The sequence below is a fragment of the Durio zibethinus genome, chromosome 26 (assembly GCF_047325235.1).
Source record: "Durio zibethinus cultivar Kanyao isolate XHJ-2024 chromosome 26, ASM4732523v1, whole genome shotgun sequence".
NCBI classification, from domain to species: Eukaryota; Viridiplantae; Streptophyta; class Magnoliopsida; order Malvales; family Malvaceae; genus Durio; species Durio zibethinus.
In genome coordinates this window covers 15,977,092-16,049,180 of record NC_143187.1, presented here as the reverse complement: position 1 = coordinate 16,049,180, position 72,089 = coordinate 15,977,092, and positions in this window count along the sequence as shown.

The window sequence follows — 72,089 nt, the reverse complement described above, 5'->3', positions numbered from 1 at the left end:
ATTATAGTATAATCATTTTATATTTAATATTATTAATAATAATGAATTTAAAATTATTAATTAAAATGTGCTCCTACGACCTATTTAATAATATTATTATTATAAAATTAATATAACATGACTTATAATAACTATAAATAATTTATTATTTAAGCTATAAGTTAAATAGGTCAAAATAAATAATTATTATAAATTATTATAATAATATTATTCAATATTAATATAAATACATATAAATAGTTTAGTTATAATAATTACTATAAACTAAAAAATAGAATTAGATTCAATTATGATAATAAATAGTTTAGTTATATATCAAATTATTAAAGCAAGTAATAAATTATCACCATAATTTCTAAATAAGTACAAGATATAATTTATATAATAAATAATCGATAATTAAACTATATGAATAGAAAAATAATAATAAAGTAGTTTAATCTTAATAAAATAATATATAAGATTATTATTAGTAATAATAATTTTATGACAAAACAAAGGATCATAATGATTTTAAATAGACAATTGTTCAAATAGTCTGATAATTATTAGTGAAATAATAATTAATTTTAATAATAAAAACTTATAAAAATTAATATAATATTTGTTAATTCTATTATTAATTCAATAATTATAAGAAGCTTGTATGAACTGAAACAATTGTTTTATGACAAAACAAAAGGTCATAATTTTTAATAATACTAATATTTTGAAATTATTAATAACAATAAATTTATTATTAAAAGTTAATAATAAATTTAATATATAACTAGTTCAGGAATATAATATTATTTATTAGTTAATTTATTACTTAATTTAACTAATAATAAGATTATTATTTAAAATATATAAATTATAAAATTTTAATCCTATAAATAATCTTATATAAATTTATTATTTATATATAATAATAATTAATATTATTAATATTTCTTTCATGTCTATAAAATTAATGACAAATAGTAATAATTATAATATAAATAATTTATGATAAACTATAAGTTATAAATGTGTATATAATTATTTATATTAAATATAAAATATTATATTATAACAATTATAATAATTGTAAATTATATAATATAATTATATTATATACAAATTTATAAACTATCAATTATATAATAAGATTAAGTTACATAAATTAACATTATATTAATTATTTTATTAAATTAAATATAGTTATTATTTAGATTTGTGGAATATTTATTAATTATATTCATATTTAAAATTATTAATTTTAAATAAATTATATATTAATTATAAATATATAAAATAAATTTAAATCTTATTAATAATTAAAATTTAATATTTTTAAATATATTAATATATAATTAATTATAAATAAATAATAATTATTTAAAATTATTTTGATTATATAATTAACTAGATTATATTAATTTTAACATAAAATTATTATATAGGATTTATAATAATTAATAATTTTATTAACACTAGTAAATAGTATTATATTTAGTTATATATTATTATAATAATCAGTTCTATTACTTAACCATAAAACTATTAATAATTATACAAGTTTATTAATATTCACTAATTAAATCTATTATAGTTGATAATAATAGTTTTATTATTAACAAAATAATAACTTATCTAATTAGATTAATTATAATAATTTAGGTATAAATTTTATACCAAATTATTTCCAATATTAATAAGTTGGAAATAATATCAACAATTCCAGTAAATATTTTAAAATTTATATGAATTGTAATATAAAAATTTATATATTAATAAATTATAATAATTATAATTTAAATAATTATAAATATATTATATATTATAAATCTAATAATAAATATAATTTGTTTTATTAATTATTATAATTATTTATAGTATTTTTACTTTAAAATAGATTTGAAATTAAATATTTAATTTTTAAATTAAACAAATTTAAACTTAAATTAGAATAATATTCAAATAGTTATGAATATTTGAATTATAAGATTTCAAATATAAAAAATTAATAACTAAGAGATTTAAAAGGTAATATTTTTCTAATTATTTAGCGTTGTTTTATGACAACTCAATTAAAAAACTTTTAATAAGTTTAAATTACAAAAGGTATGATTCAACTTTATTAACAAATTATTAATTTAGTACTATTTGAAATAAATAAATGTTTAAATTGTTATAACTAATTGAACTAGTATGGTAAATAGATTTATTTATTAAATGTCTTATTAAATTTTTGAAATATTAATAAATTAATATTATTTTATTTCGAACAAACTTATATGAACAAAAACATTTATTTTACGACAAAACAAAAGGTCATAATGATTTGAAATAGATAATTATTCATATAGCCTTAACTATTTGGAATATTAGTAAATTTATACTATTTTATTTGAAATAAGCTTGTATGAACATAAATAATTGTTTTATGGCAAAACAAGAGGTCATAACAATTTGAAATAGATAATTGTTCAAATCTCCTACTTATTAATAAAATATTTATGAAATATCAATAAATTTATTATTAATATTATTGTTTATATTAATTATAGTTTATTAATTTTATTAATAATTCAATTAATATTATGTATATAAAATTAGTTATGACTATTTAATAACAATCTATAATATTAAATATTAATAGATATAATAATAGTTAATAAATTAAATATAATATTTAAATTATAATAATTAATAAGTAAATGTTTATCATTATAATATATTTAATTTATTTAATTATATAATATTATTATATATTAAATATTTAAATTAAATATTTATTATAATATAATAAATATTATATTATTATATTATTAATTTAATTATATAATAATATTAATTTTATTAAACAATTGAATAATAGTTATGTATAATTTATCAAACTAATATTTAGATAATTAAAAATATTAATTAATTAATATTCTATTATATTAAATAATTAATAAGAATTTATTTAATATATTGTTAAAGATATATTACTTTCTTTAAATAATTAATACTAAATTAGTAGAATTATTTGAAATTCCTAATTTCAATAATAATATTTAAATTATAAATATTAATACAAATAATTATATTTGTATAATTATCAAATTTTCCTATGACTATTAATAATTTGTGGAACATTTAATATTTAATAATTTAATTTAATTATATAATTAATACTAAACAAGATTTTGTATTAAAATATTTTTAGTGTTAGAATTTTAATTAAATTTATTAATACATTTGCACAGCTAATAACATAAAGCAACTAATTAATATATATTAAAGTAAATACTAATGAACCCTCTTTAGGTTTTGAAAATAATTGACCTAAGAGTTAATTTTTATTAATTAATCTTATTCTAATTAATAATCAAGTTAAAATTAAAATTATTGACTAAACAATTTTATAATTATTATAATTTTATTAATATAATTTAATAAAAATAATATTAGTTAACGATTATTAACTAATATTATTTAAATATTTGATTTAATTAATCATTTTTTATAATTATTAAATAATTAATTATAAATGTTAAATTTACTAACAATTGTTAATTATTTATATATTGTTAATAAAGTATTATTATGTTAAATTTATACTAATAATATTTATTTTTATATAATAATATTAATCATATTTATTATAATTTAATATCTTGTCTAATAGTAGACAAAATATAATAATTATATAATAATTTAATTATAATATTTAATAATAATTGTTATTATTTTAAAATGCTATTTCTATTAAATTTAAAATGAATTAGATTAATATTTAAGGATTAATTGTGAAATTTAATCTATTAACAATTATTTTTTAATAATTATTTGTTAATAAGTTATAATAATCTAATTATTATAATAAATAATTGAAATAAATTATTTATTTAATAATAAATTTAGTATATATTTAGTATATATTTTATAATTAAATATATACTATAATTTAATAACTATTAATTAAAAATAGTTCACGTTATTATATTATAAATTAGTATTAATTATTATTAATATATATTAGTTAAATATAACAATAATTTAACTATCATAACTGATTTTTTTGTTATTAATTATTATTATAAATCAAATAAGTATATTTAAATTCTATATTAATATGAAAATTGTCTTATTATTTAAATATTATTATTATTTATTAGCAATCAAGTTAATAAATTAATTATAATATAAACTAAATAGTTTATAGAATTATTATTTATAATAATCTAATTGTTATTATAACTAGTATAAATATTATATAGTAATAATTATATAATTCAATTTATAAAGTTTAGCAATTATTATATTAGATAATCACAATTTGTATTAACTAATTAATTTTATAGTATTAATTCCATAGTAAATTTAATATATAAATAGCCTAATTTATTATAATAATATGTTAAAAATTAATAGTTATTATAAATTTAACTATATACGTATAGTTATTATATTTAGTTTTAATTATTACTATGAAAATTTATATTTTCGTATTAATAAATATTACTTGTATTATAATTTGATTATAAATTAATTTTTTCCAACAATTTGAAATAGATAATAGACAATTATTTATGAACAATTAATAAATTATCATTATAATTTAAAATGATAAATATTTCAAATAATATTTATTAAAATTAAATTTATAATTGAATGTTTGTTACTAAACAAACTCTAATGAATAATATTATTAGGATAATTTTAATTATTATCATAGTACTAATATTATTAATATTAAAATCATTATGATGTTTTGTCATAAAATAATTCTAATTTATCTTATCTATTTGTTAATTATTAATATTTATAATAAATTAATTACTAATAAATAATTATAACAATTAAAGACAAACTTAATTAAATACATGTTTTAATATTGTTATACAATATTAATAAGAGATATTAATTCATATTAATTTTATAAACTTAAAATATTAATAGTGATCAAAATAAAATAATTGTTAATATTTAATGATTGTTAATAATTTTAAAATATATCAATATCTATTAAATTAAAAATATTTAATTAATTATTACAAAATTGGAGGATTTTATCTATTAATTTATAATTAATAATTATAATCTAATTATAGTAAAAATTATTTTATAATCATATTATAAGTATTAGTTATATAAATTATAATTATAACTTAATTATATTATATAATTAATAATAATAACTATATAAAATATTTTATAATTAGGTTTAATCAATAGTAATTAATAGTAATTTACATAGTTAAATTTTGATTGATTTATTACTTATACTTATTAATTATAATTATAATTATAATTATTAATTTAAAATTATTAGTTAATATTAATTAAATTATAATCAAATTATAATATTAGGATTATATTATAATTCATTTTAATAATATTATTTATAATTATTATTAATATGCAATATTAATATAAATGTTATTAATATAACTTAAATTAATAAATTATATAATTATTATTATTATATTAAAATAATTAATATTTAATAATTGTATATAATATATTAGTAAAAAATTATATACTATTATTTATTTAAATAATTAATAATTGAAATATTAATAAAATAATATTATTTTATTTTGGATAAGCTTTTATGAACTAAAACAGTTGTTTTATGATAAAACAAATAAACTATTTTAATTATAATAAAATAATTTTATCAAAAATATTTTAAATAATATTAAAAAGGAATAATAGATATATAATTATCTATATGAATCCAATAGATTCATTACTTTTATATATTTGATTATATATATATATATATATATTACTGAAAGATTCATTGTAATAAGTAAATTAAGTTAACATAACTTATATAATTAATATAAGTTATTATTAATTTATAATCAAATAATAATACAAGTTAATAATAAAATAATTGATATAATCTTTTATATTATTAAATTAATACTAATTTAGGGTTTTAATAATAAATATATTATTATATATAATTTATAAAATATAAACATTAAATTTTAAAATTTAATTTGTATTATATTAATTTTTATAATAATTTTAACTATTTTTATTAATATTTAATCTTAAAATGATTAAGATGTAATAAAATAATTTATAATTATTATAATAGGTATTTTGTTAATAACAATTGTGTCTCTATATTATTATTTATTAATCATTTCAATAATAATATCATTATTAATGATAAAAATGATTAGTAAATTCTGAAGATTTATTAGTATATTATAATCATACTAAATTGATATTATCTATCAATTTTATAATAATAATAATATCATTATTAATGATAAAAATTATTATTAAATTTTGAAGATTTATTAGTATATTATAATCATACTAAATTGATATTATCTATCAATTTTATGAACAAAAACATTTATTTAAAACATAATTCAAATATTAACTTATATAATCTTACATAATTATCGATTAGTTGATAATTTAACTTATTATATTAGTTTAATAATCTCTATTAACTTATTTAATATTTTAAATATTAAAATAATTTTTAATAATAATTAAATTTAAATGGGTTATACATTTAGTAATAATCATTAATATATTCTAATACATATATATATCCTAATTAATAATTAATAATTAATTATAAATATTTAACATAATTAATATTTTATATTATAGTATAAATATTAATTATTTAAATATTTTAATAATAAAATATTAATTAAAATTATTATCAAATAGTATATAATTAATTAATTACATTTACTAATTAATAAAATGTTAATTAATAAATTAACTAATATTAATTAATAACAATAATTAAAATATTTACAACTATTTCTAATAATATTGATTATTATATAAGCTAATACAATATATAATATATTGTTTAATATTACTAATATTTGAAAATTAATTTTATAATATTCTATAAATATTAATTCATTGACGTTTTATAGTCAATTATTTTGACTATTTATTTATTAAAATTAATATTTTAACTTGATCTATTGAATAATATATATTATTTATAATTAAATAAATATAATATTTAATTAACAATTAATTAAATAAAACCTAAAATATAATTAATGTTAATATTAATAATAAGGTAATATATTCAATATATTATCAAGAATTTGTTTGCTAATATAAATAATTGTTATACTATTTAAATTATGATTTAAATATGAATAGATTAGTATTAGTTTTTAAATCTCTTATTAATAAATTACTTAATAAATAGTTATATCTAATTAAAATAAAATATTAATTAAATTAATTATAAAATTTTTATTATATTTAGTTTAAAGTAAACTAAATATTAAAATTATTTGATATAATTAATCAAATTTATTACTAAAATTATTTTTATCTAATTAAATATTAAATTATTCATAATTTAATTTTTTATTAAATAATAATAATATTATTATAACTTAATAATTAGAATTAAGTTAATAATTATAGCATTAATAGTTATATAATATTATAAATAATTTATAATTAATATAACTATCACTTACAATATAAATTAATTATAATTATATTAATAATTCAAATAATATAATAATAAATATATAATATAATTAATACTATAAATATTATTCTAATAATATAATATAATTATTAATAATAATTATTTAAGTAACTTATTTAATAATAATATATATTATAAATTATATAAATTAAAAAATATTAACTTATTAATTATACGGATATATGTTAATTATATATAATATTAATAAATATAATATTATTTATATAATAAATTATATTAATATAATGATATTAAATTATTTTAATATATAAAAATATATATTTAAGAATAATAAATATTTATAGTTGTTAATTTAATTATAGTTAAATTATATCTAATTTATATAATGAAGTCATTATGTTATTATATATCTATCTCAATTTATAATTATTATATAGTTGCAACTAATTATAATATAATTATTAATAATAACTATAAATTAATTATATTATAATAGTTAATAAACTATATAATAATTTATTATTATATTAAAAATAATCTATTTCAAATCATCATGAGCTTTTGTTTTGTAATAAAATAATTGCTAGTATTATTAACAAAATAATTTTGAATTAATTAATTTAAAATATTATAATTAATTCTAAAAAAACTATTTTTCAATTAATTAATATTTAATTATAATTATTGCTAATATTTCAAATTAGCATAATAAATAATTATAATAGTTTATCATATATATTTCAAGTGATAATTTAATTAGTATAAATTAATTATAAATATTAATAATATTATTAATATTATAATTTAAGTAATAAACTTATATTTATTAATAAGTAATAAATAGTTCAAATCCCTATATGCAAAAATTATTTTGTTAATTTTTACTATTTGAATATTATTCTAATTTAAGTTTAAATTATTATGACTAATATGTTTTTAATTTAAAATAATTAACAAATTATTTATTTCATTATTTTATAAAATAATTAATAATGAATAATAAATAGATAATTTTTTGTTTTGTCATAAGCAAACAGATACCAATCTTTGAAAATATTAATAACAATTATCTGAATAATGAGTAATTAATTAACAATTATTCAAAATAAAATAATACTAATTTATTAATATTCCAAAAATTAATGAATAAGAGATTTAAAAAATAAATAATGATTAATTTATTTCAATTATTAATAATATTAATAATTTTAAGCATATAATAATATGATAATTTTAACACTTATAAAATTTGAATTGTCGAATTAGTTAAATGTTCCTAATTTATTTTTAGACCTAATTATTGAAATATTAAAAATTAGTATTATTTTACTCTAAATATGCTTATACAATGAAAAACAATTGTTTTACGATAAAACAAAAGTTCATAATAATTTGAAATAATAATTGTTCAAATGGCCATAATTATTTGAATTGATTCGATAAACTGATTTATTTTTAAAATCTCCAACTTCTTAATTTTTGAAATATTAATAAAGTAATATTATTTTATTTTGCATAAGCTTTTATCAACTAGTAATTGCCTAGTTCAAATCAGGCTATATTTTTATAATATTAATCTTAAATAATATATTTATTTATTCATTAATAAATAATTATTAATATAATTAATATCAATTGTTATTATTATTATATTTGTATTAATTAGTAAAATAATTATATTATAGATTATATAAATAGTCATGTCCATTTGAACTGTTATTTATTTCAAATCGTTATGATATTTTGTTTTATTATAAAATAATTGTTTCTATTCATACAAAATTATTCAGAATAAATAATACCAATTTATTACTATTTCAAAAATTAATAAGGATTTTAAAATAAATGTGTTTTCCGAAGCAGTTCAAATAGTTAAGACTATTAGAACAATTATCTATTCCAAATTATTTTGATCTTTTGTTTAGTCAAAAAATAATTGTTTTAGTTCATACATGCTTATTCGAAATATAGTAATACTAATTTATTAAAATTTAGAAAATTAATAAGAAATTTAAAAAAAATCTATTTACCAAATAAGTTCAAATAGTTATAACTATTTGAATAATTATTTATTTAAAATCATTCTGACCTTTTATTTTATCATAAAACAACTGTTTTAGTACATAAAAGTTTTTCCAAAATAAAATTATATTACTTTATTAATATTTCAAAAATTAAGAAGTTGGAGTTTTAAAAAATAAATTAGTTTATCAAATTATTCAAATAATTATGGCCATAATGATTTGAAATTGTTTGGTAAACATATTTATTTTTTAAATCTTTTACTTATTAATTGTCTTAATATTAATAAATATGTATTATTTTATTCGAAATAAGCTTAGATGAATAGAAAAAAAATTCTTTTATGACAAAACAAAAGGTTATAGCTATTTCAAATAGATAATTATTTAAACAGTCCTAATTATTTAAATTTGTTTAGAAAACATAGTCATTTTTTAAATCTCTTTATTATAAATTTTTGGATTATTAATAAAATAATATTATTTTATTTTGAATAAGTTTATATGAATTAAAACAATTCTTTTATGACAAAGCAAAAGGTCATTGAAATAGATAATTATTCAAATTGTCATGATTATTTGATCTAGTGTGGTAAACCTATTTATTTTTTAAATTTTTTACTTATTAATTGTCAACAAATTAGTATTATTTTAGTCCAAATAAGCTTGTATAAATAGAAACAATTTTTTTATAATAGAACAAAAAGTCATAACTTTTTGAACTAGTTTGATACATGGATTTATCTTTTAAATCACTTATTAATTTTTTAAATATTAATAGATTAGTATTACTTTATTCTGAATAAACTTATATGAACAAAAACATTTGTTTTATGACAAAACAAAAAGCAATAATGATTTGAAATATATAATTGTTCAAATAGTGTAATTTTTTGAATTGGTTAGTTAAACAAAATTATTTTTAAATCTCTTATTTATTAATTTTTGAAATATTAACAAATTCATTTTATTTTATTTCAAATAAGCTAGTATGAATTGAGAAAATTGTTTTATGACAAGACAAAGGTCATAACGATTTGAATTAGATAATTGTTCATATAGTCTTACCTATTTGAATTGGTTCGGCAAACAAATTTATTTTTTAAATCCCTTAGTTATTAATTTTTTGAATATTATTAGATTAGTATTGTTTTATTTTGAATAAGCTTGTTTGAACAAAAATAATTGTTTTATGACAAAACAAAAGATTATAATGATATGAATTATAGAATTGTTCAAATAGTCATAACTATTTAAATTAGTTCGGTAAACAAATTCATTTTTTAAACTCTTACTTATTAATTTTTGAAATTGTTAATTGATTAATATTTATATACTATTTGAATATTATTCTAATTTAAGTTTAAATTTATTCCAAATAGTTATGACTATTTGAACAATTATCTATTTCAAATCATTATGACCATTTGTTTTGTCACAAACCAATTTTAACTTATAATTAAATTAAATAATAAACTTATTAAAATAAAATAAGTTGAACAAACAACTATTTGAATATTATTCTAATTTAAGTTTAAATAGTTAAGACTATAAGGAATATAATTATCTTTTAAATTAATAATTATTAATTAAATAATTTAATTAAAAATTTCATGATATATATTTTTTAATTTTTAAATTATAAATAATAAGTTTAGATGATTTATAAATAAAATAAAATTAATCTAATAATATTTTGAAAATTAATAACTAAGAGATTTAAAAAATAAAATTGTTTGCTGAACTAGTTCAAATAGTTAAAACTATATGAATAATTATCTATTTCAAATCATTATAACATTTTGTTTTGTCATAAAACAATATTTTCAATTCATACCTGCTTATTTAGAATAAAATAAAATAAATTTATTAAAATTTCAAAAATTAATAAGTAAGAGAATTAAAAAATAATTCTGTTTACCTAACCAATTCAAATAATTTTGACTATTTGAACAATTATCTATTTCAAATTTTTATGACCTTTTCTTTTGTCATAAAACTAATGTTTTTGTTCATATAAGTTTGTTCAAAATAAAATAATACTAATCTATTAACATTTCAAAAATTAATAAAAATTTTAAAAAATAAATATGTTTATCAAACTAGTTCAAATTAAGACTATTTAAGCAATTATTTATTTCAAATTATTATGACTTTTTATTCTATTATAAGATAATAGTTTCTATTTATTCAAGCTTATTTAGATTAAAATAATATAAATTTATTAATATTTTGACAATTAATAAGTAAAAAATGTAAAAAATTAAATATGTTTACTGAACTAGATCAAACAGTCATGACTCTTTGAATAGTTATCTATTTCAAACCGTTATGACCTTTTCTTTTGTCATAAAAAAATTATTTCAATTCATATAAGCTTATTCAAAATAAAATAATATTAAGTTATTAATATTTTGAAAATTAATAATTAAGAATTTAAAAAATGAATCTATTTTATTAAACAAGTTTAAATAATTATAATTATTTGAACAATTATTTATTGGAAATTGCTATAACCTTTTGCTTTGTCATAAAATGATTTTTTCTGTTCATACAAACTTATTTTGAATAAAATAATACAAATTTATTAAATTAAGACAATTAATAAGTAAAAGATTTAAAAATAAATCTGTTTACTAAACAAGTTCAAATTGTTATGACTTTTTGTTTTGTCATAAAATAATTGTTTTTGTTCATACCAGCTTATTTGGAATAAAATAATATTAATTTATTAATATTTCGATAATTTATAAGTAAAATATTTAAAAAATAAATATGTTTGCCGAACAAGTTGAAATAGTCATGACTATTTGAATAATAATCTATTTTAAATCCTCGTGAGCTTTTGGTTTGTAATAAAATAATATTCCAAAAATTAAAGAGTAACAGAATTAAAAAATGAATTTTCTTATCGATCAAGTTGAAGTAGTTATGACTATCTAAACAATTATCTATATCAAAACATTATGACATTTTGTTTTGTCATAAAACAATTGGTTCTGTTCATGCAAGCGTATTTTGAATAAAATAATATAAATTTATTAATATTTAAAAAATTAATAAGTATAATTTTAGAAAATAAAGCTATTTTCTAAACACATTCAAATAGTTATGACTATTTAAACAATTATCTATTTCAAATCGTTGTGACCATTTGTTTTGTCATAAACCAATTGTTTATTCAATAATCAATAATATTTTAATAATTTGAAATTATTTTATTCTATTTAATAGATAAAATAGATATATCAATGATATATAAATTAAATTAAAATATATCAATATTCATTAATTAATGATTAATTAAATATTAATTATTCATTAAATAATTAAAATATACAATAACTATATATATTATATAGTTACTAATATTCATATTAATAATTTATATATTAATTTATATATTATATTATATTGAATACTATTAGATTTCTAAGATGTCAAATTTTAAAAGGGGATAATTGGTTTATCAACCCAATTGAAAAGGCTTTAATTTCTTGTCTTGTTCTCTATTTTTTCTAGTTAGTAAGAGTCACACATAGAGATGGATTAGTATCACCTACCTTTCTCACATAAAAATTTTTTATGCTTTTAACTATTAATCATTAAATCTAAGGGTAAACAATAATTTAATATTTATATCAATTATCAATATAAGCTACTTTTGGATTATTATTGTTAATCCAATAACAATCAAATTTAATATTAAATTATTAATTTATGATAATTAGTATGATATATTATATTAATCATTAATATTATAATATTAAGTATATTATTAATAATCTAATTTATTAGTCAATGCATTATATCATAATATAATTAGATTATAATATTATATTAATAATCATTAGTAATAATAATAAGATATCTTAATATCTGTTTAAGTATTAAAACCTTTTTAATTGGATATATTATTATAAATCTGGGGATAGCTATTAATAGTGTTAATATATTATAATTTATTATTATAAATTATTCTTAATTTAACTAAAGCTTATTAGTATATTAATATCTAATAATTTATTAAGAATTTATTGTAATAATATATTATTATAATTTTATTATAATAATTAATTTTTCATAATATATAATCTTAATAAAATAGATAATAATTATAATAAAATATTGATTTATATATAATAATAGCTTAATAATAATCAATATTAATTATAAATATATTATATTTGACTATTAAAAATAATAAATATTATTTAAAATATAATATATTTCACATACAAATTAATAATTATAATTTATATCTATTGAATATAATCATTATATATAAGTTATATATTAATTTATATTAATAATTTTTTAATATCATTAAAATAATATTTTATGACCAAATAAAAGGTTAATAGTTTTAACTATTTAGTATTTAGTAAAATTATAAATTAATGACTTAATTTAAATGAATTATCATTAAAATTCATTTAAATATTTAAATATAGTATTAAATATTATATAAGATAACAATCGAAATATTATAAATAATCACAATTTATTTACACAAAACAGATTAAACTATATTATGAATATTGTAAATATTAATTTTCAATATTTTAATACTACTTTATTAATATTTTCAAAATTATTAAGTAAGAGATTTAAAAATTAAAGCTAGTTTTCAAACCAATTCAAATAGTTAAGACCATTTGAACAAATATCATAATAATATATATTATTAGAATATTATATAATTATTTAATATTATTAATTTGAAGTATTTTTAAGAATTATTAAGTATAGTATTAATTATTGATAATTAAATGACTAAGAAGATAATCATGATAACGATTAAAGGGTTGATTCTAAAAATTCAATTAACACTGATGAACTTGATAACGAAGATGATTCTGGAGAGTATGTTATCCCTCCATTTAAGGACCTGATTATAAAAGTATATTATTTCAAAATTTCCAATTGAATAATTTCATTTAAATTATTTTAATGTTACTCATAAAATATTATTTATAAATAATAATATATATAAATAACTATTATATGAGTTATTATTTTATAAATAGTTAATTTATATTAAGTTAATTTAATATATTAATTATCTATCAAACCAATTATAATCTTAGTAAACATTATAAATTAATAATTATAAAAATCCTATAACAGATATAATATCATATTATTTAACAATTAAATATCATAATTAATGATATTATGATAAGAATCTTAATATATAATTTATTTAATAAAAATTGGTTATAATATTAATAATATCTTAATGGCATTAGTTATAATATAATTATAATTATTAATATACTAATTTTTCAAATTGTTTTATAATAACTTAAATTATGAAATAAAATGTTATAACAGTTAGTATTTTACTTTTGTTTTATATAATAATAACTTATTATTAATTTAATTTATAACTTATTATAACATGTATTAGTATATTTCTTATATTAAATTATAATTATTTGGAATAAAACTATTAATAGTTTCAATTCATACTAGCTTATTCGATATAAGTTATAAATTATTATATATAATTTATATTTAATAATTATATAATTAATTTAATATAAATTAATAAATTGCAATAAAATCAATTTATATTTAATAATTATACGTAATTATAACAATATAATTATAATTACAATTTCTATTTAAATGATAATAATTAAATAGTATATAACTCTATTTAAATTTTCTATTTAAATTTTAATATTATTATTAAAAAGTATATAACCAGTTTAAAATATTAATATATTTATTTTTTAAATCTCTTACTTATTAATGTTTGAAATATTATTAAATTAGTATTATTAATTGATCATAAAAATCATATATCAAATAATATATTAATCTAATATTATTTTATTAAATAATTGTTTTTAATTCAAATAAGTTTGAATTATAAAATAAATTAAAATTTTAATTATAATCTATATTATTAATTTAATATAGAATTATAATCTAGAACTTGTTATAAATGAATTATTAATTATCTAATATATTAAATTTATATATTAAATAATCTAGATAAAATATATTATAATACATGTAATAACCTAAAGTGGTTATTAAATATATTATGAATTTTCAAATTATAATTAAATATGAATTAATATTATCATTATAATTAAATATTTAAATTATTTACAAGTTATTATAATAATATAAAATATTTAACTACATAATTATAATTACAATTTCAATTTAAATGATTAATACAATTATTTATTATTTATTTATAAATTAATAATTATAATTTAAATATTATATTTTAGTATGATTAAGTATTAAATATAACTAATATGAAGTTATAATAAAGAGTTTAATTATAAAATTAGTTATATAATTAACACTAAATAATTAATAATAATTAATAATATTTTAATTAATAATTTATTTTCAAATAATAATATCAATTATATTAAATTATCAAATATAAAATTTAATAATAAGCTATTATTATTATTAATAATTTAATATAATTCACTATTAATTTATTATAAAATAACAAAAAATTATATGTAAACATATTTATTTTTATTATTTAATATATATTGTTAATTAAATATTACTAAATCTTATAAAATTATGAATAACAATTATCTATCTCAAATCATAATGATCTTTATTTTGTTTATCTGAATCTAATCAAATTATTTTATTTCAAATTAATTAAATTTAAAATTTATATTTAGAATAATTATAATTAATATTATTATCTATTACAATATTAAGCTTGTATGAATTGATTATGATTAGATTTTGTTATAATTGACTAAAATCAATTATTGCTAATAATTATAATAATTATAAATTAAATAATTGAGATAAATAATTATATTCTTATAATTTATAACTATTAATAACTATTATTACTAATACTATATAAAAACCTAATCATTCGTTAATATTAATGAATATAATTTATATTCATAACAAGTATTTTAATATTATATATTCTACTTTTGTTTATAAATGGTAATTTTTATATATAATTTAATAATTATTATTATAAATATTTAACTTATTCTAATTGTTAATACAATTATTAATTGTAATAATTTTAAACTTATTAGTACAATATTATCTGTAATATAATATTTAATTGTTACAAATTGGTATTAAATTATAATATTTAATTAATTGGTTTAAATAATAACAATTAATAAGTTTTGTATTATTCAATTTTGTTATAACAATTTTATTGTTATATTTTATATTTATTATTAACTTAGTTAAACTAATACTTACTTATTAATATAATTAAAATAAGCAAATAGTCATTTCTAGATCATATAATATAAGTCTCCTAGTATTTGTAAAATACTAATGATTATGGCCATTAAATAGAAACAATTTTTTAATTAACATTTGAATATTTAATAATTTAATTATATAAATATAATAGTAACAGATTATATCTAATAGCTTAATTTATTAAATATATTAAATAATAATACAAAATAACTTATTATTTTATATTATTATATAAATATTTAATTAGTATGATAATTTTAATAAATATATTTATCATTAATAATAATTATTTAACTATATTATTATTTATTATAATAATTTAATAGTTATTGAAATATTTGAAATTATAACTATTTCAAATAGAATTATATTATATATTTTATTTATAACAGTTTGAAATTATATTAATTAGTTATATAGTAACTAACATTATAATATTATATTTATAATAAATTAATATTTTAAATAACTAATTTTATTTACTATAATTAATTATAATAAGTTTTATAATTTTATAATTTGTGCGAGTGAGGATTTTGTTATAATATATATTATTTTTGAATCTATATTTAGAATAAGTTATACCTAATAAATATAAATAACTTATATTTATTAGTAATTAACAAAATAGTTAAATTATATAACTAGTTCAAATAATTATGACTATTTGATTTTACCAAATTATAAAATCAATTAATTATTAATTATTAATTTATTTATATTTGATAAATATAATAGATATAATTAAACATAATCTTTTAATTTATAATTATAATTAACATATATATTGTTATAGTTATATTAATTATTTTTGTTTATATAAATTATTTATTAATAATTATTAATATTTTAATAATTATTAAAAAGTCGTAACGATTTGAAATAAATAATTGCTCAAATAGTCATAACTATTTAACTAGTTTGATGAACATATTTATTTTTTAAATCTCATATTAATTTTTGAAATATCAATAGATTAGTATCATTTTATTTCAAACAAACTTATATGAACAAAAACCTTTGTTTTATAACAAAGGGAGATAATGATTTGAAATAGATAATTGTTCAAATATATAATTATTTGTATATAAAAATTATAAATTTTTAAATTTATAATAAATTAATCTATTAATATAATATAACTAATAATAATTCATATAATTATAATATAATTACTTAATAATTAATTAATTATTATAACATTAAATTAATATGAATATATTATTAATATTAACAATAATTTTTATGACTATTTATTGATATTAATAAATAGTAATAAAAAATTATCATAATTTTTTTAAATTTGTTACAAATTTATACTATAATTTAATTATATTTAAAATTGTCGTAATAAATTACTATTAATAAATAATAATATTTATTAAATTAATAAATAATTTATTAATATAAATTAAAATAATTTTAATTTTAATATTATAATTTAATTATATTGTTTAATTAATAATATTATTTAAATTAGTTATTATTTAAATAAAATAATTTAAATAATTGTTTAAATGGCCATAATTATTTGAATTGATTCGATAAACTGATTTATGTTTTAAATCTCTAAATTATCAATTTTTATAATATTAATAAAGTAATATTATTTTATTTCAGATAAGCTTTTATGAACTGAAACAATTGTTTTATGATAAAATATAAGGTCATAATGATTTTAAATAGATAATTGTTCAAATAGTAAAAAATATTTGAATTTGTTCGGTAAATAGATTTTTTTCTAATTTCTTACTTAATAATTTTTTCAATGTTAATAAATTAGTATTATTTTATTTCGAATAAGCATGTATGAGTTGAAGCAATTATTTTATGATTAAACAAAAGGTCAAAATGATTTAAAATAGATAATTGTTCAATAGTCTTAAGTATTTGAATTGATTCAACAAACACATTTATTTTTTAAATCCTTACTTATTAATGTTTAGAATATTATTAATTTAACAATATTTTACTATGAATAAGCTTGTTGAACAGAAATTAAATGTTTTAAGACAAAACAAAAATCATAACAATTGGAAATAGATAATTGTTCAAATAGTCATAACATTTGAACTGGTTCGGTAAAGAGATTTAGTTTTAAATCTCTTATTAATTTTTAAAATAGTAATAAAATAGTATTATTTTATTTTGAATAATTATGTATGAATAGAAACAATTGGTTTTGGAACATTAATTTTTAAATAAATTTATTTTTAAAATTTTTACTTATTAATTTTTGGAACATTAATAAATTTATATTATTTTATTTATTATATAAAAATATAGTTAATAAATTTAATTTATTATAATAATATAATAATGAATATTAGAATATATCCCTATTTTATAATCGATTAGTATTATTTGAATAGTTTACTAAATTAATATAATATAATTAATTTAATATTAAACAATTGTTATAAATAATTAATTATTTGATTTCTAATTAGTATGTATTTGTTAGGATTTGAAAAGGTCTTAACTAGGCTTCAAATATAACGATAATTTATAATTTAAATATTAATATATTATAAATATTTATAATAGTATATTAATTATTCATAACTATTTATAATATTTAGTAAATAGTACAATTATAAATTTTTAACTAAGTTTAAAAATATATAAAAAAATACGATTATATGTTAACTGTTATTTAATTAATCAAATAGTAAAATAATATTATATTATTATTTTATAAGGTATTAAACTAATAATATAAATCTAGTTATTATTATAATTTATATTTAATTAATAATTAAATTATTAATAATATTTTATTTTTATTTTTTTGACAATGTATAGATTGTGTTTATTAATTTAAATTTAAGAAAGTATTTGAATTTTAAAATTAATATAAAATGTTGTCGTAACGGTTTTGTGTCTACCCGACAAATTTGGAAACAAAATTAAAAAATTAAAAAATAACGGAATCACCACCAATCTTTTTTGGCTAAGTGCGATTGGCCACCTATTAAAGTATATCATTTTAACAAAATCTTAAAATTAATTAAGACATTTATATAGTAATATTAACTTATTTATAATTTATAAATAATCTAATTGTAATCCTTTACTAATCAAATAATTTATAATATATTTTGCAATTAGTATCTAACTAAAAATAAATTAATTAATAACAATAATAATAAACAAAATTATTAAATTTCTACTTATCAAAATATTAATTTGATAAAATGTAATTATCAAATAACTTTGATAATTTATCAAATAATAAAATTTTTTAAATCTTTTTCAAATTATTAATTTAAAATAAAATAATATTTATATAGTATTATATAGTAATTTTTTCAATTATATAAATATTAATAAAGTAATATTATTTTATTTTGGATAAGCTTTTATGAAATGAAACAATTGTTTTACGATAAAACAAAAGGTCATAATGATTTTAAAATGATAATTGTTTAAATAGTCATAATTATTTAAACTTGTTTGGTAAACAGATTTATTTTTTAATTCCTTGCTTATTAATTTTCTGAATGTTAATAAAATAGTATTATTTTATTTCGAATAAGCATGTATGAACTGAACAATTATTTTATGGCCAAACAAAAGGTCATAATGATTTGAAATAGATAATTATTATAATAGTCTTCACTATTTGAACTAATTCAACAAATACATTTATTTTTTAAATCTCTTACTTATTAATTTTTAGAATATTATTAGTTTAGCAATATTTTACTCCGAATAAGTTTGTATGGATAGAAACAATTGTTTTATGACAAAACAAAAATCATATCGATTTAAGATGGATAATTATTCAAATAGTCATAACTATTTGAATTGGTCCGATAAACAGATATAGTTTTTAAATCTCTTATTAATTTTCAAAATATTAATAAATTAGTATTATTTTATTTTGAATAATTTTGTATGAATAGAAACAACTGTTTTATTACAAAATAAAGGATCATAACGATTTGAAATAAATAATTATTTAAATAGTCATAATTATTTGAACTCACTCGATAAACAAATTTATTTTTTAAATATTTTACTTATTAATTTTTGAAATTTTAATAAATTAGTATTATTTTATTTCAAATAAGCTTTTATGAATAGAAACAATTGGTTTATGACAAAACAAAAGGTCATAACGATTTGAAATAGATAATTGTTCAAATGGTCATAATTATTTTGAACGTGTTCAAAAAACAAATTTATTTTATATATTTTTACTTATTAATCTTTGGAATATTAGTAAATTTATATTATTTTATTTGAAATAAGCTTGTATGAACAAAAACAATTGTTTAATGGTAAAACAAAAGGTCATAACAATTTGAAATAGATAATTGTTCAAATAGTCCTAACTATTTGAACTTGTTTGGTAAATAGATTCATTTTTTAAATCTCTTACTCATTAATTTTTGGAATAGTAATAAGTTAGTATTATTTTATTTCGAATAAGCCTATATGAATTGATATAATTGTTTTACGGTGAAACAAAAGGTTATAACGATTTGAAATAGATAATTATTCATATAGTTATTACTATTTGAACTTGTTTGGTAAACATATTTATTTTTTAAGTCTTTTACTTATTAATTGTTGAAATATTAATCAATTAATATTATTTTAATCTGAATAAACTAATATGAACAAAAATAATTGTTTTATGATAAAACGAAAGGTCATAATGATTTGAAATAAATAATTATTCCAATAGTCATAACTATTCAAAATTATTTGGTAAACATATTTGAAATAAGCTTGTATGAAAAGATAAAATTATTTTATGACAATACAAAAGGTTATAGCAATTTGAACTTGTTCAGTAAACAGATTCATTTTTTAAATCTCTCACTTATTAATTTTTGGAATATTAATAAATTAGAATTATGTTATTCTAAATAAGCTTGTATGAACAAAAACAATTGTTTTGTGAGAAAACAAAAGGTCATAACGATTTGAAATAGATAGTTGTTCAAATAGTCATAATTGTTTGCACTGGTCAAGCCAAAAGATACATTTTCTAAATCTGTTACTTATTAATTTTTAAAATATTAATAAATTAGCATTACTTTATTTCGAATAAGATTATATGAACAGAAACAATTGTTTTATGATAAAATAAATTGTCATAATGATTTAAAATAAATATTTGGTCAAATAGTTATAACTAATTGAACTGGTATGGCAAACATATTTATTTTTTAAATCTCTTACGTATTAATTTTTGAAATATTAATAAATTAATATTATTTTATTCCAAACAAACTTATATGAACAAAAACATTTGTTTTATGACAAAACAAAAGGTAATAACAATTTGAAATAGATAATTATTCAAATAGTCATAATTATTTGAAATAGTTTTGTAAAAGAGAATTGTTATGACTTTATGTTTTGTAATAGAACAATTGTTTCTGTTCATGCAAGCTTATTCAAATTAAAATAATATTAATTTATTAATATTTTGACAATTAATAAGTGAAAGATTTAAAAAATAAATATGTTTACCAAACAAGTTCAAATAGTCAAGACTATTTGAATAATTATCTATTTCAAATAATTGTTTAAGTTAACATAAGCTTATTTGAAATAAAATAGCTCTAATTTATTAATATACCAAAAATTAATGAGTAAGAGAATTAAAAAAATGAATCTGTTTACCGAACAAGTTCAAATAGTTATGACTATCTAAATAATTATCTATTTCAAAACATTATGACCATTTGTTTTGTCATAAAATAATTAGTTCTGTTCATGCAAGCTTATTTCAAATACAATAATATAAATTTATTAAAACTCCAAAATTAATAAATAAAAACTTAAAAAATAAATATATTTTTTGACCACATTCAATAGTTATGACTATTTAAATAATTATCTATTTCAAATCATTAAGACAATTTGTTTTGTCATAAACCAATTATTTCTATTCATACAAGCTTATTCGAAATAAAATAATATTAATTTATTAATATTTCTAAAATTAATAAGTAAAAGATTTAAATAATAAATTTGTTTACCAAACAAGTTCAAATAGTTATTACTATTTAAACAATTATATATTTCAAATCTTTATGATATTTTGTTTTGTCATAAAACAATTGTTTCTATTCACACAAGTTTATTTGGAATAAAATAACACTAATTTATTATTATTCTAAAAATTAATAAGTTAGAGATTTAAAAAATAAATCTGTTTACCGAACAAGTTTAAATAGTCATGTCCATTTAAACTATTATTTATTTTAAATCGTTATGACATTTTGTTTTATTATAAAATAATTGTTTCTATTCATATAAAATTATTCAGAATAAAATAATACTAATTTATTACTATTTCAAAAATTAATAAGGATTTAAAAATAAATGTGTTTTTCGAAGCAGTTCAAATAGTTAAAACTATTAGAACAATTATTTATTCTAAATTATTCTGATCTATTGTTTAGCCAAAAAATAATTGTTTCAGTTCATACATGCTTATTCAAAATATAGTAATACTAATTTATTAAAATTTAGAAAATTAATAAAGAAATTTTAAAAAAATCTATTTACCGAATGAGTTCAAATAGTTATGACTATTTGAACAATTATCTATTTAAAACTGTTATGACCTTTCATTTTATCATAAAACAATTGTTTCAATACATAAAAGTTTTTCCAAAATAAAATAATATTGCTTTATTAATATTTCAAAAATTAAGAAGTTGGAGTTTTAAAAAATAAATCAATTTATCAAATTACTCAAATAATTCTAGCCATTTGAATAATTATCTATTTCAAATCGTTATGAACTTTTGTTATTTCATAAAACAATTGTTTTTCATCATACAAGCCTATTTGGAATAAAATAATACTAATTTACTAATATATCAAAAATTAATAAAAGATTTAAAAAGTTAATCTATTTACTGAACCAGTTCAAATAGTTATGACTATTTGAACAATTATATATTTCAAATTGTTATAACCTTTTGTTATCTCATAAAACAATTATTTCTATTCACACAAGTTTATTCGAAATAAAATAAAACTAATATAATAATATTTTAAAAATTAATAACTAAGAGATTTAAAAAATAAATTTGTTTACTGAACTAGTTCACATATTTAAGGCTATATGAACATTCTTTATTTCAAATCATTATGACATTTTGTTTTGTCGTAAAATAGTTTTTTCATTTCTTAGTAACTTATTTGGAATAAAGTAAAACAAATTTATTAATATTTCAAAACTTAATAAGCAAGAGATTTAAAAAACAATTTAGTTTGCCTAACCAGTTCAAATAATTATGACTGTTTGAACAATTATCTATTTCAAATCATTATGTTATTTTATTTTGTCATAAAACAAATATTTTTGTACATATAAGTTTGTTCGAAATAAAATAATATTAATTTAATAATATTTTGAAAATTAAGAAGTAAGAAATTTAAAAAGTAAAACTATTTACTAAACCGGTTCAATTAGTTATAACTATTTGAACAATTATTTATTTCAAATCAGTATGACCATTTGTATTGTCATAAAATAATTATTTCTGTTCATACAGTCTTATTCGGAATAAAGTAATACTAATTTATCAATATTTGGAAATTAATAAGTAATAGATTTAAAAAATGAATCAATTGGCCTGACCAATGCAAATAGTTATGACTATTTGAATAATTATCTATTTCAAATCATTATGACCTTTTGTTTTATCACAAAAAAATTGTTTCTATCTATACTAGCTTATTTGAAATAATATAATTCTATTTTATTAATATTCTAAAAATTAATAAGAGATTTAAAAAATGAATCTGTTTAGCCAACAAGTACAAATAATTATGACTATTTGAATAATTATTATTTCTAATCACTATAACCTTTTGTTTTGTCCTAAAACAAAATTTTCTATTCATACAAGCTTATTTCAAATAAAATTATACAAATTTAGTAATATTCGACAACTTATAAGTAAAAGATTTAAAAAATAAATCTATTTATCGAATAAGTTTAAATAATTATGACTATTTGAACAATTATTTATTTCAAACTTTTATGACTTTTGTTTTTTCATGACACAATTTAATATTTATTAATTGAAATAGTCAATTATTATAATACTTAACTTTATATTTAATTAAATAATAATTTAATAAAGATTAAAATTAAATAGTTTTGATAATAAATTTAGATAATTATTAGGATAGTTAATTATTTTAATTAATTAAGATAATAATATAGTTATTTTTTAAGAATAAATAATAATTATCCAATGATGGAATTTTTAGAAATTTCAAATATTAGTATCTTATTATTTAAAATTAAACAAATTTAAACTTAAATTAGAATAATATTCAAATAGTTATGAATATTTGAATGCATTGACATAACTTTATTTATTGTTATAAATAATTTTTAATTACTACTTAATAAATCAAATAATATATATATTTAACAAAACAGTTATAATTAACACAAATATTAATTATTAATTAAAAATATATTATAATAAAAAATAAACTATTTGTTATGTAATATAATTATATTACATAATTATATAAATTTATAAGTAATCTAATAAATTTATTCATAATTAATAAATAATTATAAATTAATATTTAAATCTGTTTATCAATTAATAATTATATTCTGAATAAAGGCTTTAAATTTGTCATGAGATCTTATAACTACTATTAGGTAATTTATTATAAATAAATTTAATTCAAATTAAATTATCTAATAAAATATATATAATAATAATTAAATAAGAATATTAAATTCTTAGTTATAATCTATACAATTATAATTAATTTAATTTAATTTTAATTATTAATTAATTTATAATTAATAAAAACTATAGCTATTTCTATAGTTTATTTATTTATTATTTATAAATATTTAATTAACTTAATTCAGTTAATTTTAATAAATTAAATTATTTCTTAGTTATAATTATTATTATAAATACTTCTAATTTATTATCAATTATTTGAATATTAATTTTAATTTAAATATTTTAATTATTGATTTTTATTAATTAATAGATATCTAAAAAGTTTTATTTTTTAGATCTATTATTAATTTTTAAAATATTAATAGAGTAGCATTGATTTATTCTGAACAAACTTATATAGACAAAAACATTTGTTTTATGACAAAACAAAAGGTCATAATTATTTGAACTGGTTAGGTAAGCATAATTATTTGTTAAATCTCTTATTAATTTTTGAAATATTAATAAATTCATTTTATTTTATTCTTAATAAGCTAGTATGAATTGAAAAAATTGTTTTATGACAAAATAAAAGGTCATAACAATTTAAAATAGATAATTGTTCATATAGTCTTAACTATTTAAATTGGTTCAACAAACAAATTTATTTTTAAATCTCTTAGTTATTAATTTTTAGAGTATTATTAGATTAGTATTATTTTATTTCGAATAAACTTATATGAACATCAATAATTGTTTAATGATAGAACAAAAAAGGTTATTTTTTAAATAACTGATTTAAACTATGCATTTATTCAAATAGTCATAACTATTTAAACAGGTTCGATAAATAAATTTATTTTTTAAATTTCTTACTTATTAACTTTGAAAGATTAATAAATTAGTATTATTTTATTCTGAAGCTTGTATGATAAAAAACAATTGTTATATGACCAAACAAAAGGTAATATTATGTTTAAATATTAAATTAATATATATTAACTAGATAAAACTAATTTACTATAATTATAAAAAATATGAACTGGTTTGGTAATTGATTTAAGAATTTATCAATTTATTAATAATATATATAATAATTAATTTAATTATTAATCTTTCAAAAGTTAATAAGTAAGAAATTTAAAAAATAAATTTTTTTATACATATTATAATTAATTAATATATTAACTTTAACATCAATATATTATAAAATTAATATAATTTATATATATTTAATTATATAATAATTTTGATGAAATAATATAATATAATTTTATTAACATTCAAAAAATTAATAAGTAAGAAATTTTAAAAAATAAATCTGTTTATCGAACAAGTTCAAATAGTTATAACTATTTGAATAATTATCTATTTAAAATCATTATGACCTTTTGTTTTATCATAAAACAATTGTTTCAATTCAATAAAACTTATCCAAAATAAAATAATATTACTTTATTACTATTTCAAAAATTAAGAAGTTGAAGATTTAAAAAATAAATCAGTTTATCATAATTATATTAGATTATAAGTTAGGACTAATAAATAAAAATTTAATTAATTATAATTAAACAAATCATAATTACTATAGTTATTAATTTCTAAAATAAATTAATTTGTATTATTTTAATTGAAATAAACTTTTGTAAATTTAATTATTAATTAATTATAATTAAATTCATAATTAATCAAATAGTAAAATAATATTAGATTATTTAATAATTGTATACAATTATAGTTTTTATGAATTGAAATAATTAAAAATTGAAATTATTTATAATTATTAAAAATAATTTTAATTACTATTAGAATAATTATCTATTTCAAATCATTCTAATATTATATATTATTAATATTATACATATTTATTTAAAATATTAATATAATTAATAATATTAATTAATATATTATTAGTAAACTAATAAGTATAATTATTATTTTTACTAATTTATTATAATAAATTTAAATATATAATTACTTAATATCTAATATTCACTATTAAATATTATACTATGTAATAAATATTCATAATCCTAACTAATAGTCTAATATTATCTAATCTAATAATATTTTTAATAAGATTGTAATAGTAATTAATTCTAATAGTCTATTTATATTCTATTATAAATAGAAATTATATTAGGTATGGGTGTCCAAAGACACCAAATATAATTGCTTTCAAAATTATTTTTCTTTTAATAAACTTATGCTTTCTATAGTCTTTTTTTTTTAGTCATATAATAATTATTTCAGTTCATACATGCTTATTCAAAATAAAAAAATACTAATTTATTAACATTCAAAAAATTAATAAGCAAGAAATTTAAAAAAATAAATTTGCTTACCAAACAAGTTCAAATGGTTATGACTATTTGAATAATTATCTATCAAAATCATTATGACCTTTTATTTTATCATAAAACAATTGTTTTAGATCATAAAAGCTTGTCCCAAATAAAATAATATTACTTTATTAATATTTTAAAAATTGATAAGTTAAAGATTTAAAACATAAATTAGTTTATCAAATCAATTAAAATAATTATGGCCATTTGAACATTTATTTATTTCAAATCATTATGAACTTTTGTTTTGACATAAAACAATTGTTTTCATCATGCTAGCTTATTCGTAATAAAATAATATTAATTTATTAATATTTTAAAAATTAATAAGTAAGAGATTTAAAAAATAAATCTGTTTATCGAACCAATTCAAATAGCTATGACTATTTGTATTTCAATTTCTTATAACCTTTTGCTCTTTCATAAAACAATTATTTCTATTCATACAAGTTTATTCGGAATAAAATAATACTAATACAATAATATTCTGAAAATTAATAACTAATAGATTTAAAAAATAAATTTGTTTGCTAAACCAGTTCAAATAGTTAAGGCTATAGGAACAATTCTTTTATTTTAAATTGTTATGACATTTTGTTTTATCGTAAAATAATTTTTTCACTTAAAATTAAAAAATAATTTAAAGTAAATTAATTTTAAATAATTGTTTATTATATTTAATAATTATTATTAAATAATCATTTTAATTATTTATTTTTATTTTGGATAAACTTTAAATATTAATTATTAATCTATATATTAATATTTAAACTATTGCAATATTTAATAGATATAATTAATTATAACATAATAAAGTAGTAATTTAAATAATTACAATTAATATCTATATTTTAATTGTTAATTTATTTAATAATTATATTTTTCGTATTAATTATTAAGCTATTGCAATATTTATTACTTAAAATAAATTTTAATATTTATTTTTAATTTAAACAAATTATTATATTAAAACAATATATATTAGTTTTAATATTAAAATTAATATTTAAAATTTAAATATTTATATTATATTTTAATTAATTATATATTATTATTAAAGTAGATTATTATTTAATTATAACAATTATTTTAATTAATTTTAATTATATAAATAAATTAGATTTAATATTTAAAATTAATATATATTATAGTATTAAATTTAACTAGTAAAAATATATTTAATAATAATTATTAAAATATTTGTTAAATATTTTGAAAATTAATAAATATAATAGAATATTAAATAATAATTATTATAAACAATATTAATTGATCTGAAAATTATATTAATTAATTAATTTAATATATAATATTATAATAAGTTATAGTATAACTTATTATTATAAGTATATATTATTATAATGTTATTTATGATAATAACAATTAAAGTTATTAATTATTTTAATAATTTATAATAATAATAATATTATAATTATCCTAATAATTGCTAATAATGATTATCTTTAATTAATATTATATAATAGAATTTAATATAAATAATTTATTAATAATAGAAACATAATTTAAATATTTATTATATTTATCATTAAAAATTAAGATATATAATTAATAGTATAATTTAAAATTTTAAAAAACTATTTACACTATATATTTATTTATATTATAATATTGATATGAAATATTATAATTGACTAAGTTAAATAACTTAACTAATATAATCTAATATTATTAAATTTATTAATTAATAATTTTGGATTATAATAAGTCACAAAACAATTGTTTTCGTTCGTACAAGCTTATTCAAAATAACATAATTCTAACATAATTATACGATTATAATTTATAATTATATAAATTATAATTATATATAAAATACAAAAAAAAACTTAATGGAGTAATTCAAATATTATATTATAGAAATATAAATTTAATTTAATTTTATAACTTGTATTTATAATTTCATTATAAATTGATTAATATATTAATCAAAAATATATTATAATATTATATATAATATAATATTAGTTAATTATATTCATTAGTTATATAAATTAAATATATTCATATTATTATAATCAATTAATTATTATTATTTTTAATTATAAAATATTGATATTATTAATTTAATGTACTATATTAATATGATATTATAAAAAATAATTTAATTTAATTTAAAATATAATTATAATAATATAATTATTAAATATTATAATAATTTAATAGTATTTGTTATAAATTAATATTTATATTTATTAATAATATAATATATAATAACCATTTAAACTGGTTCAGCAAACATATTTATTTTTTAAATCTCTTACTAATTTTTGAAATATTATTAAATTAGTATTATTTTAATATGAATAAGCTTATATGAAAAGAAACAATTGTTTTATGACAAAATAAAGATCATAACAATTTGATATAAAAAATTGTTCAAATAATCATAAATATTTGAACTGTTCCGATAAATAAATTTAGCTTTTAAATCTCTTATTAATTTTCAAAATATTAATAGATCAGTATTATTTTATTCTGAATAATTTTGCATGAATAGAAATAATTGTTTTATGACAAAAAAAAGGTCATAACTATTTGAAATAGATAATTGTTCAAATGGACATGGCTATTTAGATTTATTCAATAAACAGATTTATTTTTTAAATCTCCTACCGACTAACTTTCAAAGTATTAATCAATTAGTATTATTTTATTCCAAATAAACTTGTATGAATAGAAACAATTGTTTTAGAACAAAGCAAAAGATCATAACTATTTGAAATAAAAAATTGTTCAAATAGTCATAACGATTTGAATTAGCTCAGTAAATAGATTTATTTTTAAAATTTTTTACTTATTAATTTTTGAAATATTAATAAATTAGTATTATTTTATTTCAAATATGCTTGTATGAACATAAACAATTGGTTTGTGACAAAAAAAGGGTCATAACTATTTGAAATAGATAATTGTTCAAATAGTCATAACTATTTGAACATGTTCAGAAAACATTTATTTTTTAAATTTTTACATATTAATTTTTGAAATATTAATAAATTTATATTATTTTATTCAGAATAAGCTTGTTTGAATAGAAACAATTGTTTTAGGACAAAACAAAATGTCATAACAACTTGAAATAGATTATTTAAATTTGTTTGGTAAAAATTTTTTTTAAAAAATCTCCAACTTATTAATTTTTAGAATATTAATTGATTAATATTATTTTATTTCGAATAAAACTTGTATGAATAGAAACATATGTTTTATGACAAACCTAACTATTTGAACTGGTTTGGTAAAAATATTTATTTTTTAAATCTCTTACTTACTAATTTTTGGAATATTATTAAATTAGTATTATTTTAATTGAATAAGCTTGTATGAAAACAAATTAATCATTATATTTAGTTTTATTTATTTACTTATCAACTATTTAATTAATATTTTTTAAATTAGTATTAAAAATAGTCTATAATATATTATTATTAATAAAAAGTATGTTATTTATATGTTATAATTAATAACTTATAATTATTATATTATTTAATAATATAATAATTGTTTAATTTTGCTAAATATATTTTAAGATTATTTATATAAATTAGTATATAAACTATACTTTGATAAGATTAATTTATTCTTATAAATTAATATACTTTATTAATAATAGTATTAATTATTAATATAATTATTAATATTATATATTAATATAATTAATATTATATATTAATATAATTTATCTAATTATTATAATAATATTATTCAATATTAAATTAATATTATATGTAAATATAATTTTGTTAAATTATGATAATAATATAATTTAGAGATTTAAGATTATAAAAATATTTATAATAATTACTATTTATAAAATTAATTATTATAATAATATAATAATTTATTAAATTAATATTTTATAATTAGATATATTTTAACTATATTTATATTTAATATCTATAATATAATTATAATACTTATTATAAAATATGATTTATTATTAATCAAGTTATATTTATAATTATAGATTTAATATAATTAAATAACTATTAATAATTATAATAAATATAATTATAACTTAATTATAATATTAGTAAACAATTATAGTATATAATAATATACTTAATTACAATTAATCAAAATAAATAATTTCTAATATTAATATTTATAATGATTTATAAATTATTTATAACTATTTATAAGTTATTTAAAATATTATAATAGTATTAATTTATATATTATATAATATTATTGTAATTAATACAATTATAATAAAACTAATACTTCTATAATTATAACTAATTATTTATACTATTAGAATAATTATTAAACCAAATTTATATTAATAAAATTTATATTTAGAATAATTATAATTAATATTATCATCTATTACAATATTAACTTGTATGAACTTATTAATATCTGATAATGTTATCAAATAACAAAAATAAATTATATTTAATTTATAATTCAAACTATTTAACATTAAATTTTTGTCTTAATTATTTATCAATAAATTTAATTTTTGAATTATCAAATAAATATAATTTAATATTTAAAGAAATTATTATATAAGCAATAAATTTAATATTACATAATTATATAAATTTATTGAATTATGAAAAATTAATATTGTTTTAATAATTAATTTAAATTAATATATTATATTATTCTATTCTGATTTAATATTATTGAATTATTGAATTAATTATTATTAAATAATTATTGATTTAAAATTAAATCAAACAATATATAAATATTATTAAATTTATATAAATTTAAATCAATTTATATAATTCTATTTATATAAATTTAATTTAAAATTTAATAATATTAATATTAATAATAACAAATAGTTATACAAACTTCTAAATAATTAATTTGAATTATTTAATATTATAATTTATTGCTTATAACTAATAATAAATTTAATTAATAAATTATAATATTGAATAATAATAATAATATCATTATTAATAATAAAAATGATTATTAAATTTTGAAAATTTATTAGTATATTATAATCATACTAAATTGATATTATCTATCAATTTTATGAACAAAAACATTTATTTAAAACATAATTCAAATATTAACTTATATAATCTTATATAATTATTGATTAGTTGATAATTTAACTTATTGTATTAGTTTAATAATCTCTATTAACTTATTTAATATTTTAAATATTAAAATAATTTTTAATAATAATTAATTTAAATGGGTTATACATTTAATAATAATCATTAATATATTCTAATACATATATATCCTAATTAACAATTAATTATTAATTATAAATATTTAACATAATTACTATTTTATATTATAGTATAAATATTAATTATTTAAATATGTTAATAATTAATTAAAATTATTATCAAATAGTATATAATTAATTACATTTACTAATTAATAAATGTTAATTAAAATATTTACAATTGTTTCTAATAATATTAATTATTATATAAGCTAATACAATATATAATATATTGTTTAATATTACTAATATTTAATATTAGTTTTATAATACTTTATAAATATTAATTCATTGACGATTTTTATAGTTAATTATTTTGACTATTTATTTATTAAAATTAATATTTTAACTTGATCTATTGAATAATATATATTATTTATAATGAAATAAATATAATATTTAATTAACAATTACAAATAATATAATATATATTAATATTAAATTATATTATTATATTATTTAATTAAATTTTATTAATATTATGTTATTTAAATATTTTAAAATTAATTAATGATTGATCTCTACCATTTAATTATTTTTAATATTAATAATTATTATAAATATTTAAAAAATTAATATTATTATTAATTAGTATAATAATATTTGAATACATTTACTTATTAATTAATATATAAATGTTGGTTTAATAAAGAATACAAGATCCTTTCTATTGCTTATAACAAATAAAATTAATATAATATGTTATTAAACTAATACAATTAATCAATTATAATACATTATAATAATTAATTATATAATATAGATTAAATTTGTTTAATTCATAGCTTATATTATACTATCAATTAGTACATTAATATTTAATAATATTAGTTATTAATAATAATAATATTAATAATAATTTAAATTAATAATAATAACCATGATAACAAATTATATTTATTATCAATAAAAATAAAATAGATTATTTCAATTAGTGTTAATAAATTAGTGTATTTTGAATAGTAAATTACAAGCATATATTAAATTAATTTATTTATTAATTAATAAAATAGTATTTTATTATATAATACAAATAACTTATATAGTAATTTATTACAAAAATATTATGAAATAAATTATCTATAGTGTTTGAACAATTATCTATTTTAATATTAATTATACTAAAATATTTTATATTATAACTATTATTTAATTAATAAAATAGATATTATAATATGAATATATGTTAGCTTTTGGATTAAAATAATACCTACTGTTTGCTAATAAAATTATATTTATTTAAAATTATTATAAATGATAAGTAATTTAAAATTGATAATAAATAAAATTGTTTATAAGTATAAATTTTAATTAATAAATTATTATTAATACTATAATTAATTAATATTTATATATTAATTAATTAACTAATTTGTACTAATTACAAATTATAACTATTAATTTACCTAATTAATTAATTAGGTGTATGAATAGATAACTTGCATTGGTTTATTAAATAATAATTATTAAAAATTATATATTTATAATTTATTATAAATTATAATATTTAAATTATAGAATATAATTTATTACTATAATTAAATATTATAATTACATTAGATAGCAATTGTCATATAATTGTTATATAATTATATTATATTTATTTGTAACTTAAATTTTGATATTAAGTTATTAATATATATATTAATAATTATGTATTAGATTTATTTTAATATCTTAATAATTATCTATTTTGTTATATTAATAATTTTTACTTACAATTATTGGATTAGAACTAATGGCCTTTTGTTACAAATTAAAAACTAATTAATTAAGTAATTAATATATTAAATATAGTATTATAGAATTAAAACAATTATAGTAATAATATATATTATTTTAATTATAATTAAAATATATTATATTTAACTATAATATAATATACATGTCAAATATGTATTATATTTTTAGTTATAAAAAAATATGTTTATAATGAACAATATTAATCATAGTCATTTATTTATATAACAATTATATTAATAATATTATTAATTATTTATATTATAATTATATAATATTATAATATTTACTATATTAATTATTTATATATTGTTAATAAAGTTTTATTTGTTAAATTTATACTAATCATATTTATTATAATTTAATATCTTGTCTAATAGTAGACAAAATATAATAATTATATAATATTTATATTTAAAAAATATAATATCACTTTAAGAATTAATTTATTACAAAAATTATATAGTTATTTTATTTATTAATATATACAATTATAATTAAATATTACGATTATAATATGACCATTCGAATGATTTAATAATTTAGTAATTATATTAAATATAGTCATTTGGTACTATATTATGTTAATTACTAATAAGCTCGTATACTATTATCTTAATTATTATAGTTTAGTAACTATTTATAATCTAATTGTCTTATTAATAATTAATAATTACTTATAATAATTTTGTTAATAAATTATAGTATAATAATATTAATTTATTATATATTATTATAATAATTATGATTTATATAATATTTAAGACTATATGATTTAGTAATCAAATATATATAAAAATATATATATATGAATTATTAGTAATAAATATATAATATATAATTATTAAGCTATAAATTATATACTATTTATAATTTTTATTATAAATTAATATATACTAGTTTATAAGTAAGTAATATTTAATTATTACTTATGTGAATATTAGTAATATTAATTATTATCTATTTATATTATTTTAATATATTAAAATCAATCAAATATTAATTATATTATTAATATTATTAATTTATATATAATATTATATATTATTAATAATTGTTATTTATATAATAAAATATATGACATTAATAGTTATATCAGATTATTAATTTGATTATACTATTAAATTAGATTATATTAATAAATGGTTATTATATATTATTAACTAATAATTAATATTACTTAATATTATAAGTATTTGAATAATAATTTTACAATAAAAGTAATGACCTTAACTATTAATATATACTTAAATAATTATTATAGTATTATAGCTATTATAATAATAAAAATTTTAAATAGTGATAATAAATATTACTAATATCTTATAATAATATAAATTAAATATAATTATTATAAATAATTTTATAAATACTTAATATTATAAAATTAATGATAAATTAATAAGTGACTTGTTATATTAGCTAGTATTCAATTTTAATAATAGTAATTAATTAATTACTATATTCATTATAATTATTTATACTTCAATAAATAAAATTATAAAGTTAATTACTATTTGAATTAATTAATTAATTCAAACTATTTGTACTTTTATTATAATATATAATTTAACTATTAATAATATTAATATTAATAACTATTTCAAATAATAGTATAATAATTTTAATTAATTATTATTGATAATAATAATATCAATTATTATATTAACTAATTATATTTGATTAATATATTAATGGTTAATATTGTTATAATTAATAAATTAAATTTAATTATAATTTAAATTAAATTTAATTATTAAATATTTCATTGTTATTGAGGAATAAATAATTTATTAATGTTTAATAAATGTTATAATTATATTTGATTAATATATTAATTTTATTTATAATATGTTAAAAATAAATAATTATACTATATTAAATATTTTATTTATCTTATATATTATTAAGATTATATGCTTATATAATTTTTATTTAAATAACTAACAATAATAAATGATAAACTATAATAATATTTTTTAAATGTTCATTTAAACTATTAATTAGTAAATATTAATACTTTAATTAATATTTAAATGTAATTATTTAAATGATAGTTACAAATATTAAAATATAGATATTAATTTAAGTAACAAGTTCAAATCGTTATAACTATTTGAACAATTATTTATTTCAAATTGTTATGACTTTTTGTTTTGTCATAAAATAATTATTTTTGCTCATACTAGCTTATTCAGAATAAAATAATATTAACTTATTAATATTTCGACAATGTATAAGTAAAAGATTTTAAAAATAAAAATGTTTACTGAACAAGTTTAAATAGTCATGACTATTTGAATAGTAATCTATTTCAAATCATCGTGAGCTTTTGTTTTATAATAAAATAATTACTTCAGTTCATATAAGCCTATTTGAGATAAAACAATTGTCTTAAATAATTTTATTATCTTTAATTCAAAATCAATTAAGTCATGAGTATAATTAATTATGATTTATTAATTTAATAATAATTAATAATATAAAATTATTATTCAAATACTTATTAGTTAAATAATTATAATTTAATTATAAACTAATATCAATTATTTTAAATATAAATTCTAATATTATTTACTTATAAATTTATATATTTAAGTTAACTTAATTATTATTAATCCAATACTTAATTGACTATAGTAATAATATTATTAATTATCTCCAATAATTGTTAGTATTGGATTAATAATATAATTTATTTCAATAATAAATTACTAAACATTATTTATTTTGAATATAAACAATTTAAAATCAGTTAAATTAGTTAAATTAATAATTAAAAATATTAATTATATAGTTAATTATAATTATATAATATTAATTATAATGATAATTATACTAAATATTATAACAAATCTATTATATTAAATTAATAATATTTTATAATATTATATAACAGGTCACTTATTTACAATTTATTATTATAAACTATTGTTTTATGGCATTGATAATTGTTTTAATTAAACTTATAATAATGTTATATTAATTTTATTATTTAACCAACTTAATTGATTTTGTAGGAATTTTTATAATCTATAATTATATTAAATCTTGGGTCCTAACAATAATATATTCTGATACTACTAATGTATTTTATGTATAACAAATTAATAATAGATAACAATTTGAAGTAATTTTAATTAATAATATAAATTTTATTAATTTATTTATTATAATAAATTATATAATCATTTCAATAGTTAGGAATATTTTATTAATTAAGTAATGATTAATAATTTTTAAGTATATTATGTATAACTAAGATATAGTAATATTATATTATTATTAATTATAATAATTAATTTATATTAATTTTATTATTAATATAATAATTATTAATTTATTATAATATAATTATATTATTAAAATAATACAACTATAAGTTTATTATAATAATAAAAATTAATTATTAAATATAGTAATAAAATCTAGCTAATAAAATATTCTTCTAAATACATATTATAATTTAATTATAATAATTTAATTATGTTATAATTATAATATAACATAACAATAAATTATGTTATTATATAATAAATTTATATAATAATTTAATAATTATAATTATTGTTTGCTGAATCAGTTTAAATAGTTAAGACTATTAGAACAATTATCTATTTCAAATTATTTTGACCTTTTATTTAGTCAAAAAATAATTGCTTCAACTCATACATGCTTATTCAAAATAAAATAATACTAATTTATTAACATTTAGAAAATTATTAAGTAAGAAATTAGAAAAAAATCTATTTACCGAACAAGTTCAAATATTTTTGACTATTTAAACAATTATCTATTTAAAATCATTATGACCTTATATCTTATCATAAATTAATTGTTTCAATTCATAAAAGCTTATCTTAAATAAAATAATATTACTTTATTAATATTATAAAAATTGATAAGTTAGAGATTTAAAACATAAATCAGTTTATCGAATCAGCTCAAATAATTTTGGCCATTTAAACAATTATCTATTTCAAATCATTATGAATTTTTGTTTTGTCATAAAACAATTGTTTAAATTATTTTATTTAAATAATAAGTAATTTAAATAATATTATTAATTAAACAATATAATTAAATTATAATATTAAAATTAAATTTATTTTAATTTAAATTAATAAATTATTTATTAATAGTAATTTATTATGACAATTTTAAATATAATTAAATTATAGTATAAATTTGTAACAAATTTATAAAAATTATGGCAATTTTTTATTACTATTTATTAATATCAATAAATAGTCATAAAAATTATTGTTAATATTAATAATATATTCGTATTAATTTAATGTTATAATAATTAATTAATTATTAAGTAATTATATTATAATTAGATGAATTATTTTAGCTATATTATATTAATTAGATTAATTTATTATAAATTTAAAAATTTATAATTTTTATATACAAATAATTATATGTTTGAACAATTATCTATTTTAAATCATTATGTCCCTTTGTCATAAAACAAATGTTTTTGTTCATATAAGTTTGTTTGAAATAAAATAATACTAATATATTGATATTTCAAAAATTCATAAGAGATTTAAAAAATGAATCTGTTCATCAAACTAGTTAAATAGTTATAATTACTTGAGCAATTATTTATTTCAAATCGTTACAACTTTTTAGTAATTATTAAATATTAATAATTATTAACAAATAATTTATATAAAAAAATAATTAATATAACTATAACAATATATATGTTAATTATAATTATAAATTAAAAGATTATGTTTAATTATATCTATTATATTTATCAAATATAATTAATTAATTAATTAATTAATAATAATTAATTGATTTTATAATTTCATAAAATCAAATAATCATAATTATTTGAACTAGTTATATAATTTAACTATTTTATTAATTACTAATAAATATAAGTTATTTATATTTATTAGATATAACTTATTCTAAAAATAGATTCAAAAATAATATATATTATAACAAAATCCTCACTCGCACAAATTATAAAATTATAAAACTTATTATAATTAATTATAGTAAATAAAATTAGTTATTTAAAATATTAATTATTAATTTATAATTGTTATAAGCAAGAGTAATTCAAATATTATTATTAATTATATTAATAATTAATTAATATTAATTATTATAAATATAATATTATAATGTTAGTTACCATATAAGTAATTAATATAATTTCAAATTGTTATAAATAAAATATATAATATAATTCTATTTGAAATAGTTATAATTTCAAATATTTCAATAATTATTAAATTATTATAATAAATAATAATATAGTAAATAATTATTATTAATGATAAATATATTTATTAAAATATCATACTAATTAAATATTTATATAATAATAATATAAAATAAAAAGTTATTTTATATTATTATTTAATATATTTAATATATTAAGCTATTAGATATATTATGTTACTATTATATTTATATAATTAAATTATTAAATATTCAAATGTTAATTAAAAAATTGTTTCTACTTAATGGCCATAATCATTAGTATTTTACAAATACTAGCAAACTTATATTATATGATCTGGAAATGACTATTTGCTTATTATAATTATATTAATAAGTAAGTATTAGTTTAACTAAGTTAATAATAAATATAAAATATAACAATAAAATTATAATTTATATTAAATTATTTTAGACTATTATAATTAAAATAAACTATATTATTAATAATTAAAATAAAATTATAACTTACCATAATTTTAATATTATAATAATACTATATCTTATTATTTAAATACTTTTCTTATGGATAATAATTCAATTATACATTATTTAATAATATAATAGATTAATTTAAATAAATTAAATTATTTATAACATATTCTATTATTATAAAAATTATTAATTATTTTATACATTAAGATTCAAATTTTTAATCATATTTAACTAATATATATATTAAATTGTATATAATTATTAATTCAAATATTTATATTTAATTAATTAATATAAAAATAATTTTTACTAATACCTTATTATAATTAGATTATTATATATATTAGATTATAATTTATATTATAAATCTTTTATATATATAATATTATATATTTAAATAATATTTTATTAAATATTTATATATTATTATTAAAAAATAATAATAAACTAACTAATAATTGATTAAATGTACATTTAAATTATATAACCCTTTAATATTACTATATTCTATTAACAATTGATAAATTATTATTAGTATAGTAATAATTAATAAATAAATAGTATAATAAAATACATTATATTAATAATTAAATTAATATAATAAATTATAATTAATTGATTAGTTAATATTACAAAAATAAATTTGTTTACCAAACAAAAAAGATTGACTAATTACTTATATGATAACAATATAATAATTATCCAAATAATATTTAATTAAATTTTAATATTATTAATTATTTGGATAAATTAAAGGTATTATCTTAATTAAAATATAATTAATACTTATAAAAATTTATGATTCTTTAATAATAATAATAATTGTTATCAATAATACTTATTTTAATTTAATCATTTAATTACTAATTTTTTATCTATTTTTAGAATATTAAATAATTATTTAATTATTAAATCTCTTATTATAAGTTTAAATTATTAAGCTAAAAATAATTAATAATTAAATAAATTATTATTTAATTTAAATAATCATGAACAATAATTATATTAAAAATTAATAATATTTAAATGTATTATTAATAAAATATCTATCTTAATATTATATTTTGTTATAAAATAAAATAAAATTCCAATAGTAAAATGAGATACATTTTGATTGGAATGGATTGACAAGGGGAAATTATTCAAGTGTTTTCCAATTATGAGATGGAAATAGATTTTTCTTTGTGTACATTAAATATCTTTTTATTTACATATTTTGAGCTTAATTGTTCAAATTAGTTTAAATATTTATATATATATTATGATTATATATAAATCTTAAAATAAATATTAATAACTTTCAATTAATATAAAATAATGTCATAGAAGCTTTTTTGAATAAAATAATATAAAATAAATAGTCTTCTATATTAATTAATTTATTAATAATTATTAAGTATTGTAGTTTAATAATACTTAAGTATAATTATTCATTTATATATTTGTTATTTAAAATTATTTATTAATAATATTATATAATTAATTTATATTATATAATGTTTTAATAATAGTTTATAAATATAATATACTAGTTAAATTATGAATGTGTCAGGTGAATTTAGATTTTAGTATTATAGTAATGTAACAAAATTTCTTAATTTATAATTATAATTAACATATATATTGTTATAGTTATATTAATTTTTTTTATATAAATTATTTATTAATAATTATTAATATTTAATAATTACTAAAAAGTCGTAACGATTTGAAATAAATAATTGCTCAAGTAATTATAACTATTTAACTAGTTTGATGAATAGATTTATTTTTTAAATCTCTTATTAATTTTTGAAATATCAATATATTAGTATTATTTTATTTCAAACAAACTTATATGAACAAAAACATTTGTTTTATGACAAAGGGACATAATGATTTAAAATAGATAATTGTTCAAACATATAATTATTTGAATATAAAAATTATAAATTTTTAAATTTATAATAAATTAATCTAATTAATATAATATAGCTAAAATAATTCATATAATTATAATATAATTACTTAATAATTAATTAATTATTATAACATTAAATTAATATGAATATATTATTAATATTAACAATAATTTTTATGACTATTTATTGATATTAATAAATAGTAATAAAAAATTGTCATAATTTTTATAAATTTGTTACAAATTTATACTATAATTTAATTATATTTAAAATTGTCATAATAAATTACTATTAATAAATAATAATATTTATTAATTAATAAATAATTTATTAATTTAAATTAAAATAGTTTTAATTTTAATATTATAATTTAATTATATTGTTTAATTAATAATATTATTTAAATTACTTATTATTTAAATAAAATAATTTAAACAATTGTTTTATGACAAAACAGAAATTCATAATGATTTGAAATAGATAATTGTTTAAATGGCCAAAATTATTTGAGCTGATTCGATAAACTGATTTATGTTTTAAATCTCTAACTTATCAATTTTTATAATATTAATAAAGTAATATTATTTTATTTAAGATAAGCTTTTATGAACTGAAACAATTATTTTATGATAAAATATAAGATCATAATGATTTTAAATAGATAATTGTTTAAATAGTCAAAAATATTTGAACTTGTTCGGTAAATAGATTTTTTTCTAATTTCTTACTTAATAATTTTCTAAATTAGATAACAAATTAATTCAATTATTATTTTTTTACAATAATTATTCAATATATATTAATTATTTATTAATAAGAATTTTTATAAACAATTTAAATATTATTTAAGTATTAATAATACTAAATATTACAAATTTAGGAAATTTATAATAATTTAATTATTTTAAAATATTAATTATTTTGTTATTATATAATATGAATATATGTTATATTAGTAAATATTTAACTATTTACTTATTAATATTTGTATTAATATACATATTATTTTTAAATAACTAATAATTAATAATTACTATTAATTATAAATATATTGTTCAATTTAATATATTGATATATTAATTTAATAATAATATGTCAATATTTAGTATAAATATTTATACTAATTAATAGAATAAATATTTAGTTTATTACTAGTAATTAATTAATTACTATATTTATAATCTTAATAATAACTATTAACAAATAAATAATCAAATTTTTTTATTAAATTAGAACAATTATTTGATTTATATCAACTATTATTAAATAAATAATAATATTAATTAGTTAATATATAAGATTACTTTAATTAAAAAATTAAAAAAGAATAACTATTTTTTATCAATTATGAAATAAATTTTATAATTTATAATTTGTAATTGTAATATATATATTAATTAATTAGTAATTTTGATTAATATTAACAATTGCAATAATTTAATATTAAATATTTTATTATAAATATAAAATCATTAAATAGATTATATAATTACTTAATAAATAAATATTTATTTAAAGTTATATATAATTTATAAATATATTAAATTATGTATTGAATAAAAATAATAGTTATCAAATAGTCATACATAATAATTTATATAATTTAGATATAAATTAATTAATAATATATAATTATTATAATATTAATTATTTAAATTTATACTATATAAAATTATTATTATAATATTTTAAATTATAATTATAAACCTTTTGTTACAAAATAAATCTATTTTTAGAATAAGTAATAAGTTTACAATTATTGATTTTTATTAATTAATAGATATCTAAAAGGATTTATTTTAAATAGTTTATTAATTTATATAATTATATTAATAAATTAATTTGAACAATTATCTAATATAGCTATATTAACTTATAAAAATTATATTAATAATGATATTAATTATTTATATTAATATTTATTAACTTATTATAGAGTTATATAATATTTGTAAAATATTAATAAAGTAGTATTATTTTATTTTGAATAAATTTGTATGAATAAAAATAATTGTTTTATTATTAAATAATAATAAAATATTAATATTAATATTATAATATTATATAATCGATTAGTACTATTATTTGAATAGTTTACTAAATTAATTTAATATAATTAATTTAATATTAAATAATTGTTATAAATAATTACTTATTTGATTTCTAATTAGTATGCATTTGTTACGATTTGAAAAGGTCTTAACTAGACTTCAAATATAATGATAATTTATAATTTAAATATTAATATATTATAAATATTTATAATAGTTATTCATAATTATAGTATATTAATTATTAATAACTATTTTTAATATTTAGTAAATAGTATAATTATAAATTTTTAATTAAGTTTAAAAATATATAAAAAAATACGATTATATGTTAACTATTATTTAATTAATCAAATAGTAAAATAATATTATATTATTATTTTATAAGGTATGAAACTAATAATATAAAATCTAGTTATTATTATAATTTATATTTAATTAATAATTAAATTATTATAAATATCAATTATTAATAATATTTTATTTTTATTTTTTCAACAATGTATAGATTGTGTTTATTAATTTAAATTTAAAAAAGTATTTGAATTTTAAAATTAATATAAAATGTTGTTGTAATGGTTTTGTGTTTGCCCGACGAATTTGGAAACAAAATTAAAATATGAAAAAATAACAGAGTCGCGACCAATCTTTTTTGGCTAGGTGCGATTGGCCACCTATTAAAGTATATCCTTTTAATAAAATCTTAAAATTAATTAAGACATTTATATAGTAATAGTAACTTATTTATAATTTATAAATAATCTAATTGTAATCCTTTACTAGTCAATAGTTTATAATATATTTTGCAATTAGTATCTAACTAAAAATAAATTAATTAATAACAATAATAATAAACAAAATTATTAAATTTCTACTTATCAAAATATTAATTTGATAAAAAGTAATTATCAAATAACTTTGATAATTTATCAAATAATAACATTTTTTAAATCTCTTTCAAATTATTAATTTAAAATAAATTAATATTTATAAAGTATTATATAGTAATTTTTATTTTTGATTATATAAATATTAATAAAGTTATATATAGTATAACTTATAAGATAATTATATTATTAAAATAATTTGTTTATATAATATTAGATAGTCATAATATTAAGATTATTATAACTTATTTAATTACTAATAATTAAATAATTATATTAATTTATTTCTAATCAAATTAATACAAATATGTTTATTATAACATTTTATGACTAAACAAAAGGTAAAATTATTTAATACTTATAGTTATACTTATAATATTATAATATTAATAATAGTTAAATTATAATATTTTAATTAAACATAATATTAATTATGTTATAATTGATATCAATTATTAATCAAGTTATATGTTATAATCTTAATTAAACCATGTTATAGTCGTAATATATCAATTTATTTAAAATTGATATTAGTTTGTCAATTAATTCAAAATTAATAAGGAAAATTATAATAATTAATATAATTTACAATAATGATAATATTTAATAATTCATATTAAATTAATTAATATTTAAGAATTAAATATAAATAATAATTATGATCATTGATATTATTAATATTCAAGTAATTATAATAATTATTACTAATAATTATAATTGTTTATTATTATAATTCTTATTATTGAAATAAATATCTAATTAACTAAATATAGTTAAAAATTATTTAATTATATAGTATATTTTATTATAATATTACTTATTAAGTATAATTAGATATTCAAATAATATATTTATAAACAAATTACGATATGTTTGAATAACTATGATTGAAACAATTATATTTATTTAATATAACTATAATATTGAAAATTCAATTAAACTATATTATAATTATAATTTTAAATAACTATAATATAATAAATATTATATAATTATTATTTCAATAATATAAATTATAAGCAATAATTATTAAATAGTACTTATTACAATAATCATAAAAGATTATCCACACTTACAATTAAATTATAAATATTATTTATTATTTAATAATAATAAATTACTTATTTATTTTATCAATAATATTATTATTGATACTTATAATTAATATTGTATTTTAATAATTATTATAACTTAATTAGGTTATAATTATTAATATATTTAATTATAAATAATTAATTATTATATCTGATAATTTTATTAATAACTATTAAAAAATTATTAAAATAAAAGTGTTCTAATTTATTTTTCTCAAATAAAATTTAGATATAGATAATTAGTATCTATTATATAATTATAAATAGTTATAATTAATTGTTTAATAAATTTGTTATAAATTATACTATTTATAATTTAATTATTATATTTAAATTAAAATCAATATTCATAAATTTAATATTAATTAATAATATTAATATTATTATTATTAGGTATTATATATAAAATAATATTGATATTTAATAACAATTGTAATAAATATATAATGTTACATATCTAATTGTAAATTGTTTATAAAAATAATATTTAAATTATTTATAAAATTATTAAAATTTTTTAAAAATTATATATAATTCTATTAACTAATATTTTTAATTAAATTTGTTTAATATCTAAAATATTATTAAATTAATTTAATTTTAAGAATAAATTATTAAAACATTTATTAATTATAATTATAATTAAATATTATCATATTATAATAATTAATAATTGATTATTAAAATATTTAAATTATTAATATTTATTTGATTAATATTGTTTAGTACGAGGAAACTAATTGATAATTATAAAACATAATTGCCAATAAAATTTAAACATATATTCTTTGTTATATTATTATATAACATTTATAATAAATCATACAATTATTATTTTAAATATTTAATATAAAATATTAATTATCCTTGTTTTAATAATGATATGAATATATTGAATATATTAACTAATTTATTTATTATAAATAGTTAATAATTTTAATTAATATATAAATTATTATATTTAATTAAATTATTATATCAATATATTAAATTTATTTTAATAATATTATAATAATATACTAATATTATTAATATTAAAATCATTATGATGTTTTATCGTAAAATAATTGTTTCAGTTCATACAAGCTTATCCAAAATAAAATAATTCTAATTTATCTTACCTATTTGTCAATTAGTAATATTTATGATAAATTAATTACTAATAAATAATTATAACAATTAAAGATAAACTTAATTAAAAACATGTTTGATATATTGTTATACAATATTAATAAGTAAGAGATATTAATTCATATTAATTTTATAAACTTTAAATATTAATAGTGATCAAAATAAAATAATTGTTAATATTTAATGATTGTTAATAATTTTAAAATATATCAATATTTAATTAATTATTATAAAATTGGAGGATTTTATCTATTAATTTATAATTAATAATTAACTTAATATAATTAGTCTAATATTCATAATTATAATCTAATTATAGTAAAAGTTATTTTATAATCATATTATAAGTGTTAGTTACATAAATTATAATTATTTTAATAATTATAACTTAAATATATTAAATAATTAATAATAATAACTATATAAAATATTTTATAATTAGGTTTAATCAATAGTAATTAATAGTAATTTACATAGTTAAATTTTGATTGTATTTATTAATTATAATTATAATTATTAGTTAATATTAATTAAATTATAATCCAATTAAAATATTATGATTATATTATAATTCATTTTAAGAATAATATTATTTATAATTATTATTAATATATAATATTAATATAAATGTTATTAATATAACTTAAATTAATAAATTATATAATAATTATTATTATATTAAAATAATTAATAATTGTATATAATATATTAGTAAAAAAATTATATACTATTATTTATTTAAATGATTAATAATTGAAATATTAATAAAGTAATATTATTTTATTTTGGATAAGCTTTTATGAACTAAAATAATTGTTTTATGATAAAACAAATAAACTATTTTAATTATAATAAAATAATTTTATTAAAAATATTGTAAATCATATTAAAAAGGAATAATAGATATTTAATTATCTATATGAATCCAATAGATTCATTACTTTTATATATTTGATTATATATATTATTGGAAGATTCATTATAATAAGTAAATTAAGTTAACATAACTTATATAATTAATATAAGTTATTATTAATTTATAATCAAGTTATAATACAAGTTAATAATAATATATAAAATTAAAACAATTATTTATCAATTAAATTAATAATTGAACTCAGACTTAAATCTCTTACTAAGTTAACAATTATTTAAAAATTTGAATAATTATGTCAAATACATTAATTATGGGGAACAGCCATAATTAATAATTATGAATTTATTAACAAGGCATTTTTTTTTTAAATTGAAATAAGCGTAAAGTTTATTTCAAATGTTAATAAATTAGTATTATTTTATTTCAAACAAACTTATATAAAAAAAAACAATTTAGTTTTTAAATTAATATATAATAAATATTTATTATTATGAATAATATTAAATTTAGTTTAATTTATATATTAAAGATTATATATATAGTTTTATTATATTATAGTTTGATTTAATATTATATAACTTTTAATTTTTATTTAATTATTACTAATTATTATTGATAATAATTTATAATATATTAATACTACCTAATTAATTATAATAATTAGTTACTAATAATTATTAAATTATTTATAAATTATTAATTTTTGACAATTAATATATAATTAATATTTTTTAAATATTATAAAATTTAATTACTTAATATTTATAATTTTAATATTAAATGTATTAATATAATTTAATAATTAATTTATACTATATAATTTATTAATTATAAATGTATTAATTTTTATCTATAAATTAATAATATAAACAGATTTATTTTTTAAAATAATCTTAATTTATATATATAATTAATATATATTAATCGAAACAATTGTTTTATAATAAACTATTAGTTAAGACAATATTTTATCTAATTATATATATAAATTTACTAATTAATCAATCATTTAGTGAACAAAACTAACCATCTTATTTACTATAATATATATATATATATATATATATATATTATCTATATATATAATTATATATTATATATAAATAAATTATTATTATATTTATGAAATAATTATATTATATTATTAATTATAAATAATTTTTTATAAAATATAATGTTAATAAATTTGATATAAATCGAACTATATTTAATTATATATACTATACAAGTTATTATTATAATATAATATTATATAATTTATAGCATGACTAGAATAATATAATATATTATGATAATAATTAATTATTATTAATTAATATTTTATAATTACTTTATAATTTATATTATAAATTATTAAATATAATATAATATATTATGATTTATTAATAATATAAGTAAAATATTTAATTAATAATTAGTTATAATTATTATTAATTTTATGAATAACTTATTAGTCAATATTACTAGTTATTAATATTTGCAATAATTATATAATTTAATTAATATTTAATAGCATAGTAATATAAATAAATTATTATTATATTTAACTTATTATTATAATAAGATTAATTATTATATTATATAATATTTTATTTTAAATGATTATTTAATTTATATATTATTTAATGTTATTATATTAACTAATTATAAATATAATTAATATTATTAGAAACAATTGTAAATATTTTAATCATTGTTATTAATTAATATTAGTTAATTTATTAATTAGTAAATTAATAATATATAATTAATTAATATTTAATTTAATAAATTAGTGTTATTTTATTTTGAATAAAATATTTCATATTATTTGTTAAATTAGAATAATATGCAAATAGTTGTTTGTTCAACTTATTTTATTTTATTAAGTTTATTATTTTATCTAATTATAAGTTAAAATTGCTTTATGACAAAACAAATGGTCATAATGATTTGAAATAGATAATTGTTCAAATAGTCATAACTATTTGGAATAAATTTAAACTTAAATTAGAATAATATTAAAATAGATTAAACTATTTTTTAATAATAAATAGATAATAATCTATAACTAAATCTTTAATAATTATAACTATTACACTTCAGATTAATTAATTTATAATTAATAATTAAACTTTTGAATAATATTATATAAATATAATATTATAAAATATTATAGACTATTTATAAATATAAAGATTATATTATAATATTAAATATAATTAGTAAAAATATATTTAATTAAATATTCATATTTTAATTAATTAATTAAATAAAATTTAAATATTTATTATATTTATGAATTAATTTAAATATAAATTAAACTAATTTATCCTTAATAATTTAGTAATTATTATTTAAGTTTAATATTAATAAAAATTAAATTTAGTATTTAAGATAACTATATTATTATCGTAATTATTATTAATTATAACATAATAATTAGATTTATTTGTATTAATAATAACTTTTAATTTTACATATACACTTCTATTTTATTTTATTATAATGTTATAATGATTGTTAATAAATATTTATAATATATATCATATAATTTAAACAAAGGAAATAAAATAATTTATTATAATTAATTAAATTATACATGTCATATTACAAATATATTTCTACTAATATATGTTATTTTTATTAAATTGAAAATTAAAATAATTACAATTAAATATTTATATTTATAATTTAATTCTCTAAAGTATTAATATTTAATTATTAATTTTTTATTTAATTAAATAAATTTATATTTAAAATTTAATTAATAATTAAATAATAATACTAATTTATTACGTTTTATTTAGTCATCAAATACTTGTTTCATATCTTACAAGTTTGTTTTAAATAATAATTATTTATTTAACTAAATTATTATAAGGATTTTAATTTTAATATTAATTTAATTATTAATTTATTTTTAATATTATTAAATAATAAATTAATATATTATTTTAATATAGTTTATATTAAATTATTTATTAATCTACTAAATCTAATTAATATATTATCTCTTACTTACAATTGTAGACAATTATATAGTTAGAATATAATTGAATATTAAAGATGATATAAAATATTATATATTTTATTAATTAGATAATAAAAAGCCTATTCAAATATTATTTATTATTATTTTAAAACAAAAAGTTAATACTATATTCAATTATTATTTTTATTAATATTATAGTAATAATTAAATTATTAAAACTATAATAAATAATTTTCAATAATGTAATATTAATTAGATAATTGTTCAAATAATTTAAACATTATAATAATTATTTTATAATAATAACTATTTTATAATATTATTAATAATTAACTATTTCAATATAATTTATTATAAATATTATTATTATTATTTATAAAATTTTAAATAGCTTACCCTTTAAACTATTATTATTATTATAAACAAATATTTAAAATAATATAAACTTATATTATAATATTAGAACTATTCAAGCATGTTCAAAAAATAAATTTATTTTTAAAATTTTTACTTATTAAATTCAGAATATTAATTAATTTAATTATTTTATTTGAAATAAGCTTGCATGAACAGAAACAATTATTTTATGATAAAACAAAAGGTCACAATGATTTGAAATAGATAATTGTTCAAATAGTCATCACTATTTAAACTTGTTCAATAAACAAATTCATTTTTTTAAATCTCTTACTCATTAATTTTTAGAATGTTAATAAATTAGTAATATGTTATTTCTTATAAGCCTATATGAATTGATACAATTGTTTTATGACAAAATAATTAGATATAATAATTTATATTTAAAATTTATGATATAAAAAATTCATAATTAATTGAATTATATTAATAATAATTATTAATTCAATATAATATGAATATTATATGTAATATTGATATTATATGTTAATATTATCATAAGTCATTTAACAATTATAAAATGATATTTTATCACGTTATAAATTAATTTATAAATTAATAAATTATTATTATAACATTATTAATAATAAATAATAAGATATTATTATTTATTAAATTAACATTAATTTATAAATTTTTTATAAGAGCAGCTATGTAATATATCAATATGAGTAAAATAATTCTAATTATAATTATAAATCTATTTATACAATTTTAATAAATTTAATTTTATATTAATATTAAGATTAATTTAGTATAATAAAATATAGAATGATAAATTATATGAACTATTTTGGTAAACAGATTTAGTAATTAGTAAATTAATAATGTATAGAATGATAAATTATATGAACTATTTTGGTAAACAGATTTAGTAATTAGTAAATTAATAATGTTATAATAATAATCTTTATTTAGTATAATTAACTAAATATTAATTTAGTATTATAGTAAATAAAATAAATTAATTGTAAACTTTTCAATTACTAAAATAACTTATTTAAACTATACATTTGTTAAAATAGTCATAACTATTTAAACGGTTTCGATAAATAAATTTATTTTTAAAATTTCTTACTTATTAACTTTTGAAAGATTAATAAATTAGTATTATTTTATTCTAAAGCTTGTATGATAAAAAAACAATTGTTATATGACCAAACAAAAGGTAATATTGATTTCAAATAGATAATTGTTGAAATAGCCATAATTATTTGAACTAATTCGGTAAACAAAATCATTTTTTAAATCAGTTACTTATTAATTTTTGAAATATTAATAAATTACTAGTATTTTTTTTGAATAATTATTTGTAATTAATACTATATAAAATATTTATATAACACATATAAAATTATTTTTATTAAGATAAATATATTATAATAAGTATAATACTATTATTTTTGTTAAGATAAATATATTATAATTATAATATTAATAATTAATAGTATATAAATAATTAATTTATTAGTATATCTCTATAATTTATCATATGATTTATTATATATAGTATCCAATTATCTATTATGTTTATTAATTATATTATCAAATATAAAATTATAAAATATATAATAATTAATTATTTAAATAAATAATTATGACTATTAAAATAATATTACTTTATTACTATTTCAAAAATTGAGAAGTTGGAGATTTAAAAAATAAATCAGTTTGTCGAATCAGTTCAAACAATTATTTATTTCAAATTAGTATGACCTTTTGTTTTATTATAAAACAATTGTTTTTGACCGTACAAGCTTATTCAAAATAACATAATTCTCATTTATTAATATTCCAAAAATTAAATAAGTGAGAGATTTAAAAAATGAATTTGTTTATGAACAAGTTCTAATAATTATGGCTATTTGAACAATTATCTAGTTCAAATTGCTATAACCTTTTGTATTGTCATAAATAATTTTTTCTATTCATACAAGCTTATTTCAAATATGTTTACCGAATAATTTTGAATAGTTATATTATAAATCTAATATATTAATAGTAATATAATTTAGTTTATATAGTTTACTGATATATATTATAGATATTAATTAGTCAAAATCAAATAGATTATAATTTATTTATTGATTAATAATAAACAGATTTATTATTAGGTTGATTTGAGAGTAATGCCACCTTTTTTAATTGGTTCTTGTTCCATTTTGAGCTTTATCTCATACGTAAGGAGAGAACTCATTAGTTTATAATATTTATATTATTATAAATAACAATTAAGCTATAATAATTAAGAAATTTTGTTATATTACTATAATACTAAAATCTAAATTCACCTGAGACATTCATAATTTAACTAGTATATTATATTTATAAACTATTATTAAAACATTATATAATATAAATTAATTATATAATATTATTAATAAATAATTTTAAATAACAAATATATAAATGAATAATTATACTTAAGTATTATTAAAGTATAATACTTAATAATTATTAATTAATTAATTAATATATAAGACTATTTATTTTATATTATTTTATTCAAGAAAAGCTTCTATGACATTATTTTATATTAATTGAAAGTTATTAATATTTCTTTAAGATTTATATATAATCATAATATATATAAATATTTAAACTAATTTGAACAATTAAGCTCAAAATATGTAAATAAAAAGATATTTAATGTATACAAAGAAAAATCTATTTCCATCTCATAATTGGAAAACACTTGAACAATTTCCCCTTGTCAATCCATTCCAATCAAAATGTATCTCATTTTACTATTGGAATTTTATTTTATTTTATAACAAAATATAATATTAAGATAGATATTTTATTAATAATACATTTAAATATTATTAATTTTTAATATAATTATTGTTCATGATTATTTAAATTAAATAATAATTTATTTAATTATTAATTATTTTTAGTTTAATAATTTAAACTTATAATAAGAGATTTAATAATTAAATAATTATTTAATATTCTAAAAATAGATAAAAATTAGTAATTAAATGATTAAATTAAAATAAGTATTATTGATAATTATTATTAAAGAATCATTAATTTTTATAAGTGTTAATTATATTTTAATTAAGATAATACCTTTAATTTATCCAAATAATTAATAATATTAAAATTTAATTAAATATTATTTGGATAATTATTACATTGTTATCATATAAGTAATTAGTCAATCTTTTTTGTTTGGTAAACAAATTTATTTTTGTAATATTAACTAATCAATTAATTATAATTTATTATATTAATTTAATTGTTAATATAATTTATTTTATTATACTATTTATTTATTAATTATTACTATACTAATAATAATTTATCAATTGTTAATAGAATATAGTAATATTAAATGGTTATATAATTTAAATGTACATTTAATCAATTATTAGTTAGTTTATTATTATTTGTTTAATAATAATATATAAATATTTAATAAAATATTATTTAAATATATATAATATTATATATAAAAGATTTATAATATAAATTATAATCTAATATATATAATAATCTAATTATAATAAGGTATTAGTAAAAATTATTTTTATATTAATTAATTAAATATAAATATTTGAATTAATAATTATATACAATTTTATATATATTAGTTAAATATGATTAAAAATTTGAATCTTAATGTATAAAATAATTAATAATTTTTATAATAATAGAATATGTTATAAATAATTTAATTTATTTAAATTAATCTATTATATTATTAAATAATGTATAATTGAATTATTATCCATAAGAAAAGTATTTAATTAATAAGATATAGTATTATTATAATATTAAAATTATGGTAAGTTATAATTTTATTTTAATTATTAATAATATAGTTTATTTTAATTATAATAGTCTAAAATAATTTAATATAAATTATAATTTTATTGTTATATTTTATAATTATTATTAACTTAGTTAAACTAATACTTACTTATTAATATAATTATAATAAGCAAATAGTCATTTCCAGATCATATAATATAAGTTTGCTAGTATTTGTAAAATACTAATGATTATGGCCATTAAGTAGAAACAATTTTTTAATTAACATTTGAATATTTAATAATTTAATTATATAAATATACTACTAACAGAATATATCTAATAGCTTAATTTATTAAATATATTAAATAATAATATAAAATAGCTTTTTATTTTATATTATTATTATATAAATATTTAATTAGTATGATAATTTTAATAAATATATTTATCATTAATAATAATTATTTACTATATTATTATTTATTATAATAATTTAATAATTATTGAAATATTTGAAATTATAACTATTTCAAATAGAATTATATTATATATTTTATTTATAACAATTTGAAATTATATTAATTACTTATATGGTAACTAACATTATAATATTATATTTATAATAATTAATATTAATTAATTATTAATATAATTAATAATAATATTTGAATTACTATTGCTTATAACAATTATAAATTAATAATTAATATATTAAATAACTAATTTTATTTACTATAATTAATTATAATAAGTTTTATAATTTTATAATTTGTGCGAGTGAGGATTTTGTTATAATATATATTATTTTGAATCTATTTTTAGAATAAGTTATATCTGATAAATATAAATAACTTATATTTATTAGTAATTAATAAAATAGTTGAATTATGTAACTAGTTCAAATAATTATGATTATTTGATTTTATAAAATTATAAAATCAATTAATTATTATTAATTAATTAATTAATTATATTTGATAAATATAATAGATATAATTAAACATAATCTTTTAATTTATAATTATAATTAACATATATATTGTTATAGTTATATTAATTATTTTTTTATATAAATTATTTATTAATATTTAATAATTACTAAAAAGTCGTAACGATTTGAAATAAATAATTGCTCAAGTAATTATAACTATTTAACTAGTTTGATGAACATATTTATTTTTAAAATCTCTTATTAATTTTTGAAATATCAAGAGATTAATATTATTTTATTTCAAACAAACTTATATGAACAAAAACATTTGTTTTATGACAAAGGGACATAATGATTTAAAATAGATAATTGTTCAAACATATAATTATTTGTATATAAAAATTATAAATTTTTAAATTTATAATAAATTAATCTAATTAATATAATATAGCTAAAATAATTCATATAATTATAATATAATTACTTAATAATTAATTAGCTATTATAACATTAAATTAATATGAATATATTATTAATATTAACAATAATTTTTATGACTATTTATTGGTATTAATAAATAGTAATAAAAAATTGTCATAATTTTTATAAATTTGTTACAAATTTATACTATAATTTAATTATATTCAAAATTGTCATAATAAATTACTATTAATAAATAATTTATTAATTTAAATTAAAATAATTTTAATTTTAATTTTATAATTTAATTATATTGTTTAATTAATAATATTATTTAAATAAAATAATTTAAACAATTGTTTTATGACAAAACAGAAATTCATAATGATTTGAAATAGATAATTGTTTAAATGGCCAAAATTATTTGAGCTGATTCGATAAACTGATTTATGTTTTAAATCTCTAACTTATCAATTTTTATAATATTAATAAAGTAATATTATTTTATTTAAGATAAGCTTTTATGAACTGAAACAATTATTTTATGATAAAATATAAGGTCATAATGATTTTAAATAGATAATTGTTTAAATAGTCAAAAATATTTCAACTTGTTCGGTAAATAGATTTTTTTCTAATTTCTTACTTAATAATTTTCTAAATTAGTTAACAAATTAATTCAATTATTATTATTTGTACAATAATTATTCAATATATATTAATTATTTTTTAATAAGAATTTTTATAAACAATTTAAATATTATTTAAGTATTAATAATACTAAATATTACAAATTTAGGAAATTTATAATAATTTAATTATTTTAAAATATTAATTATTTTGTTATTATATAATATGAATATATGTTATATTAGTAAATATTTAACTATTTACTTATTAATATTTGTATTAATATACATATTATTTTTAAATAACTAATAATTAATAATTACTATTAATTATAAATATATTGTTCAATTTAATATATTGATATATTAATTTAATAATAATATGTCAATATTTAGTATAAATATTTATACTAATTAATAGAATAAATATTTAGTTTATTATTAGTAATTAATTAATTACTATATTTATAATCTTAATAATAACTATTAACAAATAAATAATCAAATTTTTTTATTAAATTAGAACAATTATTTGATTTATATCAACTATTATTAAATAAATAATAATATTAATTAGTTAATATATAAGATTACTTTAATAAAAAAATTACAGAAGAATAACTATTTTTTATCAATTATGAAATAAATTTTATAATTTATTATTTGTAATTGTAATATATATATTAATTAATTAGTAATTTCGATTAATATTAACAATTGCAATAATTTAATATTAAATATTTTATTATAAATATAAAATCATTAAATAGATTATATAATTACTTAATAAATAAATATTTATTTAAAGTTATATGTAATTTATAAATATATTAAATTATGTATTGAATAAAAATAATAGTTATCAAATAGTCATATATAATAATTTATATAATTTAGATATAAATTAATTAATAATATATAATTATTATAATATTAATTATTTAAATTTATACTATATAAAATTATTATTATAATATTTTAAATTATAATTATAAACCTTTTGTTACAAAATAAATCTATTTTTAGAATAAGTAATAAGTTTACAATTATTGATTTTTATTAATTAATAGATATCTAAAAAGATTTATTTTAAATAGTTTATTAATTTATATAATTATATTAATAAATTAATTTGAACAATTATCTAATATAGCTATATTAACTTATAAAAATTATATTAATAATAATATTAATTATTTATATTAATATTTATTAACTTATTATAGAGTTATATAATATTTGTAAAATATTAATAAAGTAGTATTATTTTATTTTGAATAAATTTGTATGAATAAAAATAATTATTTTATTATTAAATAATAATAAAATATAAATATTATAATTATAAGATTATATAATCGATTAGTACTACTATTTGAATATTTACTAAAATAATATAATATAATTAATTTAATATTAAATAATTGTTATAAATAATTACTTATTTGATTTCTAATTAGTATGCATTTGTTACGATTTGAAAAGGTCTTAACTAGACTTCAAATATAATGATAATTTATAATTTAAATATTAATATATTATAAATATTTATAATAGTTATTCATAATTATAGTATATTAATTATTAATAACTATTTTTAATATTTAGTAAATAGTATAATTATAAATTTTTAATTAAGTTTAAAAATATATAAAAAAATACGATTATATGTTAACTGTTATTTAATTAATCAAATAGTAAAATAATATTATATTATTATTTTATAAGGTATGAAACTAATAATATAAAATCTAGTTATTATTATAATTTATATTTAATTAATAATTAAATTATTATAAATATCAATTATTAATAATTTTTTATTTTTATTTTTCGACAATGTATAGATTGTGTTTATTAATTTAAATTTAAAAAAGTATTTGAATTTTAAAATTAATATAAAATGTTGTTGTAATGATTTTGTGTCTGCTCGATGAATTTGGAAACAAAATTAAAATATGAAAAAAATAACAGAGTCGCAACCAATCTTTTTTGGCTAGGTGCGATTGGCCACCTATTAAAATATATCCTTTTAATAAAATCTTAAAATTAATTAAGACATTATATAGTAATATTAACTTATTTATAATTTATAAATAATCTAATTGTAATCCTTTACCAATCAATAGTTTATAATATATTTTGCAATTAGTATCTAACTAAAAATAAATTAATTAATAACAATAATAATAAACAAAATTATTAAATTTCTACTTATCAAAATATTAATTTGATAAAAAGTAATTATCAAATAACTTTGATAATTTATCAAATAATAACATTTTTTAAATCTCTTTCAAATTATTAATTTAAAATAAATTAATATTTATATAGTATTATATAGTAATTTTTATTTTTGATTATATAAATATTAATAAAGTTATATATAGTATAACTTATAAGATAATTATATTATTAAAATAATTTGTTTATATAATATTAGATAGTCATAATATTAAGATTATTATAACTTATTTAATTACTAATAAGTAAATAATTATACTAATTTATTTCTAATCAAATTAATACAAATATGTTTATTATAACATTTTATGACTAAACAAAAGGTAAAATTATTTAACACTTATAGTTATACTTATAATATTATAATATTAATAATAGTTAAATTATAATATTTTAATTAAACATAATATTAATTATGTTATAATTGATATCAATTATTAATCAAGTTATATGTTATAATCTTAATTAAACCATGTTATAGTCGTAATATATCAATTTATTTAAAATTGATATTAGTTTATCTAATTCAAAATTAATAAGGAAAATTATAATAATTAATATAATTTACAATAATGATAATATTTAATAATTAAATATAAATAATAATTATGATCATTGATATTATTAATATTCAAGTAATATCAATTTATTAATTATCTATTTAGATTTTATTATTTCAAATAATATAATATATGATTTAATATTAAAAATTATAATTAATAATCTATTTTATATTAAATTATATTAATTATTGATTTTTATTATTTAATTTAAATAAATTTATAAATACTAATTTAACATAAATATTTTAAATAGAATAATAATTATCGAAAATAATTATTAATTTAAAAGATAATTATATTCCTTATAGTCTTAACTATTTAAACTTAAATTAGAATAATATGCAAATAGTTGTTTGTTCAACTTATTTTATTTTAATAAGTTTATTATTTTATCTAATTATAAGTTAAAATTGGTTTATGACAAAACAAATGGTCATAATGATTTGAAATAGATAATTGTTCAAATAGTCATAACTATTTGGAATAAATTTAAACTTAAATTAGAATAATATTCAAACAGATTAAACTATTTTTTAATAGTAAATAGATAATAATCTATAACTAAATCTTTAATAATTATAACTATTACACTTCAGATTAATTAATTTATAACTATTAATTAAACTTTTGAATAATATTATATAAATATAATATTATAAAATATTGTAGACTATTTATAAATATAAAGATTATATTATAATATTAAATATAATTAGTAAAAATATATTTAATTAAATATTCATATTTTAATTAATTAATTAAATAAAATTTAAATATTTATTATATTTATGAATTAATTTAAATATAAATTAAACTAATTTATCCTTAATAATTTAGTAATTATTATTTAAGTTTAATATTAATAAAAATTAAATTTAGTATTTAAGATAACTATATTATTATCGTAATTATTATTAATTATAACATAATAATTAGATTTATTTGTATTAATAATAACTTTTAATTTTACATATACACTTCTATTTGATTTTATTATAATGTTATAATGATTGTTAATAAATATTTGTAATATATATCAAATAATTTAAACAAAGGAAATAAAATAATTTATTATAATTAATTAAATTATACATGTCATATTACAAATATATTTCTATTAATATATGTTATTTTTATTAAATTGAAAATTAAAATAATTACAATTAAATATTTATATTTATAATTTAATTCTCTAAAGTATTAATATTTAATTATTAATTTTTTATTTAATTAAATAAATTGATAATTAAAATAAATATTTAAAATTTAATTGATAATTAAATAATAATACTAATTTATTACGTTTTGTTTAGTCATCAAATACTTGTTTCATATCTTACAAGTTTGTTTTAAATAATAATTATTTATTTAACTAAATTATTATAAGGATTTTAATTTTAATATTAATTTAATTATTAATTTATTTTTAATATTATTAAATAATAAATTAATATATTATTTTAATATGTTTTATATTAAATTATTTATTAATCTACTAAATCTAATTAATATATTGTCTCTTACTTACAATTGTAGACTATTATATAGTTAGAATATAATTGAATATTAAAGATGATATAAAATATTATATATTTTATTAATTAGATAATAAAAAGCCTATTTAAATATTATTTATTATTATTTTAAAACAAAAAGTTAATACTATATTCAATTATTATTTTTATTAATATTATAGTAATAATTAAATTATTACAAATATATTAAATAATTTTCAATAATTTAATATTAATTAGATAATTGTTCAAATAAGTTTATTATTTAATTTATTAAATAGATAATGTTGATATAATTTATTAATTATTTTAATATAAATTAAGTTTTATAATTGTTTTATAAATCTTATTTAAATTATCGAATAATTTAAATAAGTTTAAAATAATAAACTTATTCAAATTAAAAAGTTGAACAAACATTAGAATAAAATATTTAATTTATATATAATTATCTGAGTAATATAAATTAATTTATAATAAGTTAATAATTTATTAATATAATAATAATTAATAATTATTATATTATATTTATATGAATACTAATAATATCTTATAAATCTTATAAATACATAATAGATTTATATTTAAATCTCTATAAATATATAAATAAATATTACTTATTTATTATTTAATTATATATATAATAATTATCATATAATACAAATAATATTATTTATAGAGATTTAAGATTAATTCTAATAGTCAAATATGTATTATTTAATAAATACTATTTTACTGTTAATTATTAGTACAAGCTTAATTTATTAGAACAAGTCAATTAACTATTAAATTAAGTATATTATATAATTTATATTGATAATAATTATTAAATTATTAATACAATTTATAATATGTAATTATTTATTATTTAAATTAGTAATTTAGTTACTAATTATATATATAATTATTATTTATATGATAAATAAATAAAATATTGAATTAATTATTTTAATATTTATACTTTATATATTATAATATTCAATAAAATTAAAGAAAATTATAATTATTATAGTTTACATTATTAATAATATAATACTATAATTATTATCATAAAATATTATTATAAAATTTATTATAATATTATACTGCTGTAACTATTTTATTAAATTATTACTAATAATTATAATTGTTTATTATTATAATTCTTATTATTGAAATAAATATCTAATTAACTAAATATAGTTAAAAATTATTTAATTATATAGTATATTTTATTATAATATTACTTATTAAGTATAATTAGATATTCAAATAATATATTTATAACAAATTTATAAACAAATTACCATATGTTTGAATAATTGTGATTGAAACAATTATATTTATTTAATATAACTATAATATTGAAAATTCAATTAAACTATATTATAATTATAATTTTAAATAACTATAGTATAATAAATATTATTTAATTATTATTTCAATAATATAAATTATAAGCAATAATTATTAAATAGTACTTATTACAATAATCATAAAAGATTATCCATACTTACAATTAAATTATAAATATTATTTATTATTTAACAATAATAAATTACTTATTTATTCTATCAATAATATTATTATTGATACGTATAATTAATATTGTATTTTAATAATTATTATAACTTAATTAGGCTATAATTATTAATATATTTAATTATAATTAATTAATTATTATATCTAATAATTTTATTAATAACTATTAAAAAATTATTAAAATAAAAGTGTTCTAATTTATTTTTCTCAAATAAAATTTAGATATAGATAATTAGTATCTATTATATAATTATAAATAGTTATAATTAAATGTTAAATATTTATTAATAATAATTAATTGTTTAATAAATTTGTTATAAATTATACTATTTATAATTTAATTATTATATTTAAATTAAAATCAATATTCATAAATTTAATATTAATTAATAATATTAATATTATTATTATTAGGTATTATATATAAAATAATATTGATATTTAATAACAATTGTAATAAATATATAATGTTACATATCTAATTGTAAATTGTTTATAAAAATAATATTTAAATTATTTATAAAATTATTAAAATTTTTTAAAAATTATATATAATTCTATTAACTAATATTTTTAATTAAATTTGTTTAATATCTAAAATATTATTAAATTAATTTAATTTTAAGAATAAATTATTAAAACATTTATTAATTATAATTATAATTAAATATTATCATATTATAATAATTAATAATTGATTATTAAAATATTTAAATTATTAATATTTATTTGATTAATATTGTTTAGTACGAGGAAACTAATCGATAATTATAAAACATAATTGCCAATAAAATTTAAACATATATTCTTTGTTATATTATTATATAACATTTATAATAAATCATGCAATTATTATTTTAAATATTTAATATAAAATATTAATTATCCTTGTTTTAATAATGATATGAATATATTAACTAATTTATTTATTATAAATAGTTAATAATTTTAATTAATATATAAATTATTATATTTAATTAAATTAATATATCAATATATTAAATTTATTTTAATAATATTATCATAATATACTAATATTATTAATATTAAAATCATTATGATGTTTTGTCGTAAAATAATTGTTTCAGTTCATACAAGCTTATCCAAAATAAAATAATTCTAATTTATCTTATCTATTTGTCAATTAGTAATATTTATGATAAATTAATTACTAATAAATAATTATAACAATTAAAGATAAACTTAATTAAAAACATGTTTGATATATTGTTATACAATATTAATAAGAGATATTAATTCATATTAATTTTATAAGCTTTAAATATTAATAGTGATCAAAATAAAATAATTGTTAATATTTAATGATTGTTAACAATTTTAAAATATATCAATATTTATTAAATTAAAAATATTTAATTAATTATTATAAAATTGGAGGATTTTATCTATTAATTTATAATTAATAATTAACTTAATATAATTAGTCTAATATTCATAATTATAATCTAATTATAGTAAAAATTATTTTATAATCATATTATAAGTGTTAGTTACATAAATTATAATTATTTTATTAATTACTTTAATAATTATAACTTAAATATATTAAATAATTAATAATAATAACTATATAAAATATTTTATAATTAGGTTTAATCAATAGTAATTAATAGTAATTTACATAGTTAAATTTTGATTGTATTTATTAATTATACTTATTAATTATAATTATAATTATTAATTTAAAAATTATTAGTTAATATTAATTAAATTATAATCCAATTAAAATATTATGATTATATTATAATTCATTTTAAGAATAATATTATTTATAATTATTATTAATATATAATATTAATATAAATGTTATTAATATAACTTAAATTAATAAATTATATAATAATTATTATTATATTAAAATAATTAATAATTAATAATTGTATATAATATATCAGTAAAAATATATATATACTATTATTTATTTAAATGATTAATAATTGAAATATTAATAAAGTAATATTATTTTATTTTGGATAAGCTTTTATGAACTAAAATAATTGTTTTATGATAAAACAAATAAACTATTTTAATTATAATAAAATAATTTTATTAAAAATATTGTAAATCATATTAAAAAGGAATAATAGATATTTAATTATCTATATGAATCCAATAGATTCATTACTTTTATATATTTGATTATGTATATTATTGGAAGATTCATTATAATAAGTAAATTAAGTTAACATAACTTATATAATTAATATAAGTTATTATTAGTTTATAATCAAGTTATAATACAAGTTAATAATAATATATAAAATTAAAACAATTATTTATCAATTAAATTAATAATTGAACTCAGACTTAAATCTCTTACTAAGTTAACAATTATTTAAAAATTTGAATAATTATGTCAAATACATTACTTATGGGGAACAACCATAATTAATAATTATGAATTTATTAACAAGGCATTCTTTTTTTTAAATTGAAATAAGCGTAAAGTTTATTTCAAATGTTAATAAATTAGTATTATTTTATTTCAAACAAACTTATATAAACAAAAACAATTTAGTTTTTAAATTAATATATAATAAATATTTATTATTATGAATAATATTAAATTTAGTTTAATTTATGTATTAAAGATTATATATATAGTTTTATTATATTATAGTTTGATTTAATATTATATAACTTTTAATTTTTATTTAATTATTACTAATTATTATTGATAATAATTTATAATATATTAATACTACCTAATTAATTATAATAATTAGTTACTAATAATTATTAAATTGTTTATAACTTATTAATTTTTGACAATTAATATATTATTATTATTATATAATTAATATTTTTTAAATATTAAAAAATTTAATTACTTAATATAATTTAATAATTAATTTATACTATATAATTTATTAATTATAAATGTATTAATTTTTATCTATAAATTAATAATATAAACATATTTATTTTTTAAAATAATCTTAATTTATATATATAATTAATATATATTAATTGAAACAATTGTTTTATAATAAACTATTAGTTAAGACAATATTTTATCTAATTATATATATATAAATTTACTAATTAATCAATCATTTAGTGAACAAAACTAACCATCTTATTTACTATAATATATATTATCTATATATATAATTATATATTATATATAAATAAATTATTATTATATTTATGAAATAATTATATTATAATATTAATTATAAATAATTTTTTATAAAATATAATGTTAATAAATTTGATATCAATCGAACTATATTTAATTATATATACTATACAAGTTATTATTATAATATAATATTATATAATTTATAGTTTAATATAAATTATAAGTAAGAATTTATAGTATGACTAGAATAATATAATATATTATGATAATAACTAGTTATTTTAATTAATATTTTATAATTAGTTTATAATTTATATTATAAATTATTAAATATAATATAATATATTATGATTTATTAATAATATAAGTAAAATATTTAATTAATAATTAGTTATAATTATTATTAGTTTTATGAATAACTTATTAGTCAATATTACTAGTTATTAATATTTACAACAATTATATAGATATGAAATAATTATATAATTTAATTAATATTTAATAGCATAGTAATATAAATAAATTATTATTATATTTAACTTATTATTATAATAAGATTAATTATTATATTATATAATATTTTATTTTAAATGATTATTTAATTTATATATTATTTAATGTTATTATATTAACTAATTATATAATATAATTAATATTATTAGAAACAATTGTAAATATTTTAATCATTGTTATTAATTAATATTAGTTAATTTATTAATTAGTAAATTAATAATATATAATTAATTAATATTTAATTTAATAAATTAGTGTTATTTTATTTTGAATAAAATATTTCATATTATTTGTTAAATTATAAAACAAATTTATTAGCTTAATTATATATTAGATAATTATTATAATTAAATAGTATAATAATTAGTTATTATTAGCTTATAATTAATTTAATTAACAAAAATAATTTTTTGTCATACAATAATTGTTTCAGGAAATAATAATTATTTCATTATAAATATTTAATATAATTAATAAATTATTTATTTTTAATTAGGTATAATATTAATTTATAATAATACAAATTGTGTAATGAATTATAAATAGTATTATAATTGTATATTTTAATAAATTTATTACAATTAAATTAGTTAATAATTTTATAATAATCAAATAGTATAATAATTAAATGAATATGTGAATAGTCTATTGATTCAATAATTTATTAATCAATAATTAAAATATTTATGATTATTTTTAACAATTATTTAATAAAATTCATAAATTATATTATTATTTCATAGCTTATTTATTAATAAATATTGATAATTAAATATTTTAATTTAAATATTTAAAATTTAAAATTTAAAATTTAAAATTTTTAATTATTAACATTCAAAAAATTAGTAAGCAAAAGATATGTTTTATGACAAAATAAAATATCATAACAATTTGAAATAGATAATAGTTCAAATGGATATGACTATTTAAACTTGTTTGGTAAACAGATTTATTTTTTAAATATCTAACTTTTAATTTTTAGAATATTAGTAAATTAATTAATTTTATTTAGAATAACTTGTGTGAATAAAATAGGTTTATTTTTTAAATCTTTTACTTATTAATTTTTAGAAATTTAACAAATTAGTGTTATTTTATTTTGAATATGCTTTTATGCACAAAAACAATTGGTTTACGATAAAACAAAAGGACACTATGATTTGAAATAGATAATTGTTCAAATAGTCTTAACTATTTGAATGTGTTCAGAAAACAAATTTATTTTTTAAATTTTTACTTATTAATTTTTGAAATATTAATAAATATATTAATTTAAATAATAAATATTTATTATTACAAATAATCAAATATTTGTAATTAAATATTAGTTTATATTTATTAATAAAGTTATTGAATATCTAAATATATTATAAAATAATTATATATAATATATTAATGTATAATTATAATTTATATGATTTATAAGAATAATTTGTATTAATTATTAAAATAATTAACTATTATAATTATAATTTAATATAAATAAAATTCTTACTTATATTATTATATAATATTTCAATAATATACAATTAATAGTTTACTTTTATATATCTGATTATTTTAAAAAATTGATAACGAATCTTTCAGTAATATATATAATCAATTATTACTTATTATATTTAATTATATAAATTTTAAAGCTTATTGTTAACTTAATTTGATTATAAACTTATTGATCAAATTATTGTGATCAAATTATTACTAAATATTTAATGTATATTTTAAAATATAGAATAAATAGTCGTAACTATTTGAACTGATTTGGTAAACAAATTTATTTTTTATGTTATATTTAGTATTATAATTAGTTAATATTATATATTATATAAGTTAATTATATTTTAATATTAAAATATTAATATATTATTTAAATTATATTAAGTCTACATTCTTGCCTTTCATTGGTTCTACAATCCAAAAGTAAGCAGTGATGTAAATTAATATATAAATTAACAATTAGAATATTTATAAAATAATCGTAATAGTCATAACTAATAACGATAATAAATGATAATAATTCAATTATTTATTGATAATTTATTATCAATAAATAACATACAAATGAAGATAATAATAGTTAATAATTCATTGATGATTTAATTAATAATTTTAATTTATTATGATATATAAAATAATTAATATTTTATTTAGTTTAATTATCAAATTAAATAAAATAGTTATATTTTATTATATTAATTAAATCATAATTTAAAATAATTTATTATCAATACATTATTGAATTGTTAATTAAAAATTAATATATTATTAGTAATAATTTTATATATTAAACAATTAAACTAAATTAATACAATAATAACTATATTGAATTATAGTTAATAAATTTAAATTAAATTAATTTATTATTAATAATATAATAATTGGATTCTATTATATTATAGTATTAATTTGTAATTACAGTACTATAATATAAGTTATTATAATACTTAAATTAATATACTATTAATAATAACATTTAATTGTATTCTATATATTTAATTTTAACCTTTTTAATGTACTATTGATTAGTACTTATTAATTAACTCAATTAATTTTTTCAATTATTAATATAATTGATTGTTTATAATTATAATTTTAAATATTATATTATTTGAATTGATAATCATTTTATGACAAAACTAATAAATATATTATATTAACTAATACTTTAATTATTGATTAAATAATTATATTTATAATATTATTAATTTATATATAATATATAATATTATAATTATAAATAGTATAATAATTAATTTAAATTATTATTAAATAATTTATAAACTATTAATAAATAATAAATTATATTTATGAATATTATAATAGAAATTATTATAAATTAATAATAGTATAAATAATAATATAAATTATTATATTTTTGGAATTATATATTAAATAATAGATTTAATCAATAATTTATTATATAATTTATTTATTTAATTCAAAAAATATATATTCAAATAATAAATATATAATCTAAATATATTATATTATAAATAAATGGTCATAATATTAACATATTATTTTTGTTATAATAAGAAAATTATTATTATAATATACTAATTAAATAACAATTGATTTGTCATAATTATTAATATTAAGTAAATACGAATTAATGATAAGCAGAAATTAATATATAAAGTTAATAATTATAAGATTTATTTAAATACTAAATAAATTGTTAATAATGTAAATATTAACATTATGAGTTAATTAGTACATTATTAAATAATAAAAATTATTTAATTTAAATATAATTTAATATAATCACAAATAATATTGTTATGAACAATTATAATTCTGTTATTTAAATTATAATAATCTAGTATATAATTATTTATTTGAGATCGATATTATTAATTAAACTTATTAAATTGTAATAATCTGAATTCATTAAAATTAATAGATATATTAATTATATCTATTAATTAATAACTATTAAATTTTATAATTTAACTAATATAATTATTTAAACATTATAATAATTATTTTATAATAATAACTGTTTTATAATATTATTAATAATTAACTGTTTCAATATAATTTATTATAAATATTATTGTTATTATTTATAAAATTTTAAATAGCTTACCCTTTAAACTATTATTATTATTATTATAAACAAATATTTAAAATAATATAAACTTATATTATAATATTAGAACTATTCAAGCATGTTCAAAAAATAAATTTATTTTTAAAATTTTTACTTATTAAATTCAGAATATTAATTAATTTAATTATTTTATTTGAAATAAGCTTGCATGAACAGAAACAATTATTTTATGATAAAACAAAAGGTCATAATGATTTGAAATAGATAATTGTTCAAATAGTCATCACTATTTAAACTTGTTCAATAAACAAATTCATTTTTTTAAATCTCTTACTCATTAATTTTTAAAATGTTAATAAATTAGTAATATTTTATTTCTTATAAGCCTATATGAATTGATACAATTGTTTTATGACAAAATAATTAAATATAATAATTTATATTTAAAATTTATGATATAAAAAATTCATAATTAATTGAATTATATTAATAATAATTATTAATTCAATATAATATGAATATTATATGTAATATTAATATTATATGTTAATATTATCATAAGTCATTTAACAATTATAAAATGATATTTTATCACGTTATAAATTAATAAATTATTATTATAACATTATTAATAATAAATAATAAGATATTATTATTTATTAAATTAACATTAATTTATAAATTTTTTATAAGAGCAGCTATGTAATATATCAATATGAGTAAAATAATTCTAATTATAATTATAAATCTATTTATACAATTTTAATAAATTTAATTTTATATTAATATTAATTAATATTAAGATTAATTTAGTATAATAAAATATAGAATGATAAATTATATGAACTATTTTGGTAAATAGATTTAGTAATTAGTAAATTAATAATGTTATAATAATAATCTTTATTTAGTATAATTAACTAAATATTAATTTAGTATTATAGTAAATAAAATAAATTAATTGTAAACTTTTCAATTACTAAAATAACTTATTTAAACTATACATTTGTTCAAATAGTCATAACTATTTAAACGGTTCCGATAAATAAATTTATTTTTTAAATTTCTTACTTATTAACTTTTGAAATATTAATAAATTAGTATTATTTTATTCTGAAGCTTGTATGATAAAAAAACAATTGTTATATGACCAAACAAAAGGTAATATTGATTTCAAATAGATAATTGTTGAAATAGCCATAATTATTTGAACTAATTCGGTAAACAAAATCATTTTTTAAATCAGTTACTTATTAATTTTTGAAATATTAATAAATTACTAGTATTTTTTTGAATAATTATTTGTAATTAATACTATATAAAATATTTATATAATACATATAAAATTATTTTTATTAAGATAAAATATTATAATAAGTATAATACTATTATTTTGTTAAGATAAATATATTATAATTATAATATTAATAATTAATAGTATATAAATAATTAATTTATTAGTATATCTCTATAATTTATCATATGATTTATTATATATATAGTATCCAATTATCTATTATATTTATTAATTATATTATCGAATATATAATAATTAATTATTTAAATAAATAATTATGACTATTAAAATAATATTACTTTATTACTATTTCAAAAATTGAGAAGTTGGAGATTTAAAAAATAAATCAGTTTGT